This window comes from Eptatretus burgeri, chromosome 2 (assembly GCF_056783735.1).
Source record: "Eptatretus burgeri isolate ZD-2024b chromosome 2, Ebu_testis_v1, whole genome shotgun sequence".
Taxonomy (NCBI): domain Eukaryota; kingdom Metazoa; phylum Chordata; class Myxini; order Myxiniformes; family Myxinidae; genus Eptatretus; species Eptatretus burgeri.
This window is the reverse complement of record NC_140962.1, coordinates 69,763,144-69,832,717: the sequence shown is the minus strand read 5'-3', so window position 1 is coordinate 69,832,717 and position 69,574 is coordinate 69,763,144. Positions and strand designations below refer to the sequence as shown.

The 69,574-nt window shown below is 47.1% G+C and overlaps 1 protein-coding gene, 1 long non-coding RNA gene and 1 pseudogene across 3 annotated transcripts in view; 2 read left to right on the top strand and 1 right to left on the bottom strand.

The window, feature by feature from the left end:
* The first annotated feature begins 29,832 nt into the window (after positions 1 to 29,832).
* On the top strand, positions 29,833 to 36,473 carry LOC147032252 (uncharacterized). Its single transcript, XR_015055100.1, has 3 exons — positions 29,833 to 31,976; positions 32,587 to 32,737; positions 35,481 to 36,473. It is a non-coding gene; the product is annotated as an uncharacterized LOC147032252 (long non-coding RNA).
* Positions 33,396 to 34,705, bottom strand: LOC147032253 (uncharacterized). Its single transcript, XM_085869677.1, has one exon. It carries the CDS (start codon positions 34,700 to 34,702, stop codon positions 33,407 to 33,409), a length of 1,296 nt encoding a protein of 431 aa, XP_085725803.1. The 5' UTR covers positions 34,703 to 34,705; the 3' UTR covers positions 33,396 to 33,406.
* Positions 36,474 to 69,340: 32,867 nt separating the features above from the next.
* Positions 69,341 to 69,574, top strand: part of LOC147032250 (SCAN domain-containing protein 3-like) — a 12,990-nt pseudogene continuing 12,756 nt past the window's right edge. Inside the window, exon 1 of the transcript XR_015055098.1 lies at positions 69,341 to 69,574. This exon is cut by the window's right edge and continues 29 nt beyond it. The product of XR_015055098.1 is annotated as an SCAN domain-containing protein 3-like (transcript).

Genomic DNA, 69,574 nt, shown 5'->3' with positions numbered 1-69,574 from the left:
CCCTCTCTCTCTCGTTACCCCTCTCTCTCGTTACCCCCTCTCTCTCTCGTTCCCCCTCTCTCTCTCTCTCTCTCTCTCTCTCTCTCTCTCTCTCTCTCTCTCTCTCTCTCTCTCTCTCTCTCTCTCTTTCTCTCTTTCCCCCTCTCTCGTTCTCTCTCTCTCTCTCTCTTTCTCTCTTTCCCCCTCTCTCGTTCTCTCTCGTTCCCCCTCTCTCTCTCGTTCCCCTCTCGCATCGGCCTGCCGTGGCAGTTTCAAAGGTTAGGGAGCACAATCCTCGTTGCGTCGCCACTCCGATGTTTGTTACTAACCTTATTGTTCAACGACCACAATTATTGTTATTATGTTACTCATGTTACTAACCCATGTTATTGTGGGGTTGGCTGGGGGAAACTTGGCCCAAGTCTTTCATGAACTGCCTGGCCATGTGTGAGGTTTGACTACGGTAAAGGCAGGAATTTGTAATTTGTTCATGGTGCCTGCGAGAGCTCGCCTACTCTTCGTGCAAGAGCCTGTGGGATCTTTATCATCCACCAACTCATGCCAGCAGACGGGACACCCAGTTTAACATTCATCCGAAGGACAGCGCTTACATAAATGAATCACCCTGCCTGTGAAATACAGAGATGACAGTTTATGGCTGGGTCAGGATTCAGTGGAGACAAGTGAGACAGTTTAGAGGCGAGTGTACATACATCGAGGCCATCCTGTCAGCCCCATTACTTAACTAGCAAACATGTAAATCCAAAAATGGGACACCAATCGGGGTGGATCTATGAATTTCAAGATGGGGGGAGGTGGGGGGAATGCACCAGGCCATTGTGTTGAACGAGGGGTGGGGTGTGGGGGTCAGGACTTGGGGGTCCTTCCCCAGGAAATTTTGAGAAAATGATTGTTGGAAACGGCAGCTCCAGCGTTCCTGGATGTTTTCTGCAGTTTGTTGCCTTCTTCCCTGGCCCAACAGTTCAGCAGATTTGTGATGACTAATGTCCCAACGTGGCAAACTTGCCCACCCGATCCTTAGTTCGAAAAGTCCTGTGCACACCCATAGTGGGAAATGATGGCGTTGACCTACTGTGTGCTGGGAGAAGCCTGGCACTGCCATGCACCGAGGTTGCAAAGCTTCGAGCAAGGGGGTTGTCCCCACATAAGAGATCGGATAGGATGGCAGAATGTGAATTATGACAGCGCGTGCGCTGTATACAATTGCACCGAGTTTGAAATGTCCCCGGCGTCGTCTACCACGTCTCCGGTGGGTCCGGTGTCCCCCCGTCCCCCCCCCACGTGCCTCAAGACAGCCAATGACGGCCGTCCGGTAGATGCAGTGCGTTACCTCGACGGAAATGGCGACAATTGACGGAAATACCTGAGTATTTCAATGGAAATTTGTGAAACTAATGTATTATTTGTGAAAACCATTTAATTTATTGCTTGATGGAAAAAAACGAAGAAACGCTCCCCTCATGTACGAACGAACGAACGAACGAAAAACGTCATTTCCGTCCACCATGGCATTTCGCGCCGAACACAGAAAGCTAAGTTCTTCTTATGCCATCATTCTCTTTAATATTAGCCATAAACAAGTGTTTCGTCATGCATTAGTAGTTGAAATTTACTTACAACAAGAACGAAAAAATAATCTCAGATTCAACAACAACGAAAAAAAAAAACCCGAAAACATCACGTGCAGGACAAGACCAATCGAGCTGAAGGAAACGATATTGTAACCACACTGCTCCTGATTGGTCAAAGGACACCACGTGTGTTATGTGGGCGGTGTTCTTCTTATGCCATCATTCTCTTTAATATTAGCCATAAACAAGTGTTTCGTCATGCATTAGTAGTTGAAATTTACTTACAACAAGAACGAAAAAATAATCTCCTCAGATTCAACAACAACGAAAAAAAAAACCCCGAAAACATCACGTGCAGGACAAGACCAATCGAGCTGAAGGAAACGATACTGTAACCGCACTGCTCCTGATTGGTCAAAGGACACCACGTGTGTTGTGTGGGCGGTGTTATATATGAGGATTCCAGGCTAAGTTCTTCTTATGCCATCATTCTCTTTAATATTAGCCATAAACAAGTGTTTCGTCATGCAGTAGTAGTTGAAATTTACTTACAATCATTCTTTTGCGGCCTCCTGCCACGCTCTATCGAACCATTTCATTCCTTCGGTTATATAAAAAGGTGCTTATCACAATAATAACAAGATTTTTACATTTCAAATATTAAGAACGCTTTTTAATTGTTTTTCAACTGAAAAAGCATAAATTGCATATTTTAACATTAGTGTACTCATTTGATTCACCACACGCGCTGTATTGAAGGATTTCACTGATTATTTTTATTATTACAACTGCACCACTGAACGTGGTCAGTGGATGCGGCCAGGGCAGGTGACAATGCAGCAGTTGATGGACGTCATGGACCTTGCGATGAAGCGCAAGGATTGGAGTCTGGGAACAATGGCGGATGATGTAAAAATGCTCCGAGACTTTGCAAACGGGCAGGACATGCTGTATCCAAGTGAGTCGTGCTGACGACGAGCAGGACGTGCTGTGTACGAGTGAGTCGTGCTGACTACGGGCAGGACATGCTGTGTACGAGTGAGTCATGCTGACTGCAAGCAGGACATGCTGTATCGAAGTGAGTCGTGCTGACGACGAGCAGGACATGCTGTGTACGAGTGAGTCATGCTGACTACGAGCAGGACATGCTGTGTACAGGTGAGTCGTGCTGACTACGGGCAGGACATGCTGTGTACGAGTGAGTCATGCTGACTGCAAGCAGGACATGCTGTATCGAAGTGAGTCGTGCTGACGACGAGCAGGACATGCTGTGTACAGGTGAGTAGTGCTGACTACGGGCAGGACATGCTGTGTACCATTGAGTCGTGCTGTATACAAGCAGGTCATGTTGTCGGAAAGCAGGTCGTGCTGTGTACGAGGGAGTCATGCTGCGTAGGAGCAGGACATGCTGTGTACGAGTGAGTCATGCTGACTGCAAGCAGGACATGCTGTACCCAAGTGAGTCGTGCTGACGACGAGCAGGACGTGCTGTGTACAGGTGAGTCGTGCTGACTACGGGCAGGACATGCTGTGTACGATTGAGTCGTGCTGTATACAAGCAGGTCATGTTGTCGGAAAGCAGGTCTTGCTGTGTACGAGGGAGTCGTGCTGCGTAGGAGCAGGACATGCTGTGTACGAGTGAGTCATGCTGACTGCAAGCAGGACATGCTGTGCACGAGTGAGTCATGCTGACTGCAAGCAGGACATGCTGTATCCAAGTGAGTCGTGCTGACTACGTGCAGGACATGCTGTGTACCATTGAGTCGTGCTGTATACAAGCAGGTCATGTTGTCGGAAAGCAGATCGTGCTGTGTACGAGGGAGTCGTGCTGCGTAGGAGCAGGACATGCTGTGTACGAGTGAGTCATGCTGACTGCAAGCAGGACATGCTGTGTACGAGTGAGTCATGCTGACTGCAAGCAGGACATGCTGTGTACGAGTGAGTCATGCTGACTGCAAGCAGGACATGCTGTGTACGAGTGAGTCATGCTGACGACGAGCAGGACATCCTGTGTACGAGTGAGTCGTGCTGCATATAAGCAGGTCACGCTGTCGACAAGCAGGTCGTGCTTTACGATGTACGATGGTGTACGATGCATGATTGTGGGATGAAGGAGAACGGAATCACCTTCGAGATCTCGATTTGAGCCGAAGCATCATGATGGCAACCCTTGATGATGAAGAAGAAGAAGAAGAAGATATAGATACTGATGACGAGGTTCTTCAAATCGTACCACCAGAGGAGTTTGGGAATGACAAGTTTGAAGCCTCATTGAGAGACGCTGATGGCATCAAGATTCCCACCGATGAGGATACACAAATTCCTGTCGGTATTGAAGAACCATTGGATGTTGATGGAGACTTCGATGTGGAACCGATGGATGTTGATGGAGATTTCGATGTGGAACCGATGGATGTTGACGGGGACTTCGATGTGGAACCAATGGATGTTGATGGAGACTTTCATGTGGATTCGATGGATGTTGTGAGAGGCTTTGTTCATCGGAAGAGAGTTAAGCTGGTTGCTCGGCTGGCTCTTCTTGGTTCGTGGAGCTCTTTGTTCTCCGCTTGGTTCCCGGCTTGGTGCGACTCATCGGCCTCATCTTGGAGGTGGTTCCTCGGGGAAGCGAAGCATCGACGGGAAGGATCGGCACCTCGTCTCACCAGCACGTGTTCGGAAGCGCGAGAGGATTCGCTGGAGCTCAGGAAGGATCGCAGCTCACAGCGAATGGATCCAGCTCGCTCTCGCTGGAGCCTGGGTCCGAACAGCTTGAAGACCACACGAGGTGGAGAGATTCGAGATAGGTTCTGGGTTTCAGCTCATCTGTCCTCTGAATTGAAGTCCTTATTAAGGGCATCAGCCACCATTTATTGGGTGTGTCTGTGTGCGTTCGTGTGTCCGTGGGCTCGTCTAATAAGTAGGAAACTGTTAAGTGCTTTGTGTGCTGTAAATGATTGCATTGCATTTGGTATAGTCAGTAAAGTTCTGCTCTTATGTGCTTCCCTAGTTCCCCATTATTATAAATAAATACCCCAATTGTTAAATGTTTTCAGCTCGTCGCGTGAATTCTTTCATTGACTGAGCATTTCGTGTGTTGGTATTTACAAAATCGTTGGTTTGCCGTAAAAGGGGGACATTCGGACCAACTGTTCTCGGCGATTAAGCCGCTCGGAATCGTGCACGGGACAGGCTCGCTTAAGCGGCTTGTTTCGTACGAGTTCCGTACGGCACGTCGCCCACCGGACAGACAATTCAGTCGTGACCCTCCGGGAACTATCGCCCGGAGCCAGACATGGGTGGGCCTTTCGACCTCACCACAATCGTGCCAATCGGCCACCCGCGTGGGATAGGGTTGTTCGCCAAACTCGACCTACCTAAGTACCCACGCGGATGGTAAACCGGGCGATCGTACCTCGCCGCAGGTCGACTCCGGGCACGAGCCGCTTGGGCGGCCCGTTCCGGACTATCGGGATAACCGAGCGGTGTTATCGTCGACCTGGACGGTTCAGATTAATTACCGGGATCTTGCACCCGCTACGAACCCTTTACGTGAAGCAGGTTGGAGATTCAATTAGGAAAAGACGAAGCAAAACGGGAAAACAGTTCACACAATGCACATTTATTTCCCGGCACACGGAAAGCACGTATATACAGCCATACAGTTAAAATGCACATATAGCAACCAAAACAAAACGGGTGGATTGTGGGCGGGTTAATGCGGTTTTTGTGCTGAATCATATTCTGTGTGATGCCGGAAATGATTTTCTGAGCAGGAAGTGATAATCTTCCTGTTCCATTAGTTGTTGACGCAGCGTTGTAACTCTTGTTCTTCATTATTTTTCACCAGAAGTGTTTTTAAAACGTCTTGTGGAGGTGATTTCTTCCTATTTTTTGGTGACAGAAGTGGTTATTACAGCGCGGCGACATCGCGCTGTTTTTCTAATTGGCTATTCTGTCCTGTGTTTTCTGTCACGTCTTCTGTCACACTTATGGCCACGTAAGTCCCTTTGATCTGAGGGCTATAAATAGAAATTTGTCCAACGTCACAACTCTTCCCATCATGCATGCTAATTCACCGTGTCTACATTTAAATTTTATAACTGTAAAATTGTTTCATCATTCTTAACCTTTTACTGCCCCAGCCGCGCGATATCGAAGTATTTGTTTTCCCTTTTTTGATTCGAATCTTGTCTCCAAACTGTTTTGTGAGCTTCACCTCCAATTTTTGTGCAGATGGTTGAGCATCTCTCAAATTATCTCCTCCTATCTCATAGCTCTGTAGTGATTGTTAACGTCACTTAGAAGGTGTATCACTCTGTTTGTTATGATAATATCTTCAACGTAGCAGGCCAGGGCATCGAACGCTTTCATGTGTACATCTCTTTCCTGCTGCCAGTAACTTGGTTGAGGCTCATCCTTTGTGCCAATTCTCTCCTTTTCTTCTTGTTCTCCCATTTCTTTTATACCAAGTGGTGTTGCTTTTGCTTCTGTTTGATACTTCGTTCGGCAAACCGCATGACATATTGTTGCGAATCTGGAAGCCATGAGCACACAACATACAGGTCCTATAGAACAGTTATATCGGTATGTGTTTTAGTTAGGGTCCCCGTCCCTTGTTTAATGGGTGAATAAATGTACATGCGCTGTGAGTTATTTTGATAGTTGGGGTTTTTACATCACTCACAACAACAACTACGGCTCCTACATCTACAACTACAACAATGGTAACCCTCGGCTCCCGACATTCTCCGCGCGCTCATTGGTATGCGGGCGTGTTCGGAATTTGTTCGGGGATGGAATTCCATTCCCAAATATGGCCATGAACCAATTCGCATGGCAGCACGCCAAGTAAGGGAATGCATCGTGTCCCAGCCACGAAAGAGAGCGGGTCACAATGAGCGAACCGCACCCGACAGTGATAAAAGGAATGGAGAGGAGATATTCAAGAGAATCTGCTCGAGCGTGGGAATCTGCTGGAGCTCAGAGGGGAAGAATTCGCGCCCGTTCAAAACACATCTCTCGAGGCTGGGCGAAAGGCATCTCTTCACTGGCGTGCTCTGGTTCTCGGCTCGTCTTGTGGGTGGCGTGGTCCGCGTCTGGTTTCCCTGGTTCCTTCTTGGCCGACTGGTGCTCCGGGAAGGTGCGGATGTCGAGCCGCGCAACGTGGCCAGGTGGCCTGCTACATTCTCGTCCCTCAGCTTGTCTTCCCTCCGAGCTGAAGGGATAAATTTTTAAATAAATAAAGACCATTTTGGGTCCGTTTCTTTCGGGTGTGCGTCTGTGTCTGGGCCTGTCTTCAAGTAGGAATTGTTTAAGTGCTCTTTGCTGTACATACTTGCATCTCTATAGTCAGATAACTCTGCTTTTGCGTGCTCCCCCCTTCCCCCATTATAAATAAATACATTTGTTAAATGTATCAGTTCGTTGCTGTGTTTCTTCCATTTGCTTAGCATGGCGCGTGTTGGTGAATTACAAAGGCTGTTTCCGCTGTAAATATACATTTGGACCGACAGGATTTCGGCAACCATCCGCTCGGATTCCGCACGGGACGGACACGCTAACGGCCCGACTCATACGAGTGCCGTCGAGGGTGTGAATACTCGGTAGCTTGCCACGTGGATCTCTCGGTATTTTGAAGATTGGAAAATAACCCTGCACCACGTGGTGGAATTATTGACGATTCACGGTCCGGTAAGGGACCCGTACCCTCAGAGTTTTCCGAAAGGTACGATCTAGATTCTGGGTGTTCAGTAGAGTCGACCCTACTGCTCCACCTCACGGTCGTGTTCGTGGTCGATACCCGGCTCCGCAACAAATTGTTCAGGAGCGGGATTCGAACCCCTCCATCCACACGAAATTCACGGATTCGGATCAGGGGTGTAGGGAGCAAACCTCCCCGTCTCCCCCTAATTACGAGCATTTTAATTCTCTTCCCAACACGTGACATGGCAAGCCAAGACGAGCTGAAGCAGGTGGGTTTAGAGGTAGATGTAGTGGTAGACGAACCCATGGTCCAGGACACCACCCCCATGCAGGAACTTTCCCCGCGACCAAGCTCAGAGTCCGTAAGGGGCGCAGGGGCGGCGCATGAACCTCCCCCTCCCCCGTCAAACTTCCCTCCCGACCATTGGCGGATCCGCGCCCGACCAAGGCGAATCGGCTCCGTCAGCGACATTTAACTTGGACCGGTTGGGGGAAATGTTAATGGAAATAAGAAGAGATGCGCTCCGAATGCAAAGCCAAATGGATGAGACTGCGCAAAGCATGGAGCGCAAAATGGATGCGAACGCGTGGGATTTGCAAAACATGGGAAACAAAATGGAGGAGAACACGCAGGTACTGAGGGGTGATATTCAAACCCAGCGAGGGGAAATGCAGAGCAAGGGGGTTGAACCTCCAGGCGGGGCAAGAGGCAATGAGGACGGGCGTAAGAGGCATCATGGCGGCACCACATGGCGGAGCGAAGGAACCGACGAGGGGGAGTGTGGAATGTGTCCGGCCCACGATGGAGACGAGGAAGGTCGGGACGACGAGCGACACCATAATTGAAGGGGAGACGTGTAGTGTAGGGTGAGACACGAGGGGGTGATGTAGAAATTAAAGGAGGAGATAGAAACGCAGGAATTAAAAGAAATGAAAGAGACAAAGGAGGAAACGGAAGAGACGAAAAGCCAGGAAGAAACGGAAATAATAAACGAGGTGACGGAGACTGAGAAATCAATGGAGGGGGACGAATTAAATGAAACGAAAGATGAGCACGCACACATAGAGTTAGTGAGGGATGGTAGGGTTCAGCCGGTGGAATGTATCGTGACCCGGTGCGAGCAGCAGGATGGCCTCCTTCAGGGACGAGGGGAGACGATATGCCCCCTTGAAGCCGATCGCGACGAGGTGAGTCCGCTTGAGCCATGTGAGGTTGAGGGGGTGAGTGATGTTAACGGGTACACACGGAACTTGGGGGGTAAAGAGATCCCGGGACCCCTTGAGGTAACACGAATCCCCGAAGTGATTGGTACGAGTGTGTCGAAAGGTGTGCCAGAAGGTAGGTATAGTGTGAGTAACATGGCGTGCGTGAGTAATATGGCATGCGTGGAAATGGACGGAGGGATTAAGACGGGAGACGGGTGTGGCGAGCCTTCTGCGCCGTGTACAGTTATTTTGGTAACCGCGCATGTCCCACGAGACGCCGCGTACAAGGCCCGTGCGGCATTTGGCGAATGGCCCTCGCGGGCGTCTACATGGAGGGATTCCGGTGCGGGAACGTCCCGCGTTTCGAAAAAGACCGTCGCGCGGACGGTTAAAATGGTGGCGAGTGTTGGGTGGATTTGGAACACGCGGGTTCCCACGTGGGCGCGTGTGCGGGGCATCACGTGCTGCATGCCGCGTGCTCTGTTCGCGGAGCGGGTTTCCGGGACGATGAGCTCGTGCTGGCCTGCACGGAAAAACACGCAGGTTCGGTGCGCGGGTGGCGTCATCGGCACGGACCGCGCGGCACGAAGGCCGGCTTAACAGCGCACGTTGTCCCGCATAGGGAATCCCTCGGAAGCGAGCGCTGATTGCGATGCTCAGGGTGACGTCATGGCTGCACGTATCGCCCGATGGAAGGGAGGAAAGGACAAGCCGTAAACCGCCACCATGGCGGTGCAGAAATAAAAAGCCTCATTCCAAGTACACAGCCCGGTGTTTGGGCAAAGGAAGCACTAGTTCGCAGGATGGGTTTAGCTGAGTTAGACCGGCCTCATGGGGGGCATGAGCTGTCCTGCATGGTGCCCGTGGACTAGTTAGTGTGAATTTAGGTTAGATTTAGAATGTGAAATGCATTTTGGGAGAAACGGACAGACATGGAATGTGCAGTGGGGACGTAGCTTAGCTACGTAGATTAAATGGAACGTGCACTAGTTTACGGGATGACGAGGGAGCACGAGATAGTTAGGGGAATTTAGTTTGGAGAATGGCAGTGTGGAGTGTTGGTGTCAATTGGAAAATTGAAATGTGTGATGAGTGAATGTGGCACAGCGGGCCCGAGTGAGTGAGTGGAGCGAATGTGGTATGCATGGTGGAAATGAATGAGTGGGAGGAGTGAAACCTACCCAAGTGACCCTCGGGTCAGTGTATTGTTAGTTAGTGGGTTAGTTAAATTTACCAAAAGTAGATCGTTCTGTTATTGGTGGTGTATAAAGGCTCGAAACCCATTTGGAGGGGTGCAGGGGTCCATAGACCGACTGGGAGCGTGGCTGTTGAAAGACGAGTATCGAGTAGAGGGTACCCCGGGCACCGGACAGTCGGCCAGAGTAGGCCAAGGGTCCAAGGGACTGGGGTAGTGTCGTGGGTACACCCGCGGAACGGGACCCGTAGGGCCAAAATGCCACATGGGCATCGGAGGGGGGAAATGACAGGGAGGGCAACCCCCCGCGTTCATAGGAAGCAGGTAGGCTCGGAGACAGCCTCAAATTCGAACAAATTCCGAACACGCCCGCATACCAACGAGCGCGCGGAGAATGTTGGGAGCCGAGGGTTACCATTGTTGTAGTTGTAGATGTAGGAGCCGTAGTTGTTGTTGTGAGTGATGTAAAAACCCCAACTATCAAAATAACTCACAGCGCATGTACATTTATTCACCCATTAAACAAGGGACGGGGACCCTAACTAAAACACATACCGATATAACTGTTCTATAGGACCTGTATGTTGTGTGCTCATGGCTTCCAGATTCGCAACAATATGTCATGCGGTTTGCCGAACGAAGTATCAAACAGAAGCAAAAGCAACACCACTTGGTATAAAAGAAATGGGAGAACAGCCTCGGCAGAGGGGGGAATCCCTGCCAAGTGAGCCACACTGCCCAGCCATGAAATTGTGCAAGGGCATGAGTGAAAACTTGAGGGCAAGGCCCAAATTTATAATTGACATCAACACAGGCGACGGGAACCAATAGTTTAAAGAGACGGGCGTTTTGAAAAGCCCCTCGGTAGTTGAAGGTTAATAAATGCTCGGATAGTTAGAAAATGTACCCCTTCACACCATCCATCCCTGCGCTCTCCGTAGGCCGCTGGACCCATCTTGGGAAAGATTGCTGAACTCTGTTGGAGGCCATTCTGACGCTTTGTTGGGCCTTGAGACAGGACGCTAGTTTCTCCCTATTCCCCTCCAGAACAGAAACTTAGGGGTTGGGAGTAGATGGACAGGATAGGTTAGCCGGACAAAGATAATAGGAGGGTTAGGGACAAACAATTATAAAAAGAGGGGAAAAATAATAATATAAGAAAATATAAATATAAAGGGGCTAAATTTGGTTGTTTTGTGGTTGCAAATTCAAGGAGTGAGTATGGACAGAGACAGGCAAAGGCGATAGGTTGGGAGGAGACAGTAGGGTAGTTCCGAGCCCGCCTTCGGAGCAGCCGGCACCACCGCACTCCCTCCACAACCTCACGGGACCACACCTGAGGCCGGCCAGCTTCACATGCCGGCCTGTGTTGTGCGACAGTTCCTGGTCCGCATTGCCTTGCCATGCCTCATTTTGCCTGCCTTTGTCAGAACCATGCCTGCTACCGTATTTGCATTGCCCCTGTGTTCACCATCACCATGTGCGCCAGGATCATCCAGTGTTTTGCAAGGACTGCCCTACAGGCAGCTACACCATCCATTTTTGTGTTTTGCATCTTCCATCCATTTCAAATGAGCCAGAGACTGCATTGAGCAGCCTGGCCACGTCTTTCTTCCTGCATAAAGGCCACTTAAAATGGCCTGTGGGACGGCGCGTGGCCTGCCCTGTTAGGGTGAGTTGCCTCCAGCAGCTGGGAGGTATGAAAGAAATAGAAAGAAGAATGTTCACTGCGAGGAATACTCAAGGGGGACCTTTTGAGCAGGCCCTGAGGACGACTGACCTTCAGCTGCTGAGCACTCACCCACACACAAACTGTTAACTTTGCCATGCCTCTTTCCCACAGATGACAGGTCCTGGGCCATGGTTGGTGAAAATAGATACGTAAGGATTGTAAATAATTAAAAAACCCACCTGTATGTTTGTCGTAGTAGCGCCGGCAATTTATTTAAGTCGTCAATGTGAGTCTGTTAGTGAGTTACGCAGCGCATTCGGTTATTTATTTTTGGGACATGTATAAAAAAAAATGTCGCACTCAGGGATCCGAAGGTAAAATGTACTCGGGGAAAACTTACACTTGCTGCTCACACGAAAATTTGACGACTCGGGACGAGTCTGTAAAAAGGGGAGGGGGTCGTGTGATGAATCTGGAAGACATGTGCACTCAACATACAGGTGCAAGAGAACAGTTATATCGGTAAGTCTTTGTTTTTTTTCGTTAGGGTCCCCGTCCCTCATTTAATGGGTGAATAAATGTACATGCACTGTGAGTTATTTTGATAGTTAGGATTTTTATATCACTCACAACAACACCTACTACATCTACAACTACAACAACAATGCCATCTTCGCTCTCACAGTGACAACCCTCTGCTCCCGGCATTCTCCGCACGCTCGCTGGTATGCCGGTGTATTCGGAATTCGTTCGGGGATGGAATTCCATTCCCAAATATGGTCATGAACTGGTTCGCTTGGCTGCGTGCCAAATAACGGAATGCGTCGTGTCCCACCCACTGAGAGCGGGCCACGATGAGCGGACTGAATTCCATTCCCAAATATGGTCATGAACCGGTTCGCTTGGCTGCACGCCAAATAAGGGAATGCTTCGTGTCCCACCCAATGTGAGCGGGCCGCGATGGGCGGACCACGCCCGAGAGCGACAAAAGGGATGGAAAGCAAAGAATCGGGTGGATCTGCTCGAGCGGGTAGAAAAAGAATCTGCGCCCGTCTTCACCAGCGCGTGTTCTGGTTCCCAGCTGATCTCGTCGCTGGCGTGTTATGGTTCCCGGCTGATCTCGTCGCTGGCGTGTTCTGGTTCCCGGCTGATCTCGTCGCTGGCGTGTTCTGGTTCCCAGCTTGTCTCGTCGCTGGCGTGGTCTGTGTCGACTGCCCTTGGTCCGTTCATGCCGACTGGTGCTCCGGGAAGGTGTGGACGTCGAGCTGCGCGCCCGCGGCCAGGCAGCCAGCACTTTCTCATCCCTCAGCTCGACTTCCCTCCGAGCTGAAGGGATAATAAAGACCACTTTGGGTCTGTTTCTTTGGGGTGTGCGTCTGTCTGTGGACCCGTCTTTAAGTAGGAATTGTTTAAGTGCTTGTGTGTAAATTTGCATTCTATATTAGTCATGATAACTCTGTCCTTACGTGCTTCCCTCGTTTCCCCGATAATTGTGAATAAAAACCCCATTTGTTAAATGTATCAGTTTGTTGCTGTGTTTCTTCCATTGGCTTAGCATGGCGCGTGTTGGTGAATTAGAAAGGCTGTTGCCGCTGTAAATGTACATTTGGACCGACGGGACTTTGGCAACCATCCGCTCGGGTTGCGCACGGGTCGGGCACGCTCACGGCTCGACTCGTACAAGTGCCGTCGAGGGTGTGAATACTCGGTAACTCGCCACGTGGATCTCCAAGTATTTTGAAGATTGGCAAATAACCCTGTACCACGTGGTGGAATTATTGACTATTCACGGTCCAGTAAGGGACCCTTACCCTCGGAGTTTTCCGAAAGGTACGATCTCGATTCCGGGTGTTCGGTAGAGTCGACCCTACTGCTCCACATAGCGGTCGTGCTCGTGGCCGACACTCGGCTCCACAACAATATTCCCTTTTGTGATAGGAGTTCAATTTCTTCTTACTTTGAGAAATGTGATTGAAGAATTGAAAAGTTTTTAATATTTTATACCAAGTTAGATAATGGACTTGACATCAACTTTAATGTGTCAATAAATCTGATAAGAGTGATGGGAGATGTGTCAATGTTTTTTGTGAATGAGATGTATTGTTCTGGGCCAGGGTTCAGTGGCGATAAACGGCCACCAGGGGGAGCAGTAGAGTCGTCTCCCACCGAACACAGCAGAATTTAGGTCATGACCCTCAGATAAGTCCGAAGTTACGGGTCCCTTACAGGACCATGAATCACCAAAAATTCGACCGCGTGGAGTAGGGTTAATTGCCAACTTCAATATACCGAAGTACCCACGCGTCAAAGCTTACCGGGAAATTCACACCCTCGACAGGCCTCGAGCGGAATGAGCCGTTACCGTGCTCGAACCATGTGGAACCCGAGCAGATGGTTACCGAGGCCCGTCGGCCCAAATGTACAACTACAGCAATGGCCTTCCTCATCCCCAATGCGCACCATGGCAAACCAATGGCAGAAATGACAAAGAGCGAGCTGGTACATTCAACAAGAGGGGAATTTATTAACAATAGTAATTGGGGAGGGAACACAGAGCAGATTTATCACGAATAAAGAAAGGTATCAAATGTACAAGCGATTCCTCGAACAATTCTACTTATAGAGGGGGCCCAGGAACACACACACATGCACACACAAATACCCAGAAAGAGATGGACCTCGAGGTCTTTATTGCCCCTTCAGCTCGGAGGGAAGACGAGCTGAGGGAAAAGAACGTGCTGGCTACCTGGCCTCGTTCGCGTGGCTCGACGTCCGCACCTTCCTGGAGCACCAGTCGCCAAAGAAAAGACCAGGGCAGCCGAACCCAGAGGAGGTGAGATGAGGTGATCTCCCCTGATGATATGGTCGACCGCTTGTTGTAATGCGCCAGACGAGATGCCTCGGATGCGCGGGATCCAGTCAGTCGCAGACCCAGACAGAAGCGTGCTGGAGCAGACGGGACGCAATTATTTATCCTTATTTCTGTCCTTCGGGGCGTGGTCTGCTCACCCGTCGCCTGCTCTCATTGGGTGGACGGCTTGTCACGGCTCCGCCTTCTTGCAAAGGACCGCCCCAGCTCTGGTCTGCGTGTTGCCCATTGGGCAAAAAATTACGCATACCCTTATTTGGCGCGCAGCCAGAACGAAACGCTTCGTGACCATGTTTGATGCGAAATCCACACCACCTGGCATATGGAATTCCGCCCACGCACACGCCTGCATGCCGGCGAGCACGTGAAGAACAGCAGAGTGTTGTTGTTGTGGATGAAAAATCCTGACTATAAAATAATCCACAGCGCACGTACAATTAATCACCCATTAAACATAGGATGGGACCCTTCCTAGAAACACATACTTTCCGATATTACTGATCTGTAGGACCTGGCTGTTGTGTGCAGTAAGCTTCCAAATTCGTAACATTACCCCCTCCCATTTTTACAGACTCATCCCGAGTCGTCAAATTTTCGTGTGACCAGCATGTGTAAGTTTTCCCCTCGTACCGATTTGCCTGCAGATCACTGAGTGCGACATTTAAATACATGTCCTAAAAATAAATAACCAAGTGCGCTGCGTAACTAACTATCAGACTCATACAGACAACTTAACTAAAATTGCCGGCATTAAGACAGACACACAGGTGAGTTAATAACTTATTGGTTCATGGAAAAATATTTTCACGAAAAAAATATTGGTTCAAGAAAAAATATTTTCACGAAAAAAATAAGTGACCACTATATTCGTTATTGCTGTGTGTCTGTCTGTCTGTCCCGAGCATAGCTCCGTGGGTTTTGATTCGATCCTGATAAAATTTTGGTGGGAGGTTTATATCATGATCCAGTTGTGTTTTCCTGAAAATGGGCGTGGTGCGCCCATTATGGCCAGAGCCATGCCCAAAAAACATGTGTTTTTAGGGGGTAGCCGATTTCAATTTGCATCTTCTCCTCGGGGGTTTGTCGAATCTGACAGGGGTTTCAGCATTTGGTTAGCCCAATGGCACCTGCATAGCCCCACGGAGCTCGATTTTTTTTTTCGCCCCAAGGTCAAGGTCACAAGGTCACAAACTTAGAAAATTGCGAATTTTGACATCAAAAATTTTTTTTCTCTGAGGGATTTGTCGAATCTGGCAGGGGTTTCGGTATTTGGTTAGCCCAATGGCACCTGCATCGCCCCACGGAGCTCGATTTTTTTTTTTTCATTTTCGTCCCAAGGTCACAAGGTCACGAACTTAGAAAATTGCGAATTTTGATGTAAAAATCCATCTTCTCCGAGGGGTTTGTCGAATCTGGCAGGGGTTTCGGTACTTGGTTAGCCCAATGGCACCTGCATAGCCCCACGGAGCTCAATTTTTCATTTTCGTCCCAAGGTCAAGGTCACAAGGTCAAGGTCACAAGGTCACGAACTTAGAAAATTTCGAATTTTGACATAAAAATCATACGACCGCCCAAACTTTGAGAGCTCGGATGACAATATTTTTAATGCATAATCTTGAGGTCATTCCCCACGTAAAGTCTTGAAACCATTTTGCTCTATCTTGAACATCTTGCCCGTGGCGCCCCCTTCAAGTTTGTTTTTACGCTGATTTCATCAAAGTATGGATAATCCGAGGAGTGCGAAATGCCACATAGCCTATATGATGTTATATTGTTCCTGGAATGTTCCAGAGGAAGTTTTGCACCAAAGGTCATAATCCTTGACCTTTGACTTTGAAAGTTCACAAAGGTCAAATTTTCAAAGTTGTGGGAATTGAACTGGGTTTTTGACCTTCTTCGACGAACTAACTCTGACATAAAGTTATAGCACCGATCCTGTTTCCTTATTTTAATGTCCACAACATTGTTTTGTGACCTTTAAAGGTTATGCAAAGGTCAAATTTTTAAAGTTGTTGAACGAAACCGGGTTTTTGACATTTTGCAGCTAATAACCTGTCACTCGTACCACATCATTTTGATCATTTTTATAACTTGGTCAAAAATTATCACATTGTCTCGTCCTTGACTTCTGAAACAATCTACATCGTCAAATTCCGCTCGTGAACCATCGTCGTCTTCAGACTTGTTTACAATCTTAACTAATATTTACACTAACCATGGCCCAGGGCCTGTCATCTGTGCGGAAAAAGGCACAGTAAGTCAACAGTTATTTGTGTGGGTGAGTGCACAGCAGCTGAAGGTCAGTCGTCCTCAAGGCCTCCTCAAAAGGTCCCCCTTGTGTGTTCGTTTCAGCGAACCTTCTTTTTTTCTTTTTTTTTCCTTTCATACCCCAGCTGCTGGAGGAAACTCACCCTAACAGGGCAGCCCATGCACCACCCCACAGGCCATTTGAAGTGGCCTTTTTTGCAAGAACAGGGAGGTAGCAGGCTAATCAATGCAGTCCCTGGCTCCTCGTAAATGGATGGACAGGATGCAAAAACACAAAGAGTGATGAATGATGGGGCTGCCTGCAGGGCAGTCCTTGCAAAACACTTGCTGGATGATTCTGGTGCACATGGTTGGATGGTGACATGGGGCAATGCAAACAGGGGCAGCAGGCATGGGGTCATGGCAAGGGCAGGCAACGAGGCACGGCAAATGCGGACCAGCAACTGTAGCACAACAGGCCGGCATATGAAGCTGGCCGGCCTCGGGTGCGGTCCATGAGGATCTGTGGAGGGAGTTCGGTGGTGCCGGCCACTCCGAAGGCGGGCTCAGACCTAACCTACCATTTCCCCCCAACCTATCGCCTTTGCCTGTCTCTGTCCATACCCACTCCCTTAGTTTGCAACAACAAAACAAGAAAATTTAGCCCCTTTTTATTTTATTTAATTTTTTTACTTACAATTGCTTGTCCCTAACCCTCCCATCATCCTTGTCCAGCTCACCAATCCTGTCAACCTTGCATACTCCCAACCCCTAAAATCATTTCTGAGGGGAATAAGGAAGAGACTGGCGTCCTGTCTCGAGGCCCACTGAAGCCCCAGAATAGCCTCCTACATAATTCAGCCATCTCACCAAGGCGGATCCAGCAGCCTTCGGAGAGCGAAGGGATGGATGGTGCGAAGGGGTAGATTTCCTAACTATCCCAGCATTTATTAACTTTAAACTACCCCGGGGCTTTTCCTTACGCCTGGCTCTTTAAACTATAGGTTCTTACAACCATGATTCCTGTCACCTGTGTTGGTGTCCATTATTAATTTGGGCCCTGCCCACAAATTTTCACTCGTGCCCTTGCACAATTTCATGGCTGGGCAGCGTGGCTCACTTGGCAGGGATATCCCTCCTGCCGGACTCTAACTACGGCACCCCCGGGCCCTGAGGTTTTCTCCGAGCCCACCTGCTCCCTCTGAACGTGGGAGGTTGCCCTTCCCGGAATTGCCCCACTCCGATGCCCACGTGGCATTTTGGTGCTCCAGGTCCCGTTCCACGGGTCGCCCATGCCCACCACTATCCCGGTGCCCTCCACCCAAATACCCACCTTTCAACAGCCACGTTCCCAGCCGGTCAATTGACTCCTGCACCCCTCCAAATGGGTTTCGTGCCTTCATACACCACCAACACAGAACGACCTCCTTTTGCTGAATTTAACTAATCCACTAACTAACCTTACACTGACCCTGGGGTCACTTGGGTGGGATTCACTCCTCCCCCCACTCATTCATTCGCACCATGCATTCCACATTCGCTCCATTCACACTTGGGCCCGTTGTCCCATATTCACTCATTGTATTTCTCTTTTTCAATTTTTTTTATTTTTTATTCACTTCATACTCTACCTATGTTCCCCAAACTATCTCGTGCTCCCTCGTCGTCCCTTACACTAATGCACGTTCCATTTAACTCTACGTAGCTAATCTACATCCCCACTACACGTTCCATGTCGGTCTCTGTCTCCCAAATCCATTCTAAATCTAAATCTGCTTTCCCACTAACTCGTCCATGGAAGACGGCTCATACCCCCATGAGGCCGGACTAACTAAGCTAAACCCATCTCGCTAACGATTGCTTCTCTGCCCGTGCAGGATGTCTACGACATCCTGGCCGGAGCCGTGTACTTGGAGCGATTTTTTTTTTCTTTTAATACACGGCCAAGGCAGCGGTCTACAGCTTGCCCGTCCGTCCCTTCCATCGGGTGATACGTGCAGCCTTTTCATCGCCCTGCGCATCGGGACAAGCGCTCCCTCTCGAGGGGTCCGCCATGCGAGCCAATGCGCGCCACTTGCACGTAACTCGCGCCGCGAGGTCCGTGCCGATGACGTCACTCACACACCAAACCTCCACAGTTTCCCGTGCTGGCCCGCACGAGCGCATCTTCCTGGGAACCCGCTCCGCACGCTCTGCGAACAGAACACGTGGAGCTTCACACACGTGCTCGCATGCGGACCCGTCCGTTCCAAATTCACACAACACTCGCCATCTCCATTTTAACCGTCCACGTGGCTGGCTTGTGTCCAACGTGGAGCGTTCTCGCGCTGGATTGCGATTGCGCAGACGCACACGTGCGGGCCGTGCGCGAAATGCGCCATGGACCTCGTATGCGCCATCATGCGAACCCTGCGCGGTGTTCAAATTAAACCTTTGCGGCCTTCTAGGCTCGCCATTCATGTGTCCCGTCTGGATCAGTCCGTCGTCCATTTCCTCGCATGCACTCACGCACGCCATGACACACACCACTCGCACACCTTGACACGCACTCCGAGACAATCACATCGGGGATTCGTGTTTACTCAATGGGCAGCCTGGCTCACTTGGCAGGGATTTCCCTCTCCCGGGATCTCCCCCCCCCCAAACTCTGCACGTACCCGTTCACACAATGCACCCGCTCGACCTCGCACGGCCCGACCGGACTCACCTGGTTGCAATCCACTTTGAGGGAGCATACCGTCTCCCTCTGTTCCTGAGGGAGGTCAACCTGATGCTCGAACCGGGTCCCGATACATTCCACCAGCTCAACCCCATTGCCCCTTATTATCTCTACTTGTGTGTGTCCCTGTTCAGTTTCATGCAATTCGTCCCCCACATTTGATTTCTGCGTCTCCGTAACCTCGTTTATTATTTCCGTTAATTCCTGGCTTTTCGTCTCTTTTATTTCCTGCGTCTGTCACCTCATCTGTGTCTTCCGTATGATCCGCATAGTGATTTGGCACATGTTTTACGCCGGATGCCCTTCCTGACGCAACCCTGGTCGCCTCTTACGACACAGGGATATGGTACACCTATTTTAACCGGGGTATACACCGGCCCAGTATACTGGTACTCATTTCGCCGACCTCGGAAGGATGACAGGCTGAGTCAACCTCCTGGTGTATTCATTCAGTGGCCCAACGGGGCTTGAACTCAGGACCTTTTGGATCCCAAGCCGCTGCCCGAACCACTACGCCAACACCAGGCTCTTTTGTCATATAAATTATGGTTGATTTATGATTGGACAATATTCCAAATGTTAATCCAATAATTATTTTGTATGTGTGGTGAATTAACGTGAATCAAGGGACATGACGCGGGATCACATGTTGTGCGTCTCGCGTATAAGGGGAGGTCTCTGCGGCACGAGTGGATTGTCCCCGGGGCATTGCTATTGACATCGGCTGTCCACTTGATGCTCGTTAACTGAAGGTGCTCATTGACTGGTGAGAATGGAGATTATATCGAACTCCGTGCTTACGCGGATTAGTCTGCAATGGTTAACTGCACATGTATACGTTTCTGCTTATGTACTCCTAGCTGAACCTGTATTTCCCGGTGTGTCCACAGAAGCGGCTCCAATCAAATGGAATAAAGCCTAAACTCTGAAGGTTCATCTCTCGCTCTCATTTCAATTTATTCCATTTGATTTTCTCGGCTCTCTCAACCAAAGATGGACAAGATCTACAAACCAGAGAGGTTCGACGCAGACCCAAACACGACTGACGCAGAAATGAAATGGTCACATTGGTTCTGTTCCTTCTCACACTATCTGACCATCGCGGAGGGAGCTGACAAATTTGCCGCTCTCGTGAATCATGTCTCGCCCGGCGTGTACAGGCTCTTCTCGGGGTGCGACACTTACGAAGCAGCGATTGACGTACTGCAGGCGCTCTACGTGAAGCCCAAGAACGAGGTATACATACGACATCTTCTCAACACACGCAAGCAAGCAGCCGGGGAGACAATCGATCAGTTCCTGCAAGCTCTGAATCAGCTGGGAAAAGACTGCAGCTTCCGGGCCGTAAGCGCCGAGGAACACCGAAAGGAAGCGACGCGGGAGGCATTCATCCAAGGACTCAGATCAGCCCACATACGGCAACGCTTACTAGAGAAAGCGCAACCCACTCTTGACAAGGTAGTCGATCAGGCTCGAGCGATGGATACGGCTCAGCAGCAATCTGAGTCATTTGGGACACCGATGCTGCTCATGAACGCTGCTACGATGGGAACCCAAGGAACCCCACTGGCACAGACACAGCCAGACATGAGGGATGGAGAAACACCCGAGGAGCCGGATACCCAGACCTCGTCAAACTCCTCAGCAACTGCTCCGGTCGGTAAATGCTTCTTTTGTGGGTACAAAAGGCATCCTCGTCAAAAATGTCCAGCCAGAGATGCCACATGCATGAATTGCGACAAGAAAGGGCATTATGCCAGGGTATGTAAATCTACTCTAAGGAGGAATAAACCCACTTCTGCGGCTCTCTACTCGCAAAATAAATTGACTGCAGCCTCCCGGGAATCTATCCAAGGCTATCATCAACGTGCGAATTAACGGGCATATGGCTGAGGCACTGATTGATACCGGTAGCTCTGAAAGTTTCGTCAACAGCTCGCTAGTGAAGGGCAGGAAATGGGTAATCCACCCGACTGACAATACGGTATGCATGGCCGCCACCTCACTACAATCCCGCGTACGAGGGTACTGCAATGTTGAATTGGACGTAAAAGGGTACACGCATCGGGATGTAAAGGTGCTGGTGCTTCGTGATTTGTGCGCAGACGTAATTCTGGGTCATAATGTCCTCAAGCAGCACACGAGCGTCGAAATACCCTTTGGAGGAAGCAAGCCTCGTCTAATTTTAAATGCGCTGACCACCGCGGAGGTGACGTCCCCCCAGCTGTTCGCTAACTTGTCGCCGGTCTGCAAACCGATAGCGATCAAATCGCGGCGATATACCACTGCTGACATGAATTTCATCACTTCAGAAACCAAGCGATTACTGGAGGAGGGAATTATAGAACCGAGCGATTCGCCATGGCGCGCACAGGTGTTAGTAACCAGCAGTCAGAACCATAAGAGACGGATGGTTGTCGATTATTCCCAAACGGTCAATCGCTTCACCCAACTCGACGCCTACCCCCTGCCGCGCATAGATGAGATGGTCGAACGCGTGGCCAATTATAAGGTATTCAGTACCATCGACTTGCGAAGCGCCTATCATCAAATTCCCATCCGAGAGGAAGACAAACCGTACACTGCATTCCAGGCAGGGCGGCGCCTCTACCAGTTCAGAAGGATACCATTCGGTGTCACGAATGGAGTAGCTTGCTTCCAACGGGTTATGGACGACATCATCTCAGATGAAAACCTCGAAGACACTTTTGTTTACGTGGATAATGTCACAGTGTGCGGTAGGGATCAGAGGGAACATGATAGGAATCTGGACAGATTCTTGAGCATTGCTGGAAAATATAATCTGACTCTCAACTACGAGAAATGCGTATTCTCGGCAAGGTCAATTGACCTTCTCGGCTACACGATAGCCAACGGCACAATTAAGCCTGATCCTGAGCGATTGCGCCCGCTCCGTGAGCTTCCACCACCTCAGGACTTGCAGACAATGCGCCGGGTGATCGGGATGTTCGCTTACTATGCAAGATGGATTTCGCAATACTCCGAGAAAATATATCCCCTAGTGCATTGCAAAAACTTTCCACCAGATGCCGCTGTCGTGAAAGCTTTCCACGATCTCAAGGATATCAGTAAGTCCGTGGTTTTATCGATCGACAGCTCGGTGCCCTTCGTGGTGGAGACCGACGCTTCAAATCACGCCATAGCTGCAACACTTAATCAGTCTGGGCGGCCGGTCGCTTTCTTCTCGAGAACTCTCTCTAGAAGCGAGCAGAGACACTCGGCAATAGAGAAGGAGGCGTACGCCATCGTCGAAGCGCTGCGTAAATGGAGACATTATTTACTGGGAAACCACTTCACGCTCGTTACGGACCAACGATCCGTGGCTTTCATGTTTGATGGGAAAAATAACGGGAAAATTAAGAATGAAAAAATTATGAGATGGCGGATAGACCTAGCCTGCTACAGGTACGACATTGTTTACCGGCCCGGGAAGGAAAACCCTGCTGCAGATACCTTCTCCCGGGTCTACAGTTCGGCAACAATCAGTCAGGCTTTGCAAGACCTCCATGTGTCTCTGTGCCACCCAGGGGTAACCAGGATGGCACATTTCGTACGCAGACAAAATCTTCCCTATTCTGTTGAAGATATTAAACAAATGAATGCTTATAGGAAAGGTATAATGGAGTTATTTGGAAAGCCATAACTCTGGCGCTGAAATCGAGAGGACTGGGCCCCGAGCGATGGGAGGTTGCTCTTCCTGACGCAATGAATTCCATACGCTCTTTGCTCTGCACGTCCACAAATGCCACTCCTCACGAACGTATGTTTACTCACCAACGACGTTATGTTGACAGTCAAACGGTGCCCAACTGGCTGACCCACCCCGGTACAGTGTTCATGAGACGCCCGGTACGACAAAGCAAGTATGAACCGCTGGTGGAGGGGGTCGAACTCATTGACACTAATCCAGAGTATGCTCATGTCAGGCTCCTGGATGGCAGGGAGACCACTGTGTCGGTTCGCCATCTGGCTCCCGCCGGTACTCCTCCCGCCGGTACACCACCTCCTGGCTCTCCTCCTTCTGACATTTCCCCCCCAGGAACTCCGCCAGGCGACGGGGCTGCCGTGTTCCCCCGAGAGCGATCGAGGAGTCATCCCCGGCACAAGTCGAGGCTCACCAAGAGGATCGGAGTCTCCCTCAAGTGAAACTGCCGTTTACTCCCGGAGAGGTCGACGAATAAGGCCCCTCGACGACTCAATCTGTAAAGGGGATTATCGGCATTCTCGCTGCTCATGCTCCTATATGCCCATTATATCATATATCGATGCTCATTTCCATGCTCCTACAACTCAAAATAATCACTGCTTGGCATGTATGCTTCTGTAGATCAATTAGTCCGCGTTGCTTGAAATGTATACTCCTATAGTGCTAAAGCAATCATGGTGTGTAAGATGGGCCCCTAGTTACATTTTAAAGGTGAGGAGAATGTGGTGAATTAACGTGAATCAAGGGACATGACGCGGGATCACATGTTGTGCGTCTCGCGTATAAGGGGAGGTCTCTGCGGCACGAGTGGATTGTCCCCGGGGCATTGCTATTGACATCGGCTGTCCACTTGATGCTCGTTAACTGAAGGTGCTCATTGACTGGTGAGAATGGAGATTATATCGAACTCCGTGCTTACGCGGATTAGTCTGCAATGGTTAACTGCACATGTATACGTTTCTGCTTATGTACTCCTAGCTGAACCTGTATTTCCTGGTGTGTCCACAGAAGCGGCTCCAATCAAATGGAATAAAGCCTAAACTCTGAAGGTTCATCTCTCGCTCTCATTTCAGTATGAAAGGAGTTGAGACATCTCTTCCAAGGATATGTTTTATATTTTCTATTGTATATTTGTGATTTAGTTCATCTTGATAAATTTTTGATGGAAGCATAATGTGATTTTTCCTTTGAAGCAACGAAGAGAAGGTCAATGTGTGTTTCATCATTTTTATCGTTGTTTGAAATTTTTAATATCTGAACTTTGCTTGTATCCATTAATCCATATACATTAACAGATAGATTCTTCATTTTCTCAAATTTAGGACAATCTCTTGATGACATTGGAAACTTTAAAGCTTTAACATTGAATGTATTCTCATATTTCTCGTAATGAGATGCTCTTTCTGGTTTCCATTGTGGAGGATGTAGCTGAGTAAGAACAGACCATAGAAAGCATTTATTATCATTGTTTTGAATATAAACAACTGACTTTTTGAGTTTTATCTCTTTTGGTAAATCCATGTTGGAAGAAGCATTAAGAGGGTCTGATTTAGATGTGTATATCCAAAAAGATTATTTTTTTTTCAATAATGAATCTACTACCTGCCACATTGTCATCAACATTTAGTTCATATCTCAGAAGTTAATCATATACATCACAATCTAAGAAATCTTGGAATGATGTGATAGAGTGAGCGTTTGTTCTCATATAGGGAGTTTCTTCATCACCTTCTCTTGTCATTTTCAATTTTATTCCCATATAAAACTTTGAAGTATTGATTTTTCTCAATGTGTTTTTAAATAGAATTTCAATACTTGGTTTCACCATATCAATTGCCTCAATGATTGATGTTGGTGTTGGTTTTTTAAAGTGAAACAATGTTATTTTTATATGTCTTTTAAATGCTTCATCAATATTTTCAATATAGTATCCAAGTATCCCCTCTTCATTCTTCTTGTGTTTGTGTGATTGAAGGTGTTTCTTAAAACTCACTTTTAAGACATCCTGAGAGCAGACATCACAAGGTTTTGTTTCTCATTCAAGTGGAAATATTTGTTGGAATAGATTGAATGTGTGTGTTTTTGGGTTTCAATGTGTTTGTTAAAATATTTTTATTCATATTCATATTCACGATTACAAACATCGTAGTATGTTGTATTCATCATATTTATATAGTACTAGCAGGGTACCTGTAACTGACGAGCTCGTTGACGTCTCACCTCAAATTTGTGTGTATTGGTAGAAAAGGGAATTAAATGTAAATATTCAGTGTGCAGATATCACAGTAGGTGGAGCGAGTAACCTCAGCAACCTCGTTCCATTCTACCAATGAGGATTTCCAATCCATGCTTGTTGTACCTCCAAAGTACGACTTGGGAGTGAGGGTGATATTATGAAAGCTTGGCGAGGAAACTAATTTAGGCACATTTTCTACCTACCACCTAATGGAAGATCACCAAAGTTCTTTCCATACCAACCGACCACCAACAGGCACCTATCCCTCTTCACATCGCTTCTTCAGTCCCCAACTTTCCGCCTCTCTCTATAATTCCCATAGCTTTGCTTTGGGCAATTTCCATTGAGTATTTCTCACAACATTGAATTCTGGTTTCCCATTCGATGATCCAGAGATCAGTCATTTCGGTTTCACTTTTCGACATCAGTTTCACTTTGGGAAATCAGTTTTGATTCGTCATCACGCAACTTGTGAAGCAACGTGAATGGTGCACGAAAAACGTCATCAAGAATGATTTTTGGGGAATCTTTTTTGATTTTCTAAAGGGTGTAGAAGGGTCTAAGGTTCTCAAATGGGTCTAAATGTCTGAAGGAATCTCGGGTGAAAGAGCAAAAGCGGTCTGAGGTATCCAAAGGGTCTGAAAAGTGTCTGAAGGGTTGAAGACGGTCTATACGCCTCAAAGGGTCTCAATTGGTATTAAAGGGTCTAAGGGATGTTAAGGGTCTAATGGGATCCATATGCCATACAGGGTGAAAGGAGTGAAGCTGTTGTAAATAAATTAACGCTGGAGTGCAACACGGCAATAATGGGACAAATGACCTCCTCATGACTGCTTATACCACCTATTTCAGTGTGTTGTGGTTAAAAAATCTAATCGTAGAAAGTTTCATCGTTAATTAATTTTGGGAGCTCAAAGCAGTGAGGTCACAAACAAAAAAACATTTCGGTTTTACATTTCGAGGTGGAAAACCCATTTTCCTGTTGCAGCCAGTTCTTCCTTTTCACAGGGAGGTGGCATCACTTTTTTTTTTTCTTCCATTGACCAGCTTCTCGTGAGATCCCTCGGCAAAGCCATGGCTGATATGGAAATTCTCAATCGGAACCTCATTCAAGGTTATGGGAAAGCTCCCACAGAAACATCCAAAAAGTCCTTTTTCAGCTCGTTTTAATATGTAATTAAAAAGGTTGTTACATTACAGCTCTGGAAGCTCTCCCCAATCCCCTGTAAGTGTAACACTCAATAACGTTTGGTCACACACCCACCACCACCAAACTCCAACCCCCAACCCCCATGCATAACATGTGTCATTTTTAAATGCCCTCTCAGATCAAACATCGTTCAGAGGTCGGAGATATCGATAATATTGTAATCAATGAAATATATCTCACGTGAGATTGAATATTTCTGTGATCGTGAGCAGAAACCATTTGAAGATCAAAAAAAATAATGGTTTTCAGGTTACCGGCTCTACCCACGACAATATTTTATCACTGAATTTTTACACTGAATTCCTGTTTCTATCAACAATACACACTCAAAACTATTGCTCATTTGAGGTGAGACATCTTTGATTAAATTAATCAAACATCTACGATCCAAAATCAAATGACGATGTTAACTTGGTTCTTTTAAACAATAAGAGACGTGTATATTTGGTAAAGTTTGCGAAGATGGCAAGATTTTTTTCGACAAACTTTTCACCCTTGAGAGTTACGTCTTTCGATGAGCAGTAAAATGACCTCTAAGTAAGGACATGAGACGTGTATGGGAGACGTGGAGAGTTTTTCGAGGGGGTGTTAAAAGGGAACGGGGACGGGGAGCACAAGCTGGTTGGGGAAATCACGTGGTAAGATGATGAAGAGTTGGTTTTGTTGTTGTTGTGTGAAGAAAAGTGAATGATGAGTGGAAGGAGCAAAACAATGGCCTGGTATGAGTGGTAATTGAGTGCGTGGTGCAAAGGTTAAAATGAAGGGGGAGTGGATCCCACTCAAGGAAACCTGAGGTTAGTTTAATGTGAAATAGAGGGATTTGGTAAATTTGCAAATGGATATCGTTCTGCGGTTGGTGCTGATTGGAGCATGTAGTATCTTTGCAGGGTGCAGGAGATAATGCAATGGCTGGGAGTGTCTCTCAAAAATGTGCACTCACCTCTGGCGCTGGTAAGCTTGTCGGCCAGGTGAGGCCAAAGGTAAACCCAGTGGGCCAGTTTAGTGTTGAGTGTGTTGTGGGCGCAGGTATCCAAGGGGAGGGGCTTAGTGCGTCAGTGTCGTGTTCGTTGGGCCCGGGTGCCCGAGTAGCGGGAGCCGGGATGCCAACATGCCATGTGGGCATCGAGGGGGAGGGGAAGCCAGTGAGGGCATCCCCCAGGTTAGGGTAAGGAGCAGGTCAGCTTGGAGGCGGCTCTAGCGTAGAGGGGGTGTCAGGTGAGTGTACAGGTTGGCAAACCAGCCAGCGGAGCCACACTGCCCAGCCAAGAAGTTGTGCGAGGGCACAGTAGGAAATTTTGTTGGGCACAGCCAAAATTTGAAAGAGCACCAATGTGTGGGCGATGGTAATTTGGGTTTTTAGAACCCCATAATTTAATGAAGGCCTATTGGCAAGTTGTAACCCTGGGAAGAGTTTAAATGTGCAAGAATGTTGGCATAGTTAGGATTGATGTAGACCCCTTCACACCATCCACAGCTGGGATGATCACTGGTCATGGGACTTGTTCTCCAGGTGAGAGGAACAACAAGATGGGTTGTGCAGTGTTTGTAACATTTTGTGTAATTCTGCCTTTTCCTTCCTTGAGGAATCTTTGGGGATTGAGTAGGAATTTGGTTGTTGGGAGACAAGACGTCGGAGACAGAATGTAGAGATGAATTTTGGGAGTATTAGTTTTAGAGATGCTGGGTGGGTGCAGATGAGTCGGGCCGACCTCGAGTTCACTCTTCTGACACCACCACCATTGCCCTAGGTATGTGCACACCAGGGACCGGCTGGCTGACTGTGTTGGTCAGACCTGGTGCTTCTGTACATTGCATTATCTGTTTTACCTTTTTGTTTTCCGTGCCGTGGGTAACCCATACACTTTGTTGGACCACTTGCTCTGTGGCCCTTGCACCACTCACCCTGCTCATCTACTTAATGGACCACCTTATTGTAGTGGCCATGTCCCCCTACCACCAAGAACTGCCCCGTGTCGCAGCTCGGTGGAGGAAGATGTGTTTGTTGTTTTGAAAAGCCACCCCAAAATGGCCTGTATGCCAGATCATGGCCTGCTGGTTTCTGTTAGAAGGGCCTCCAGCCCGAAGATGAGCAAGAGGAAGAGATGGTGATGATGGCAAGCAGGTGTCTCCTCCAGCATGAATAATGTTTTCTTTTGTGTTTTCTTTTCCCTCAGGTCCTGCCTGGGTCAGATTTTGGAAATATTTGATGTTTGTTGTATATAGTTGTTTGGAATTTTAAAGTTATGTGGTTTAGTTTCAAAATTCCTACAATTTTAATGTGATATAAGGTTGTCGTGCGAGTCAATTACGTCGCTCCCAATGCATTAGGTGGGTCATATCTAGTTTAAATTGTTGCACACATGGGGGACAGCGTTAAGGCAAGAATCTAAGAAGGTACTCGGGAGAAATTACACATGTATAGCACACAAGGATGGTAAATTGGCTGTCCCAGACTCTGGGTCAAGTTTGTGTATGATTCGGGACGAGTCTGGGAAAGGGAAGGGGGTAATGTTGCAGTTTCATCAACCGCATGCCGAGATTGAAATGCAAACAGCACGTAGACTCTTTAGAATAGTTATTTCCGTAATGTACGTTAAGAATAGCGCCTTCCCTCCAGGGGTTATTTATATAATTAAATGAGTTGGGTTGGGTAGCTCGCACCCCCTCTCATCCCGCTGGGATAATAGTGACATCAGTGCGTGATGACATGTACCGTGACTGCCGTCAACATGTAGGGTGTGCGTGTTTTACTGCCATGGCTGTTCAACGTGTGTGAATAACACCAGTGTTCTGTAAGCTTCGCCGAAGCCATGGCTTTCGAAGCACACGCCGAATTTCCATTTATTGTTGAAAGCACCACAAAGTCCTTGTTACTTGGCAAAACAATTTTTTTGCCAAGTATATTGGTCTGTATGTAGTTTTTATTTGTCTTGTCTGTTTGTCTCATCGATTTTTGGACAGTTTTCAAGCAATCATTCTGAATTTTTTGTGAATGTAGTTGACCAGCCAAGAACAGCAACGCTAAATTTTGGTGAAGATCCGAATCTGGATTCGGATCTGAGAATCTTTCAAGTAATTCTTCACTGTTGAGAGAGAGGGCCAAAAATGACAAAAAGCACAACAAGTCTGAAGACGACGATGGTTCATGAGCGGTATTTGACGATGTAGATTGTTTCAGAAGTCAAGGATGAGACAATGTGATAATGTTTGACCAAGTTATAAAAATGATCAACATGATGTGGTCCGAGTGACAGGTTATTCGCTACAAAATGTCGAAAACCCGGTTTCGTTCAACAACTTAAAAAATTTGACCTTTGCATAACCTTTACAGATCACAAAACAATGTTGTGGACATTAAAATAATGGAAACACGATACGTGCTATAGCTTAATGGAGTTAGTTCGTCGAAAAATGTCGAAAACCCGGTTCGATTCTCACAACTTTGAAAATTTGACTTTTGTGAACTTTAAAGGTCAAAGGTCAAGGATTATGACCTTTGGTGCAAAACTTCCTCTGGAACATTCCAGGAACAATATAACGTCATATAGGCTACATGGCATTTCGCACTCCTCGGATTATCCATACTTTGATGAAATCAGCGTAAAAACAAACTTGAAGGGGGCGCCACGGGCAAGGTGTTTGAGATAGAGCAAAATGGCTTCAAGACTGGAGGTGGGGAATGACCTCAAGATTATGCATAAAAAATATTGTCATCCCAGCTCTCAAAGTTTGGGCGGTCGTATGATTTTTATGTCAAAATTCACAATTTCCTAAGTTCCTGACCTTGTGACCTTGACCTTGGGACGAAAATGAAACATCGAGCTCAGTGGAGCTATGCAGGTGCCATTGGGATAAACAAATACCGAAACCCCAGTAAGATTCGACAAACCCCTCGGAGAAGATAATTTTTTATGTCAAAATTCGCAATTTTCGAAGTTCGTGACCTTGACCTTGGGACAAAAATGAAAAATCGAGCTCTGTGGGGCTATGCAGGTGCCATTGGGCTAACCAAATACCAAAACCCCTGTCAGATTCGACAAACCCCCTCGGAGAAGATGCGAATTGAAATCGGCTACCCCCGAAAAAGACATGCTTTTTGGGGGTGGCTCGGCCCATTCTCAGGAAAACACAACTCGATCATGATATAAACCTCCCACCAAAAATTTGTCAGGATCAGATTAAAACCCACGGAGCTATGCTCGGGACAGACAGACAGACAGACAGACAGACAGACAGACAGACAGACAGACAGACAGACAGACAGACAGACAGACAGACAGACAGACAGACAGACAGACACACAACAATAACGAATAAAGTGGTCACTTATTTTTTCGTGAAAATATTTTTCGTGAACCAATATCTCAAAAGGTTATGGATGGTTTCACATGAAACTTGGTGGACAGGTTGGGTGTGTGACAAGGACGAATAATTTTAATTTTGGTGAAGATCCGAATCCGGATCCGGATCTGAGAATTTTTAAAGTGATTCTTCACCATTGAGAGATAGGGCTAAAAACGATATTGCATGATATCTCAAAAAGTTGTGGACGTATTCGGATGAAGCTTGGTGGACATGTTGGGTGTGTGTCAAGGACTAATTGATTCGATTTTGGTGAAGATCCGGATCCGGATACTACAATTTTTAAGTGATTTCTCACCGTTGATAGATGGGACCAAAAACTCTGTATAGCATGATATCTCAAAAAGTTGTGGAAGAGTTACGACAAAATGAGGTGGATGAGTTGGGGAGGTGGCAAGAACAAGCCGATTTGATTATGGTTCAGGTCCAGAATCAGATCCGACTTATCAGTGTGATACAAAATGTAAACTGTTCAGCCTGGCGGAGGTGTGCGCACTACCGAGTGGCGTTCCGTTTTGCCAAGTTGTCACTTTGAGTGATTTTTCATAACTTGCAAAATCGAATATTGTTCAAGTCTCTTGTTCAGTCGATTTTGTTATTCTGTCTGTTTATCGCCTAAAGGTCACAATTTTAAATGGATCTTCACGAAACTTCACCACATGGTAGAGTTTGTCAAATGGAAAAAGTGTATTGTTTTTGGGGTCAAAAGGTCAACATAGGCCAAAGGTCAACAACAAAGGTGGAATTTCTAAAATCCTAAATTTTCATCCGATTGACTTGAAATTTGAAGAGTATTTCTATTTCATGTCACTGAATTCATTTCGCCAATTATTTTTGAGGTCAACATAAAACAATCAGGTCAACATCTGCGAAAGGTCAACAACACAGGTGGGTATTTCTAAAATCCTCAATTTTCATCCGATTGACTTGAAATTTGAAGAGAATTTGCATGTCTGCTCATTGAATTCAACAAACAAGTATTTTTGAGATCAACATACAGTCGTAGTATTTTGGAGTTTCTGTCTTGCAACCAATTCGATATGGCCAACACGTTCAGGGAATACATTACTGCCATGAATAATTTAAGAAGAAACCTTGAAATCCACATCTATAAACCTGACAAAGGCTCTGGTGTGGTTATTTCAAACCAGGTGGACTACATGAAAAAATGTTGCTTATCCTACAGGATAAGTCCAAGTTTCGACAGCTGGGAAGCGTGGATTCACATGACTGCACATCACGCTTGGAGAATGAAATCGGTAAGGGGTTGGTCCAGCTGCATAAACATGGTGAACTGTCAAGGGAATATTTCAAGAAGATCAAGCCAGTGTGGTGGAAAATAACAATTTCCACACAATCAATCGATCAGCATACCAAAGGAGAATCTTTAATTTCGTATATACGGAGGAAGAACATTCAGTGATTCACTGAAACATTCGAATGAACTTCACAAACTAAAAGTTCAAAGCAATTCCTCTTATACACAATTTGACATGCAAAAAAATGAGAGGGTGAGACATTTGGCAATTCAACCACGGGATGAGCTGATAAGCACAAGGCGAAAGAACACAGAACTGCAATGCGTGGCCACTTTGGGTGGGAGGCAGAGAATGACACACTCAAGGCAAAGGTTTGCAGTGTTATCAAACAGGTCACCCTGTTTCGATGCAGCGAGCAAGACCTTTTATCATAATAAGATATTCCTTTTATCAATATGTAGGTCCAAAGACTCTTGGGAAAAGGGAAACATGACTGACAGCCAATTTGACTCGAGTACAAAAGTTGAATTTATAAAGTACCAGCAACAATTCAACAACTGAATATATTTGAGAATACATGAATATAATTATTTTTCTTCCACACCGGTAGGCTCTCTTCATCCGAAAATGTACGGTCGACTGAAGATTCACAAGCAGAATGTTCCACTGAGACCAATTCTGTCCATGGCCAGCTCTGCCCAACATCAGCTAGCGAAATGGCTCGGAGAGTTACTGCAACCAGTGCTCAAGTCGGTGTCCAGGTTCGTCATCAAAGATTCTTTCACTTTTACTGATGCCATAAGGGAGATGTGTCCCACTGGTGGGGCAATTTTGCATAACAATTGTGCATTTTGTGAGGAAAGCACCAAATTTGGCACACGAGTAGCCCAACATATTATGAACAGATTTGGATATTGGACCATCTCAAATTTAGCCGCTGATGGCTGTGGCAGCCATTTTCCAAAATGGCCGCTAGCGGTTACTATAATTTCACTCTAACATTGGTTTGAACATTTATTAAAAGCTGAATTAAGAAAAACATAACCTGTAGCCACCTCAAGTTTAAAGATAGCCGCCATTTTGCAAGATGGCTGCTAATTATTTGTTGTACCGGACGACTATCTCACTCATAGAAATTGGTTGTTGAGAATGGTGGCAAATGAATCAAGGGCTGCGTCTGATTGATATGAATACCAACATCGCTTATGTAAAGTCAGTGGTTGTTGAGCATGGTGGCCAACAAATCGTGGGCTGTGTCTGATTGATATGAATACCAACATCGCTTATGTGAAGTCAGTGGTTGTTGAGCGTGGTTGCAAACGAATCATGGGCTGCGTCTCATTCATATGATTACCGACATCTCACTGATAGAAATTGATTGAGAGATGTCTGATATAAATGTTCTGAATCGGTGACACAGTCTGCTCTGTTTATATTCTCTCAATTTTCTGAGCACTCTCCCTCACACACACACACACACACACACACACACACACACACACACACACACACACACACACACACACACACACACACACACACACACACACACACACACACACACACACACACACACACACACCTGTGCATTCAAGTGCGGCCTTTTTGCACTTGCAACGCTTCAGACAGCTCTTCTTGCACTTGCACGATACTAGCTCATAGCAGGTGTGGGCTGCTTTGGGTAGCTTCGTCCAGTGTGGCTCGCACACCCCGTCATTCTTGACCCAGCCCCAGTTGGATGGTGGAGGCAGCTCTGGCGTTGGTAGCAGTGTTTGACACCACACATGGCCTCCTTGGTAGGCCGCCCTCTTCACATGCTCCTCCAGAGCTGCCTTGGTTGGCGGGATCAGCTGCACGTTGTTCTTCTTCGCGAAGAGTTTTTTCCTGGCCTTGTCAATGTCGTTGCACATGCTGGTTCTGTCAGAGAGCAATATGACGAACCTCTCGATGGTGTGCATGACATCGTCTGGTATGCCACTTGGTGCAGAGGATAGCTTCAGCAGTGCGTCTGTAAGTTCTGGCAGAATGGTCCAGATTGTCCAAGCAGTCTTCTTACCATGTCCAGCAAAGCAAGATACAGTGTCACACCCAGTCAGAGCGTGAAACATTGGGAGTGCCTGTGCCTTCTCTGGTCCTAGGCCAGCTGCTATTTCGTGGGCTGCCAGGTACCGAAAACTCTTCCCAGTGCCAAATGCTAGCCACAGTTCATCTTCTGGTTGCAGTCCCTGGGCCACTGACACAACCAACACCACAACATCGGTGTCAACTGTCTTGATCAGTATCTTGTGGTGACCATGGTTGGCTGCATGGGATGCATGCAACAACATTCGACTGTCAGCTTCTTCGTGGCTGCATGGGGTGAGCAAGGCCAGGTCGAGCAGCAGTGGCTTGCTCAGGACTGCCTCTCCATCAGTGATAACCAGCTGCTTGTCATCCTGGTCAAACCACCTGAAGATAGCTTCTGATAGGAACTTGAACAGCTCGGTCTTGTTGGTGTCCACTCGGAGGAAGTTCTGGCAGTTTCCATGTATAACTGCTGCTCCGATCACGCGTCTCCACACTCCTTTTCCACGCTTTGATCTTGCACTGCCTTTCAGTGAATCAGCAACGTAGCGGTCCCAGACCAGGTCCAGGCGTGACACAGTCTGAAGCTTTGTTGACAGGTACGGTATGAAGACATCCTGGGCATAGTCATCAAAGTTCTTGGCGACCGCAGGCTTCAGCATCTGGACAATGACTGCCCCCATCAAGAACTAGGCCGGTGGTATCAGGAGCCTCTGATTGGGAATTGGAGAACTCTTCAAAGCATTTGAGGAGATCACTCTTCGTACCTAGACGGAGACTTTCTTCATCGGAGAGAGCTGGAGGACACGCTTGATTCTCATGACGAAAGAACTCTTCAAGGTTTCCATCCCTCGTCTGGCAACCGATGTAGAGCCATGAGAAAAGTGCCATGTCGTTCCTGAGAGAGGCCAGCTGCTGTTTCCGGGGTCAATATGCACGCACACCACTTCTACTACCATGTGCCAAGCCAATAGTGCTATGAATGTTTATCATTGGTTTTCATTCAGAATCTGTGTCTTAATAAGACTAATTTGTCCACTTTAACTTTTTTTCTCAACCAAATCAAATGGTTACTTTCTTTGACCATTATTGGACCTTCATTAGTAAATAAACTTTCGCGATCAACCTGCATTCCCATCCAGTAAAGCAGATATGTGTCAAAACAGTAACCACTGGTGGCCATTTTGAAAAATTGCTGCCACAGCCATCAGCGGCTGAATTTGAGATGGCCCAATATCCAAATCTGATAATATGATGGATATGGAAATCTGATAATAAATCATAATATGATGGACTACTTGTGTGCCAAATTTGGTGCTTTCCTCACAAAATGCACAATTGTTATGCTATATTTAGCTCAGTTTCCCCACTATACTGGTTTGGAGAATGTAATGTGTTCTTTTGACATTCATAGCCTGTTTACAAATGTTCCTTTGACAGAGACCATTGATACATGTGCACATTTGCTATATCACATTGATATATGTGCCGGGGTGATGCTCGGTATGTTGGCTATCAAGAACTGCAGAAGTTGACCAACTTCCAGGTCTCTCAATCCCCCATCTTGTACTACAGATGTGTGGATGACACATTTTTCCTGTTTGAATCTCGTTTAGTCTATGAGCGCTTCTTGAATGAGATGAATTCTCTTCATCCTGCCCTCAAGTTCACAACGGAATTGGAACGTTCTGGATGCTTACCCTTTTTGGACGTCCTCGTAGAGAGATCTGCATCATCGTTTACTACCGCCATCTAGAGAAAGCCCACTTTCACTGGCCATTGTACTCGATGGGACTCTTTTAGTTCAACGAGACACAAGATTAGTTTTATCAATGTATGAGTGAGTCGAGCTAAAAGTATATGTTCCAATTCTAAGCTTCAGACAGATGTGGGGGAAAAATTTATATTAATGTATTTTAAATTGCAACAAATGGAGTTTCAGAAATGTAACTTTTATGCTGCAAATTGAATTGGCTGTCATTTCTGGCCAAAAGACTTTTGCCCTAAATGATAAGAAATGTGTTGTTCTGGAGCAGAGTGACCGAGCTGATAAATGAACCTTTGCTTAGAAAATGTACGAAGTGACTTTTTGTCTAAAGGACACGTCTACAGTCTGGGTGAATATCCCCCAACCTCTCTCTCATGGAAGTATAAAATGTTTTGAAAGACACATTTTCTTAGTACGAGCACGTGAGGAAGTATAGTTTCTCAGTGGCTTGTACTCCTTGGAACTGACCAAGTACCAAGTTAGAATAAAACTCTCTGATGCAATGTAGAAGTGGATTGAATCGGGTTGGTCTAACTGTTAACTAAAATAAGAATAAATGAAATAGAACCAAATAATATTGCAATCAAATGGGGATTCTTAAGTTCATTGTACAAGGGTGAGAAGTGTATGGTGTATAATTAGGAAATAAATTGTTTCACAAGGAAGGACTTGTATGGACATCAGTTTTATCAGTGTCAATAGGGTTTTTTTGTAGGGTTTTATAATCAAATCGGACAAACGTTAAACTCTGTCTGAAGTCAAATAGGATTCCACAATCGACCAGTTAGAATCCTTCAGGAGGACAACGATCACAACAAGGTGGGTTTAAAAAAATCCACATCACAGAGATGGTCAAGATTGCCGGCATCCTCCATAAAAATGGATATCCTGAGTATATCATCAGGAGGTTTATGCACAAATTCCTCACTGCTAAAAATGAACGGAAGATGGGCCCTGAAAAGTGCTCGATCTACATCAAGATTCCTTGGAAAGGTAAAATGTCGCAAAGATATGGGGAACAAATCAAAAGATGCGTCTCAAGCACGTATCTGGCTGTTCGTCAAAGAGTGATTTTCACCTCTCGACGTCTGATTCCTGCAGTTAAGAAGGATGTTCTGCCTGCCTCAAAACTTAGCAATATTATTTACGAGTTCAAGTGCCGATGTGATACTCGGTATGGAGGCAGAACTACCAGACTCTGACTGACAGAATCAAACAGCACGTCCCTTTGTCCATCAGGAAAAACACAATTGGTACACGAATACAGCTGATATGTCCCAGCATCAATTCCAACGTCGTGTGCATCTGCTATTGGACAGCATTTGATTGAGAATGCAAACTGTGCTGAACATTATAATGTGGATGCATTCAAGATATTGAGGAGAGGACGAAGTATAACGCATCTCTGAATACTGGAAGCGGCATTTATCTATTCCATGGACCCTATGTTATGTCGGTAAAAAGAGCTTGTCCACTCGCTTATTGGGAGAGGTTGTATGGTTATCGGGGAGAGGCTGTGTCTCACGAACTTGTCTCACGATCACAGATGTTGATGAAGAGGATTCCTCAACAGCCCAAGCTGCTCCGCCTCAGACTCTGCAACCTCCAATTGGAGAGCTGAACACTGCACAGGCTCCCCCCCCAACTAGACCATTTGAATGTGATGACGCATCAGTGGAGAACGTCCAATCAGAATTGACTTTGTTGATCGGCGTCTGTTGGACTTCTTCATTACTCATTCACTTTGTGTGAATTTCACTTGAGGAGAGCACAACGAAAAGCTTTGTGGTTTTCTTTTTAGTGTTAGGGTTAGGGTTAGGTTTCGGGTAATCAATCAATGATTTGACAATAAACATTTGATGGCACAGCCCCCATCGGTTGTTTGCCCCAGAGCCCCCAAAATTCTAAACCAGGCCTTGCCATGGGATCTCTAAATCCACCAGCTGATGGAAGAAGATGGGACACCCTGCTGAACCTCGACACAAAGGAGACGCATTTTTATGATGGAACAATCCGACAAGCTTTATGAGTAAAGCACCGCTGCAGTAGTTCAGCACAAACATCTACCCCACCCCTCCCCAACATGAGGATCGACCCCACCCCCTCCCTAACCCCATACACCACACGAGGATCCACCCCACCCCCTCCCCTACCCCACACACCACAGGAGCATCCAACCCATCCCCTCCCCTACCCCCACACCAAACGAGGATCCACCCCCCCCCCTCCACATCACCAAATGGGCACACAACCCTCCCCCTTCTCCAATACAAGCACACACCCCATCTCCACTCTCCAACCCAATGTGCATGCACACCTCTTCCACCCTCCCCAATACCACACACGCGAACACACACCACTCTCCAACACCGCACGGTCACACACACACACACACACACACACACACACACACACACACACACACACACACACACACACACACACACACCCTCCCCTCTCCTCTCTACACCACACACACTCCCCTCTCCTCTCACCACACACACCCTCCCCTCTCCTCACACCACACACACCCTCCCCTCTCCTCTCACCACACACATCCTCCCCTCTCATTACACACACCCTCCCCTCTCACCACACACACCCTCCCCTCTCACCACACACACCCTCCCCTCTCACCACACACACTCTCCACTCTCACCACTCCACACTCTCCACTCTCACCACTCCACACTCTCCCCTCTCACCACACACACCCTCCCCTCTCACCACACACACACCCCTCTCCGCACCACCACACACACCCTCCGCTCTCATCTCTCCACCACACACACACACACACCCTCCCCTCACCTCTCTCCACCACACACACACACACACACACACACACCCTCCCCTCACCTCTCTCCACCAAACACACACACACACACACACACACACATCCTCCCCTCACCTGTCTCCACCACACACACACACACCCTCCCCTCTCTCCACCACACACACACCCTCCCCTCTCTAGCACACACACACACCCTCCCCTCTCCAGCACACACACACACCCTCTCCTCCCCTCTCTTAACCACACACACACACTCTCCCCTCTCTCCACCACACACACACCCTCCCCTCTCCAGCACACACACACACCCTCTCCTCCCCTCTCTCAACCACACACACACACTCCCCTCTCTCCACCACACACACACACACCCTCCCCTCTCTCCACCACACACACACACACACACACCCTCCCCTCTCCTCTCTCCACCACCACATACCCTCCCCTCTCCAGCACACACACAAACCCTCCCCTTTCCACCACACACTCTCCCCTCTGTCCACCATACACACCCTCCCCTCTCCACCACCACACACAAACACACACACACACACCCTCCCCCTCTCCACCACACACACACCCTCCCCTCTCTCCACCACACACGCACACACCCTCCCCTCTCTCCACCACCACACATACACACCCTCCCCTCTCCACCACCACACACAAACACACACACACCCTCCCCCTCTCCACCACACACACACCCTCCCCTCTCTCCACCACACACACACACACACACCCTCCCTCTCCTCTCTCCACCACCACATACCCTCCCCTCTCCACCACACACACACACCCTCTCCTCCCCTCTCTCCACCACACACACACACCCTCCCCTCTCACCACACACAAACACACGCACAGTTCTCGCCCTCCGGGAGATCTTCACGGTCTTCAGACGCATCCATTTGTTGGGAGGTGTATAGACGACGAACTGCTGCCTCAATAGCTCCATAAAATATAAAAATGGACCACTGGATCTGCAGCTGATCTGGGATATGGTTTAATGTTGCAACCCGAATTTGGGAGCATTCTCACTGGTTAGTCTGGAGGAAGGTTTCTGAAGGGATTTTCCCAAACTGATAAAGCCCGCCATTTTGATCCACTTCCGGCGTCGTGTTCGCCAAGACCTCCACAATTTTACATCCCGACCCTGACCTCATGAACTCGGGTCACGTGTGTAAAGTGAAAACATACCCATTCCCATGACCGGATTTTACCACAGGTTGTAACCACATTGTGGTGTTTCATGTTTAAATTGTGGATACTGTGGTGAATTAACGTGAATCGAGGGACATGACGCGGGATCACATGTTGTGCGTCTCGCGTATAAGGGGAGGTCTCTCTGCGGCACGAGTGATTGTCCCCGGGGCATTGCTATTGACATCGGCTGTCCACTTGATGCTCGTTAACTGAAGGTGCTCATTGACTGGTGAGAATGGAGATTATATCGAACTCCGTGCTTACGCGGATTTAGTCTGCAATGGTTAACTGCACATGTATACGTTTCTGCTTATGTACTCCTAGCTGAACCTGTATTTCCTGGTGTGCCCACAGAAGCGGCTCCAATCAAATGGAATAAAGCCTAAACTCTGAAGGTTCATCTCTCGCTCTCATTTCAATTTATTCCATTTGATTTTCTCGGCTCTCTCAACCAAAGATGGACAAGATCTACAAACCAGAGAGGTTCGACGCAGACCCAAACACGACTGACGCAGAAATGAAATGGTCACATTGGTTCTGCTCCTTCTCACACTATCTGACCATCATCGCGGAGGGAGCTGACAAATTTGCCGCTCTCGTGAATCATGTCTCGCCCGGCGTGTACAGGCTCTTCTCGGGTGCGACACTTACGAAGCAGCGATTGACGTGCTGCAGGCGCTCTACGTGAAGCACAAGAACGAGGTATACATACGACATCTTCTCAACACACGCAAGCAAGCAGCCGGGGAGACAATCGATCAGTTCCTGCAAGCTCTGAATCAGCTGGGAAAAGACTGCAGCTTCCGGGCGGTAAGCGCCGAGGAACACCGAAAGGAAGCCACACGGGAGGCATTCATCCAAGGACTCAGATCAGCCCACATACGGCAACGCTTACTAGAGAAAGCGCAACCCACTCTTGACAAGGTAGTCGATCAGGCTCGAGCGATGGATACGGCTCAGCAGCAATCTGAGTCATTTGGGACACCGATGCTGCTCATGAACGCTGCTACGATGGGAACCCAAGGAACCCCACTGGCACAGACACAGCCAGACATGAGGGATGGAGAAACACCCGAGGAGCCGGATACCCAGACCTCGTCAAACTCCTCAGCAACTGCTCCGGTCGGTAAATGCTTCTTTTGTGGGTACAAAAGGCATCCTCGTCAAAAATGTCCCGCCAGAGATGCCACATGCATGAATTGCGACAAGAAAGGGCATTATGCCAGGGTATGTAAATCTACTCTAAGGAGGAATAAACCCACTTCTGCGGATGTCGTAAAAGCTTTCCACGATCTCAAGGATGATATCAGTAAGTCCGTGGTTTTATCGATCGACAGCTCGGTGCCCTTCGTGGTGGAGACCGACGCTTCAAATCACGCCATAGCTGCAACACTTAATCAGTCTGGGCGGCCGGTCGCTTTCTTCTCGAGAACTCTCTCTAGAAGCGAGCAGAGACACTCGGCAATAGAGAAGGAGGCGTACGCCATCGTCGAAGCGCTGCGTAAATGGAGACATTATTTACTGGGAAACCACTTCACGCTCGTTACGGACCAACGATCCGTGGCTTTCATGTTTGATGGGAAAAATAACGGGAAAATTAAGAATGAAAAAATTATGAGATGGCGGATAGACCTAGCCTGCTACAGGTACGACATTGTTTACCGGCCCGGGAAGGAAAACCCTGCTGCAGATACCTTCTCCCGGGTCTACAGTTCGGCAACAATCAGTCAGGCTTTGCAAGACCTCCATGTGTCTCTGTGCCACCCAGGGGTAACCAGGATGGCACATTTCGTACGCAGACAAAATCTTCCCTATTCTGTTGAAGATATTAAACAAATGAATGCTTCATGCCCTGTTTGTGCTGAACTAAAACCCAGATTCTTTGGCGCGGCATCTGGCAGACTGATCAAGGCTACTTCCCCCTTCGAGAGACTAAACATCGACTTCAAAGGGCCCCTACCGACCGAAACAGACAACAGATACATATTCACCGTTGTTGATGAATATTCAAGGTTCCCTTTCGCGTTTCCGTGCTCGGATATGACCTCGGGCACTGTCGTAAAATGTCTCTCTGACCTCTTCGCTATGTTTGGGAGACCTTCGTACATACATTCAGACAGAGGGCCGTGTTTCATGTCGGCCGGGCTAAAACAATTCCTATTAGAGCACGGCATAGCAACTAGTCGAACGACGGGTTACAACCCACAGGGAAACGGGCAGGTGGAACGATATAATGGAGTAATTTGGAAAGCCGTAACTCTGGCGCTGAAATCGAGAGGACTGGGCCCCGAGCGATGGGAGGTTGCTCTTCCTGACGCAATGAATTCCATACGCTCTTTGCTCTGCACGTCCACAAATGCCACTCCTCACGAACGTATGTTTACTCACCAACGACGTTATGTTGACAGTCAAACGGTGCCCAACTGGCTGACCCACCCCGGTACAGTGTTCATGAAACGCCCGGTACGACAAAGCAAGTATGAACCGCTGGTGGAGGGGTCGAACTCATTGACACTAATCCAGAGTATGCTCATGTCAGGCTCCCGGATGGCAGGGAGACCACTGTGTCGGTTCGCCATCTGGCTCCCTCAGGTACTCCTCCCGCCGGTACACCACCTCCTGGCACTCCTCCTTCTGACATTTCCCCCCCAGGAACTCCGCCAGGCGACGGGGCTGCCGCGTTCCACCCGAGAGCGATCGAGGGGTCATCCCCGGCACAAGTCGAGGCTCACCAAGAGGATCGGGAGTCTCCCTCAAGTGAAACTGCCGTTTACTCCCGGAGAGGTCGACGAATAAGGCCCCTCGACGACTCAATCTGTAAAGGGGATTATCGGCATTCTCGCTGCTCATGCTCCTATATGCTCATTATATCATATATCGATGCTCATTTCCATGCTCCTACAACTCAAAATAATCACTGCTTGGCATGTATGCTCCTGTAGATCTATTAGTCCGCGTTGCTTGAAATGTATACTCCTATAGTGCTAAAGCAATCATGGTGTGTAAGATGGGCCCCTAGTTACATTTTAAAGGTGGGGAGAATGTGGTGAATTAACGTGAATTGAGGGACATGACGCGGGATCACATGTTGTGCGTCTCGCGTATAAGGGGAGGTCTCTCTGCGGCACGAGTGATTGTCCCCGGGGCATTGCTATTGACATCGGCTGTTCACTTGATGCTCGTTAACTGAAGGTGCTCATTGACTGGTGAGAATGGAGATTATATCGAACTCCGTGCTTACGCGGATTTAGTCTGCAATGGTTAACGGCACATGTATACGTTTCTGCTTATGTACTCCTAGCTGAACCTGTATTTCCTGGTGTGCCCACAGAAGCGGCTCCAATCAAATGGAATAAAGCCTAAACTCTGAAGGTTCATCTCTCGCTCTCATTTCAGATACAATTTGGAACGACTTTGTGAACTCGGTAATTATAAAGCTCAAGGGGGAAAAAGCGGATTCGCAACAATCTGTCCACAACTTTTTTGAAACATCGCACTATATCGATTTTTGTCCCTTTCTCTCAATTGTGAAAAATCACTTCATGGATAAAACAAACGTTTGTGCTTCCGGGTTATTTTATTTGGAGAATCAACTCGCGCGATTTTCAGACCAATGTGACGTCACCCTTCGAAGGTTGAGGTTTCCAGGGGAAACTGAAGAATCTGATGAAACGAAACGTTCTACGTTGCCATGGTGACAATGGTGTTGTGTTCTTGTCGGAAGAAATCGACTCGGTGAACGTTTGGTCGTCTGATCGTGTCCATTTTACTCGTCGTGACGAGGTAAACCCCACACGTACAAAAATCTTCGTTGTGACGGCATCATCTGTGTGTCGGGACTCGTGCGTGTTGTTCGTCATCTCCGTGATTCGGGTTTGAGAAAGTACAACGGAATTCTCCCAGGACGTGACTGATCCACCTCCATTTTGGAAAATAATCGATTCATGGACAAGCACTTTTTTTTAAGGGTCACACCAAAAAACCTCTCCCTTTACCACACAACCTCTCCCTTCACCACACAACCTCTCCCTTCACCACACAGCCTCTCCCTTCACCACACAGCCTCTCCCTTCACCACATAACTTCTCCCTTCACCACACAACCTCTCCCTTTACCACACAGCCTCTCCCTTTACCACATAACTTCTCCCTTCACCACACAACCTCTCCCTTTACCACACAACCTCTCCCTTCACCACACAACCTCTCCCTTCACCACACAGCCTCTCCCTTCACCACACAGCCTCTCCCTTCACCACATAACTTCTCCCTTCACCACACAACCTCTCCCTTTACCACACAGCCTCTCCCTTTACCACATAACTTCTCCCTTCACCACACAACCTCTCCCTTTACCACACAGCCTCTCCCTTCACCACACAACCTCTCCCTTTACCACACAACTTCTTCCTTTACCACACAACCTCTCCCTTCACCACACAACCTCTCCCTTTACCACACAACCTCTCCCTTTACCACACAACCTCTCCTTTCACCACACAACCTCTCCTTTCACCACACAACCTCTCCTTTCACCACACAACCTCTCCCTTCACCACACAACCTCTCCCTTCACCACACGACCTCTCACTTCACCACACAACCTCTCCCTTTACCACACAACTTCTCCCTTTACCACACAACCTCTCCCTTTACCACACAACCTCACTTTACCACACAACCTCACTTTACCACACAACCTCACTTCACCACACAACCTCTCCCTTTACCACACAACTTCTCCCTTTACCACACAACCTCTCCCTTTACCACACAACCTCTCCTTTCACCACACAACCTCTCCCTTCACCACACAACCTCTCCCTTCACCACACAACCTCTCCCTTCACCACACAACCTCTCCCTTTACCACACAACTTCTCCCTTTACCACACAACCTCTCCCTTTACCACACAACCTCTCCCTTTACCACACAACCTCTCCCTTTCCCACACAACCTCACTTTCCCACACAACCTCACTTTACCACACAACCTCTCCCTTTACCACACAACCTCTCCCTTTACCACACAACCTCTCCCTTTACCACACAACCTCTCCCTTTACCACACAACTTCTCCCTTTACCACACAACCTCTCCCTTTACCACACAACCTCTCCTTTCACCACACAACCTCTCCCTTCACCACACAACCTCTCCCTTCACCACACAACTTCTCCCTTTACCACACAACCTCTCCCTTCACCACACAACCTCTCCCTTCACCACACAGCCTCTCCCTTCACCACACAGCCTCTCCCTTCACCACATAACTTCTCCCTTCACCACACAACCTCTCCCTTTACCACACAGCCTCTCCCTTTACCACATAACTTCTCCCTTCACCACACAACCTCTCCCTTTACCACACAACCTCTCCCTTCACCACACAACCTCTCCCTTCACCACACAGCCTCTCCCTTCACCACACAGCCTCTCCCTTTACCACACAAGCTGTCCTTTCACCACACAACCTCTCCCTTCACCACACAACCTCTCCCTTCACCACACAACCTCTCCCTTCACCACACAGCCTCTCCCTTCACCACACAACCTCTCCCTTTACCACACAACTTCTTCCTTTACCACACAACCTCTCCCTTCACCACACAACCTCTCCCTTTACCACACAACCTCTCCTTTCACCACACAACCTCTCCCTTCACCACACAACCTCTCCCTTCACCACACAACCTCTCCCTTCACCACACAACCTCTCCCTTTACCACACAACTTCTCCCTTTACCAAACAACCTCTCCCGTTACCACACAACCTCACTTTACCACACAACCTCACTTTACCACACAACCTCACTTCACCACACAACCTCTCCCTTTACCACACAACTTCTCCCTTTACCACACAACCTCTCCCTTTACCACACAACCTCTCCTTTCACCACACAACCTCTCCCTTCACCACACAACCTCTCCCTTCACCACACAACCTCTCCCTTCACCACACAACCTCTCCCTTTACCACACAACTTCTCCCTTTACCACACAACCTCTCCCTTTACCACACAACCTCTCCCTTTACCACACAACCTCACTTTACCACAAACCTCACTTCACCACACAACCTCTCCCTTTACCACACAACCTCTCCCTTTACCACACAACCTCTCCCTTTACCACACAACCTCTCCCTTTACCACACAACTTCTCCCTTTACCACACAACCTCTCCTTTCACCACACAACCTCTCCCTTCACCACACAACCTCTCCCTTCACCACACAACCTCTCCCTTCACCACACAACCTCTCCCTTCACCACACAACTTCTCCCTTCACCACACAACCTCTCCCTTCACCACACAATCTCTCCCTTCACCACGCAACCTCTCCCTTCACCGCACAACCTCTCCCTTCACCGCACAACCTCTCCCTTCACCGCACAACCTCTCCCTTCACCGCACAACCTCTCCCTTCACCGCACAACCTCTCCCTTCACCGCACAACCTCTCGCTATAACCACACACCTCTCCCTTCACCGCACAACCTCTCCCTTCACCGCACAACCTCTCCCTTCACCGCACAACCTCTCCCTTTACCGCACAACCTCTCCCTTTACCGCACAACCTCTCCCTTCACCACACAACCTCTCCCTACAACCACACAACCTCTCCCTTTACCACACAACCCCTCCCTTTACCACACAACTTCTCCCTATAACCACATAACCTCTCCCAATCTCCAATAATCTCTCCCGATATCCAATAACCTCTCCCTTCACCACACAACCTCTCCCTTCACCGCACAACCTCTCCCTTCACCGCACAACCTCTCCCTTCACCGCACAACCTCTCCCTTTACCGCACAACCTCTCCCTTCACCGCACAACCTCTCCCTTCACCGCACAACCTCTCCCTTCACCGCACAACCTCTCCCTTCACCGCACAACCTCTCCCTTCACCGCACAACCTCTCCCTTTACCGCACAACCTCTCCCTTTACCGCACAACCTCTCCCTTTACCGCACAACCTCTCCCTTTACCGCACAACCTCTCCCTTTACCGCACAACCTCTCCCTTTACCGCACAACCTCTCCCTTTACCGCACAACCTCTCCCTTTACCGCACAACCTCTCCCTTTACCGCACAACCTCTCGCTATAACCACACAACCTCTCGCTATAACCACACAACCTCTGCCTTTACCACACAACCTCTGCCTTGACCACACAACCTCTCCCTTCGCCACACAACCTCTCCCTTCGGCGCACAACCTCTCCCTTTTCCACACAACCTCTCCCTTCTCCGCAAAACCTCTCCCTTCCCCACACAACCTCTGCCTTTACCACACAACCTCTGCCTTTACCACACAACCTCTGCCTTTACCACACAACCTCTGCCTTTACCACACAACCTCTCCCTTCACCACACAACTTCTCCCTTCACCACACAACCTCTCCCTTCACCACAACCTCTCCCTTCACCACACAACCTCTCCCTTTACTACACAACCTTTCCCTTTACCACACAACCTCTCCCTTTACCACACAACCTCTCCCTTTACTACACAACCTTTCCCTTTACCACACAACCTCTCCCTTTACCACACAACCTCTCCCTTTACCACACAACCTCTCGCTTTACCACACAACCTCTCGCTTTACCACACAACCTCTCGCTTTACCACACAACCTCTCCCTTTACCACACAACCTCTCCCTATAACCACACAACTTCTCCCTTTAACCACATAACCTCTCCCAATCTCCAATAATCTCTCCCGATATCCAATAACCTCTCCCTATAACCACATTTCCTCTCCTGATATCCAATAACTTCTCCCTATAACAACATTATCTCTCCCGATATCCAATAACCTCTACCTATAACCACATTACCTCTCCTGCTATCCAATAACCTCTCCCGATATCCACATTACCTCTCCCGATAGCCAATACCCTCTCCCTATATAACCACATGACCTCTCCCGATATCCAATAACCTCTCCCTTTTACCACATTACCTCTCCTGATATCCAATAACCTCTCGCTATATCCACATTACCTCTCCCGATATCCAATAAGCTCTCCCCATATCCACATGAACTCTCTCTATATCCAATAACCTCTCCCTATAACCACATTACCTCTCCCGATATCCAATAACCTCTCCCGATATCCAATGACCTCTCCCTATAATCACATTTCCTCTCCTGATATCCAATAACCTCTCCCTATAACCACATTTCCTCTCCCGATATCCAATAACCTCTCCCTATATCCTCTCCCGATATCCAATAACCTCTCCCTATAACCACATTACCTCTCCTGCTATCCAATAACCTCTCCCTATATCCACATTGCCTCTCCCAATATCCAATAACCTCTCCCGATATCCAATAACCTCTCCCTATATCCACATTACCTCTCCCTATATCCACATTACCTCTCCCTATAACCACATTACCTCTCCCTATATCCACATTACCTCTCCCGATATGCAATAACCTCTCCCAAAAACCACATTACCTCTCCTGATATCCAATTACCTCTCCCTATATCCACATTACCTCTCCTGATGTCCAATAACCTCTCCCTATAACCACATTACCTCTCCCGATATCCAATAACCTCTCCCTTTATCCACATAACCTCTCCCGATATCCAATGACCTCTCCCTATAACCACATTTCCTCTCCCAATATCCAATAACCTCTCCCTATATCCTCTCCCGATATCCGATAACCACACAACCTCTCGCGATATCCAATAACCTCTCCCTATAACCACATTACCTCTCCTGCTATCCAATAACCTCTCCCTATATCCACATTTCCTCTCCCGATATCCACATTACCTCTCCCGATATCCAATAACCTCTCCCGATAACCACATAACCTCTCCCCGTATCCAATAACCTCTCCCTATAACCACATTACCTCTCCCGATATCCAATAACCTTTCCCTATAACCACATTACCTCTCCCTTTACCGCACAACCTCTCCCGATAACCACATTACCTCTCCCGATATCCAATAACCTCTCCCTATTACCACATTTCCTCTCCTGATATCCAATCACCTCTCGCTATAACCACATTATCTCTCCCGATATCCAATAACCACATTACCTCTCCCGATAGCCAATACCCTCTCCCTATATAACCACATTACCTCTCCCGATATCCAATAACCTCTCCCTTTTACCACATTACCTCTCCTGATATCCAATAACCTCTCCCTATATCCACATTACCTCTCCCGATATCCAATAAGCTCTCCCCATATCCACATGAACTCTCTCTATATCCAATAACCTCTCCCTATAACCACATTACCTCTCCCGATATCCAATAACCTCTACCTTTATCCACATAACCTCTCCCGATATCCAATGACCTCTCCCTAAAATCACATTGCCTCTCCTGATATCCAATAACCTCTCCCTATAACCACATTTCCTCTCCCGATATCCAATAACCTCTCCCTATATCCTCTCCCGATATCCAATAACCTCTCCCTATAACCACATTACCTCTCCTGCTATCCAATAACCTCTCCCTATATCCACATTGCCTCTCCCTATATCCACATTGCCTCTCCCAATATCCAATAACCTCTCCCGATATCCAATAACCTCTCCCTATATCCACATTACCTCTCCCTATATCCACATTACCTCTCCCTATAACCACATTACCTCTCTCTATATCCACATTACCTCTCCCGATATGCAATAACTTCTCCCAAAAACCACATTACCTCTCCTGATATCCAATTACCTCTCCCTATATCCACATTACCTCTCCTGATGTCCAATAACCTCTCCCTATAACCACATTACCTCTCCCGATATCCAATAACCTCTCCCTTTATCCACATAACCTCTCCCGATATCCAATGACCTCTCCCTATAACCACATTTCCTCTCCCAATATCCAATAACCTCTCCCTATATCCTCTCCCGATATCCGATAACCACACAACCTCTCCCAATATCCAATAACCTCTCCCTATAACCACATTACCTCTCCTGCTATCCAATAACCTCTCCCTATATCCACATTTCCTCACCCAATATCCAATAACCTCTCCCGATATCCAATAACCTCTCCCTATAACCACATTACCTCTCCCGATATCCACATTACCTCTCCCGATATCCACATTACCTCTCCCGATATCCAATAACCTCTCCCGATAACCACATAACCTCTCCCCGTATCCAATAACCTCTCCCTATAACCACATTACCTCTCCCGATATCCAATAACCTTTCCCTATAACCACATTACCTCTCCCTTTACCGCACAACCTCTCCCGATAACCACATTACCTCTCCCAATATCCAATAACCTCTCCCTATTACCACATTTCCTCTCCTGATATCCAATCACCTCTCGCTATAACCACATTATCTCTCCCGATATCCAATAACCACATTACCTCTCCCGATATCCAATAACCTCTCCCTATAACCTCGCCCGATATCCAATAACCTCTCCCTGTAACCACATAACCTCTCCCAATCTCCAATCTCTCCCGATGTCCAATAACCTCTCCCTACAACCACATTACCTCTCCTGATATCCAATTACCTCTCCCTATATCCACATTACCTCTCCTGATGTCCAATAACCTCTCCCTATAACCACATAACCTCTCCCGATCTCCAATAATTTCTCCTGATATCCAATAACCTCTCCCTATAACCACATTTCCTCTCCTGATATCCAATTACCTCTCCCTATAACCACATTATCTCTCCCGATATCCAATAACCTCTCCCTGTAACCACATTACCTCTCCTGATATCCAATAACCTCTCCCAATATCCAATAACCTCTCCCTTTCAGGATATATCCTCTCCCGATATCCAATAACCTCTCCCTCTATCCAATGACCTCTCCCTATAACCACATTACCTCTCCTGATATCCAATAACCTCTCCCTTTATCCACATAACCTCTCCCGATATCCAATGACCTCTCCCTATAACCACTGTTCCTCTCCTGATATCCAATAACCTCTCCCAATAACCACATTGCCTCTCCCAATATCCAATAACCTCTCCCTATATCCTCTCCCGATATCTAATAACCTCTCCCTATAACCACATTACCTCTCCTGCTATCCAATAACCTCTCCCTATATCCACATTTCCTCTCCCGATATCCAATAACCCCTCCCTATTACCACATTTCCTCTCCTGATATCCAATCACCTCTCGCTATAACCACATTATCTCTCCCGATATCCAATAACCACATTACCTCTCCCGATATCCAATGACCTCTCCCTATAACCACATTGCCTCTCCTGATATCCAATAACCTCTCCCTATAACCACATTTCCTCTCCCGATATCCAATAACCTCTCCCTATATCCACATTACCTCTCCCGATATCCAATAACCTCTCCCTATAACCACATTACCTCTCCCGATATCCAATAACCTCTCCCTTTATCCACATAACCTCTCCCGATATCCAATGACCTCTCCCTATAACCACATTGCCTCTCCTGATATCCAATAACCTCTCCCTATAACCACATTTCCTCTCCCGATATCCAATAACCTCTCCCTATTTATATGACCGTTTTTACAGCCATTTTTCCCTGCTGTGCAGGGGTTGGCATTTTTCTTGAGGCAATGTTTTATGGCCGGATGCCCTTCCTGACGCCAACCCTGGTCGCCCCTTACGACACACAGGGATATGGTACACCTATTCTAACCGGGGCATACACCGGGACCAGTACACTGGTACTCATTTCGCCGACCTCAGAAGGATGACAGGCTGAGTCAACAACCCTGGTGTTAATTCAGCAGCCAACGGGGCTTGAACTCAGGACCCTGGGATCCCAAGCCACCACCCTAACCACTAAGCCAACACCAGGCTCTAACCTCTCCCTATATCCTCTCCCGATATCCAATAACCTCTCCCGATAACCACATAACCTCTCCCGATATCCAATAACCTCTCCCTATAACCACATTACCTCTCCTGCTATCCAATAACCTCTCCCTATATCCACATTGCCTCTCCCAATATCCAATAACCTCTCCCGATATCCACATTACCTCTCCCAATATCCAATAACCTCTCCCGATAACCACATTACCTCTCCCGATATCCAATAACCTCTCCCGATAACCATATTACCTCTCTCAATATCCAATAACCTCTCCCGATATCCAATAACCTCTCCCTGTAACCACATAACCTCTGCCGATCTCCAATAATTTCTCCCGATATCCAATAACCTCTCCCTATAACCACATTTCCTCTCCTGATATCCAATAACCTCTCCCTATAACCACATTATCTCTCCCGATATCCAATAACCTCTCCCTGTAACCACATTACCTCTCCCGATATCCAATATCCTCTCCCTATAACCTCTCCCAATATCCAATAACCTCTCCCTTTCAGGACAAAGCCTCTCCCGATATCCAATAACCTCTCCCTATAACCACATTACCTCTCCTGATATCCAATAACCTCTACCTATATCCACATTACCTCTCCCGATATCCAATAGCCTCTCCCTATATCCACATTACCTCTCCCGATATGCAATAACCTCTCCCAAAAACCACATTACCTCTTCCTATATCCACATTACCTCGACTGATATCCAATAACCTCTCCCCATATCCACATGAACTCTCCCTATATCCAATAACCTCTCCCTATAACCACATTTCCTCTCCTGATATCCAATAACCTCTCCCTATAACCACATTGCCTCTCCTGATATCCAATAACCTCTCCCGATAACCACATAACCTCTCCCGATATCCAATAACCTCTCCCTATAACCACATTACCTCTCCTGCTATCCAATAACCTCTCCCTATATCCACATTTCCTCTCCCAATATCCAATAACCTCTCCCGATATCCAATAACCTCTCCCTATAACCACATTACCTCTCCTGCGATCCAATAACCTCTCCCTATATCCACATTGCCTCTCCCAATATCTAATAACCTCTCCCGATATCCAATAACCTCTCCCGATATCCAATAACCTCTCCCTATAATCACATTACCTCTCCCTATATCCACATTACCTCTCCCAATATCCAATAACCTCTCCCGATATCGAATAACCTCTCCCTGTAACCACATAACCTCTCCCGATATCCAATAACCTCTCCCTATAACCACATTACCTCTCCCGATATCCAATAACCTTTCCCTATAACCACATTACCTCTCCCGATAACCACATTACCTCTCCCTTTTCCACACAATCTCTCTTTATCGCACAACCTCTCTTTATCGCACAACCTCTCCCGATAACCACCTCTCCCGATAAGCACATAACCTCTCCCGATAAGCACATAACCTCTCCCGATAACCACGTAACCTCTCCTGATAACCACATTACCTTTCCCGATAATCACATTACCTCTCCTGATAACCACATTACATCTCCCGATGTCCACATTACCTCTCCTGATATCCAATAACCTCTACGAAAACCACATTACCTCTCCTGATATCCAATAACCTCTCCCGATAACCACACAACCTCTCCCTATAACCAATAACCTCTCCCTAAAACCACATAACCTCTGCCGATATCCAATAACCTCTACGAAAACCACATTACCTCTCCTGATATCCAATAACCTCTCCCGATAACCACACAACCTCTCCCTATAACCAATAACCTCTCCCTAAAACCACATAACCTCTCCCGATATCCAATAACCTCTCCCGATAACCACACAACCTCTCCTTTTTCCACATTACCTCTCCCGATAACCACATAACCTCTCCCGGAAACTGCATAACCTCTCCCAGAAACCCCATAACCTCTCCCTATAACCACATTCCCTCTCTCTTTTACCACATAACCTCTCCCTATAACCACATTCCCTCTCTCTTTTACCACATTACCTCTCCCTATAACCACATTACCTCTCCCTATAACCACATTACCTCTCCCGATAACCACATTACCTCTCCCTATCACCACATTACCTCTCCCTATTACCACATCAGCCTGACACTGCATTTAATGATCTCTCTGTTAATCTCTCCATGAAGGGGATGCGAGACTATTAAAACGCCCCTGTCTGTCTCTCTGTCTGTCTGTCTCTGTCTCTGTCCAGTTGATATATTTTTGCTTTAAAGACTTTGAACAGAGGGACTCCCCATGGAGAATATTTTATCGCGAACTCTGACGTCATCGGCCTCACGATATGGCAGCCATATTGGATTAAGGGAGATATTGACATCTTTTTCTCCTGAACCACTCAAATAATTTTTTTTTGAAACTTGCCATATGTTATAACCTCACCATGGGGTATATGGAGAGATAAGGATGACGTCATTGGTGAAGTTTTCCAGCCATTATTGCTTGAGTTTGAAGTCCTTATCTGAAAATCTGAATCTTCATGTGTTTGATCTCCGACCCGATGTGAGTGAAGAATTATATTTATAACGTTCATAACCCATGCCAAGAATCTATGTCACATGATTGGATGTAGACCATAATAGTTGTTGTTTTGTTGTTATCTCCACCACCGAAGGTGGAAGGAGGTTATGTTGTCACCCCCATCTGTCTGTTTGTTATTTTGGAAGATGGAATGATTTTGAAGTTATATTGACTGGTCTTGCGTGTTATTCTGTGTGTCTGTTGGTATGTCAATCACCGAAATGTCACAATTTAAAAAAAAATCTTCACGAAACTTCCCCACATGGTAAAGCATGTCAAAAGCAAGAAGCCTTTTGTTTTTGAGGTCAATAGGTCAACATAGGCCAAAAAGTCGACATATTCTAGCCCTGGAGCTGGTGATGTGAGTTTTACATGTTGGGCAAATGTTAACTGTGGTGGGTCCTGGGTTAGTTTTTATGCATCTCGCGAGAACGAGGGGAATGGGGGGAATTGCCGGAGGAAGGTCACTCCCCAAAGAAGAAAAAATATAAATATTTGTTGTGGATATGTGTTGCGTGTCTTCTTCTTCTTCTTCTGTGGGCTTGCTCCTGTTCGGGGTCGCCACAACGGATCAACCGTCTCCATTTCGCTCTATCCTCCACATCTTCCATTGACACTTCAACCACCCGCATGTCCGCCCTCACCGTATCCATGAACCTCTTCTTTGGCCTTCCTCTTCTCCTCCTGCCTGACAGCTCCATCTTCAACATCCTTCTCCTGATATACTCCGCTTCCCTCCTGATCACATGTCCAAACCATCAAAATCTCGCCTCTCTCACTTTGTCTCCAAACCGTCCTCCCTGCGCAGTCCCTCTAATATACTCATTCCTTATCCTATCCATCCTCGTCACTCCCAACGAGAATCGCAGCATCTTTAACTCTGCCACCTCCAGCTCTGCTTCCTGTCTTTTTGTTAGTGCCACCGCCTCCAAACCATACAACATAGCTGGTCTCACTACCGTCTTGTATACTTTCCCCTTCACTCTTGAAGCTACCCTTCTGTCACAAATCACTCCTGCAACTCTTCTCCACCCACTCCATCCTGCCTGCACTCTCTTTTTCACTTCTCTCCCACACTCTCCGTTACTTTGGACAGTTGATCCCAAATATTTAAACCAATCCACCTTCCCCACCTCAACTCCTTGCAACCGCACCATACCACCACCCTCCCTCTCATTTACGCACATGTACTCCGTCTTACTCCGACTGACTATCATTCCCCTTCTCTCCAGTGCGTACCTCCACCGCTCGAGGCTCGCCTCAGCCTGCTCCCTACTCTCCCTACAGATCATGATGTCATCCGCGAACATCATAGTCCATGGGGACTCCTGTCTGATCTCGTCCGTCAACCTGTCCATCACCATTGCAAACAGGAAAGGGCTCAGAGTCGATCCTTGGTGCAATCCCACTTTTACCTTAAACCAGTCCGTCATTCCTACCGCACACCTCACCGCTGTCACACTGTCCTCATACATATCCTGCACGATCCTCACATACTTCTCCACCACTCCAGACTTCCTCATACAATACCACAACTCCTCTCTTGGCACCCTATCATAAGCTTTCTCTAAATCCACAAACACACAATGTAACTCCTTCTGGCCTTCCCTATACTTCTCCATCAACATTCTCAAAGCAAACATCGCATCAGTGGTGCTCTTTCCTGGCATAAACCCATATTGCTGCTCACAAATCGTCACCACTCCTCTCAACCGAGCTTCCACTACTCTTTCCCACAACTTCATGGTGTGGCTTAACAACTTTATCCCTCTGTAATTTCCACAGCTCTGCACATCACCCTTATTCTTGAAAATCGGAACCAGTACACTTAATCTCCACTCCTCCGGCATCCTCTCACTTTCCAAGACTTTATTAAACAATCTGGTTAACAACCCCACTGCCATCTCTCCTAAGCACTTCCATGCCTCCACTGGTATACCATCTGGGCCAACCGCCTTTCCACTTTTCATCCACTTCATAGCAGTCCTCACTTCATCCTTACTGATCCACCCCACTTCCAGATTCACTATCTCCACCTCTTCCAACCTTCTCTCTCTCTCATTTTCTTCATTCATCAGCTCCTCAAAGTACTCCATCCACCTTCTCAACACACTCTCCTCGCTCGTCAGCACATTCCCATTTGCGTCCTTTATCACCCTAACCTGCAGCACATCCTTCCCAGCTCGGTCCCTCTGTCTTGCCAATCGGTATAAATCCTTTTCCCCTTCTTTTGTATCCAACTTCTCATACAGCTCATCATATGCCTTTTCCTTGGCCTTTGCCACCTCTCTCTTTGCCTTTCGACGCCACTCCTTGTACTCCTGCCTACTTTCTTCATCTCTCTGACTATTCCACTTCTTTTTCGCCAACCCCTTCTTCCTTATACTTTCCTGTACTTCCTTGTTCCACCACCAAGTCTCCTTATCTTCCTTCCTCTGTCCAGATGTCACACCAAGTACCTTCCTAGCTATCTCCCTAACCACTTCTGCTGTAGTTGCCCAATCATCCCACCCATCTTTACCACCATCCAACGCATGTCTCACCTCCTCCCTAAATTTCACGCAACAATCTTCCTCCTTCAGCTTCCACCACCTGGTCCTTGATTCAGCCCTCACTCTCTTCCTCAACCTCACCTTCACAATCATCCTACAGACCACCAATCGATGGTGTCGAGCTACACTCTCACCTGCCACCACCTTACAGTCTCTAATCTCTTTCAGGTTGCAACTCCTACTTAAGATGTAATCCACCTGTGTGCACTTTCCTCCACTCTTGTATGTCACCCTGTGTTCCTCCTTCTTCTTGAAATACGTGTTTACCACTGCCATTTCCATTCTTTTTGCAAACTCTACCACCATTTGCCCTTCCACATTTCTCTTGTTGAGACCGTACCTCCCCATCACCTCCTCATACTCTTTATTCCCTTCCCCAACATGCCCATTGAAATCTGCTCCAATCACCACTCTTTCATCCTTGGATACACTCTCCACCACTTCATCTAACTCACTCCAGAAATCTTCTTTATACTCCATCTCACACCCCATATGTGGGGCATATGCACTGATGACATTCATCATCACCCCTTCAATTTCCAACTTCACACTCATCACTCGGTCAGACACTCTCCTCACCTCCAATACCCTCTTGACATAATCTTCCTTCAGGATTATCCCGACACCATTTCTCCTCCCATCCACACCATGGTAGAACAGTTTGAAACCACCTCCAATGCTCCTCGCCTTACTCCCCATCCACTTGGTCTCTTGTACACACAGTATGTCCACCTTTCTTTTCTCCATCATATCAGCCAACTCTCGCCCTTTGCCAGTCATCGTCCCAACATTCAGAGTTCCAACTCTCACCTCCACACTTCTACCCTTCCCCCTCTCCCACTGCCTCCAGACTTGCCTTCCCCGTCTCCTTCTCCTCCTTCGCCCAGCAGTAGCACAATTTCCACTGGTACCCTGCTGACCACCGGTACCGGTGGCGGTCGTTGGTAACCCAGGCCTCGACCGATCCGGTATGGAAATTCGTTTTGTTGTCCGCATAATGATTTGGCATAGGTTTTTACGCCGAATGCCCTTCCTGACGCAACCCTGGTCGCCTCTTACGACACACAGGGAAAGTTGAAATCTTCTTCACGCTGAGCCGTGACGTCACACCTGGATGTTTACCGCCAGATCCGTATTGTCTCTGAGTGACATCGCGATACAATTTAACTCAAATGGGGAATAATTTTAGTTTTTCCACCAATATGCCAAGTCGATGTGTCCTTGTCGGTTGCGGTAATACAAATCGAGATGGTTTCATGCTACACCAATGTACAAAAGACATAAAGTTTGCCAGAAATTGGATGAGATTTGTCTTGAGGAATATCCAAGTTTGGATTGAGCCGACAAAATGTTCGCTTTTGTGCTCGGAACTTTTTACAGAGCACGATCATGAAACATCAGAGATTGCTCGGTATTGTGGTTATCCGTCACAATTGAGAGAGCATGCCATCCCCACGATTAAATGGAAGTAACAGCTGTCACTCAAAACTGTAATACCATTTCTTCCAAGCTGCCAGCACTTGTGCATGGGTGATCAAACACCTGTTGCCATTGCTCGGGAGGTACCATAACAGCACCTGAAAATAATTATCTATTATCAATACAAATTCCTGCAAGTCAAATGAACCACCATCTATTTATCGTGTCGAGGAAGTGTGGATGTATAATCTACTCCTCCGAGAGGAATTGACCTTGGATGCCAACACTTCCAGCATCCAGCCTCCTCCCTCCACAATTCCCCATCAAACATCACCCCCACAAAATCCACCACAATCGCACCCCCCCGTCCCACCTTCACCATCCCCACACAATCCCCAATCAACCATCACCCCCACAATACCCACCACCATCTCCACCCCATCCTGCCTACACATCCCCCCCTCTACCATCACCCAAACAATACCCACCACCATCCCAACCCCCCACGACCCATTCTCCCCTCCACAGTCCCCCGTCAACCATCCCCACAATCACCCCACCCCTCCCCCCTCCCACCACTTGCCCCTCAACAGGGGCAGGATATCGACATGGCACAAACACGGCGTGACACAGCATCATGACACAGCAAAATGGAATGGACATGACATAGACACAAAATGACCACAGAAACAAATGGCATCCCGGGAAAGTATGAAACGGGACGATCCTGTAAAATACAAGACACCTCGTCAGCCCGCGGCAGCGGGACAAAGCATTCGTCGCCTATTTTGTCCACAGTCTCCGAGTGTGCCTGGTTGTTGTCCGTGCTGTATCCGTGCTGGAGTGCTATAACGATTCATCATTTCAAACAAAATCCCTCATCAACTGACACTTGAACGGAAAACAAAACCTCCCAATTTGCAGTGAACATGCAACCGGCGTTGTCATCTTCATATGAATTGCTCGCATAAGGCTTGAAATGATGCAGCTCCATAATTACACAAACAGCGTTTCCATCATTCATTTTGTCTCTAATAGTTTCCTCAAAATCCCACTGATCAATTTCAACATTCTGAGAACCTTCAGAGTTGTTAATGACGGTGGAATCAATGTCGGAATCCGAGCTCAAAATACACAGTTTCTCAATGTAAGCCGCCGTTCAGATCAAGATGGGTTCAAGGTGTGACGTCACTGGCGAAAATCGAAAATCAACACTCTCGGGCTTTTTTCGGCACCTTGTGATTGGCAAAAAGCCTTCAAATTCGCCCCCCCCCCTTTCAAATTTGACTGTGATTGATAATTTTCAATGGTTTTCAGATGGAAAAAAATATTGTGCTTGGGTTCCCCTTTCAACAGCTTTCCATTGTACTTTCTTTATGTCTGTCATTCTCTGATGCAAAAACAAGCACCTTCTCAAGCTAGTCGGAGTAACAGAGTGATTTGTGGTCAAGGCTATTGCAGTCGGTTGCAATATCTTTCCTTCAATTGAAGTCAATATTCCAGAAGAATCGTCTGAAAAATCATAGCTCATGGAGTTCATATTGTTGGCCGGGGGTCGGTTCGCAGTTCGCTTTGGGTACCTGCACTTTGGAGGTAGGGGGTGCTCCACAGTGTGGCACCTGTTGATGGTCGTGCAGCTCGGCCCACAGTCACACACGCGGGGCTCGTGCCTGTGGAGGAACCCGAGTGGAGCAGTCGGAGTCCCCGGGCGGAGATCAGGGTCACGGATGATCCTCGAAGACGCCATGAACGCCAGCAAATCGGAGCCAACGAACGAACCCTCAGGATGGCGTCATCTCGTTATGGACCTCCAAGAAACTTACTCCTTAAGAACCAACCAACAAACCCACCACGAACTCTCCAAAAGAACCAACCAACTCCACGAACGAACCCCTCGCTGAGGATCGCGTCGCAATTTATAGATGTCCCTCAGCAGCCCTGAGGCACGTTGGAGGGGCCTTGGCGGGACCCACGTCACTGTCCGCCCTGATTGGACAGGGTTCCCTTGGGCCCGCCCTTTCTGGGTGGGGTTTCGGCTATGCCAGGAGATAGCCGCCTCCACGCGTGTGAGGAAGGTGGATGGCGGTGAAGCCACATTCCCCACGTCGGGATTCCGCCTCAGCCAATGGTGCGCTGTGGCCCGCGAACCGAGGGCTGCAAGCACGATGGTACCGTGGATCACAATGGGGGATGTAAAAATCAAAGAAAGCGATTTATTAACCTCACTAAGCCATCGCAACGCACACCTTTGATTCTCCCACCAGACACAAGGAGCGGTTCTGTCTCCACATGTATTTAACGGAATAACTGGCTTTGGGACCTGTATCTTGAATGCATATGCTTTCCAGATCTGTAAAAATATTATAATCCAAGTTGTTCTTTCTCAAACCCTTGCTTATTCCTTAATGAGATGCAGTGTTGTATTCTGCATTGTGTCATTCTCAGTGTCCCTTTCAATTATTTCCCCCCCCCCCCACCACTGTTGTCTGAAACACAAGTGTTGATTCCATAAAACACCATTTTAATTTTGTGTCATATACATTTTCAGTATCTCTATATTATATAATATATATGTAAAAACATTCAAAGTCTAACCTTCGATAAAAGACACTCATCCTTTTGTTTGGTCGTCCACAATGATGCTCTGTGCGGATCTCATTGTTTTTACCATGGAATTCACTTTTTTATTCTTTACTTTCCACTTGCTCTCATGTTTTTTCACAGATGAAGAGTTTTGTAATTCTCACCCCGATGTCCTGGAGAAGTACGTGGTTGAAATGGTTCCCAAAACGGTGCTAAAAAGGTGGCTTGACCAAGACAGGTAAGGACAGAAGGATCGTGAAGATGCAAGTTAAGGCTTAGGAAACACAGGGTGATGACAATGATGGAGTCTTTTAGGCCACTGGTTTGTTTTTGTGATTGACCATCTCACTGCATTGGTTTGTGGAATCGTTATTTGATCTCTATTTTGGTTTTTTTGGTGTTTTGCTGAGTTTATGGCTAATTGGTTGGTTTGTGAGTTGTCTGCCCTGATGTGTTCTGAGCTTTGCAATTTACCTCTCTCACACCCAAGAATGGAGTGTAATCATGGACATTGCAAGTTCCGAATGATTCATAATTGGAAATATACCTTTTATTCATCATCAATCCATTCAAAAGGTGCTCCCCAACCCGTTCTTAACAAATTGCCAGGATTTTTACCTCCGCCACCGTAGGCAGACAGATTTTATTTTCACTCCTGTCTGTCTGTCTGTCTGTTTATTTGTGAGCAAGATATCTCAAAAGGTTATGGACAGATTCAGATGAAACTTGGTGGACAGGCTTGGTGGCTGACATGAACGGATTGATTAGATTTTGGTGAAGATCCGCCTGCGGATACTCGGGATTTTTTCAGTGATTCTTCGCCATTGAGAGATCTGGGGCCAAAAATGATATATAACACGATATCTCAAAACGTCAGACCGATTTGAACGAAATTTGGTGGACAGATTGGGTGTTTCACAAGGAGGAATTGATTTTGTGCAGTGAAGATCCAGATCTGGAAACGATAATTTTTTTAATCACCTCCGCCACCGAAGGTGAAGAAGGTTATGTTTTCACCCCTCTGTCTGTCTGACTGTGTACAGGATATCTCAAAAAGTTGTGGACAGGTTTTTTGTGTGACACGGACTAACTGATTCGATTTTGGTTAAGATCCGTATCCGGATCCAACTACTTGGAATATCTTGTGATTCTTCATCATTGAGAGATCGGACCAAAAATTATCGATAGCACGATATCTCAAAAAGTTGTGGACAGATTCGGACGAAACTTGGTGACACATTGGGTGTGTGCCAAGGGAGAATTTATTCAATTTTGATGAAGATCCGAATCCGGACCTGGATCCCATAATTTTTTTTGATGATTCTTCACCATTGAGAGGGTGAAACTAATGTAGAGCACGATATCTTGCAAAGCAATTGGGCCCGATATGTTCTCGTGGATCAGGCATTGTATGGTGGAAGTATGCGCTCTCCCAATCTTCAGCATTGAGTGATGGGGCCAAAAACGATATATAGCACGATATTTCAAAACGAGTAATGACCAAAGACGGCGTTCGGGGAATGTAACCCGTGCAATTGCAGATGGCTCCGAGACAACAAGGGGCCCCAACACGACCGATCGTGGTTCACAATCTTTCGAAATGGGGCCCCAAGGGTGGAGTCTCACTTTGCCGACGAAACATATCTCCTTGTTAGTGGTGATTAACACAGTGTAAAGGGAATGGTCCATATCAAGGAAAGAAAACGCTGTCAAGCAATGAATCAATTATAAAATGTTTTTTCCCTGATGGTGATCGAGACAGGACCATTTTACAATTCGGGAGTGAGTCCCAAAAAACTATGTTTTGGGTCCTCGGGATCATTTGGCTTTTTTGGTGTTCATGGTATTTTGGGTCCTTGGGGTTGTTTGGGTCTTTTGGGTCCTCAGGGGTGGGTGGGGGGAGATCCTTTGGCTCCGGTGGGCACTTTCGGTTCAGTATTTCAGGTGAAAATTGTGGGTGATGTCAGGGCAGCTGTCCAACCAATGGGTGAAGATCAGATACACATACATACAAACATACATACATACATACATACATACATACATACATACATACATACATAATCACATGCACTTGCTCCATTATATAATAGACTAACTTGCAATACTATTAGTGTGCAATTATTATTATTACTTTTGTCATTTGAAGCGCCTTGGAAAAATACAACATTATGGTGGAACGACGTTCAAACTGCTGTGTATATATTGATATGCAAAATATATATGAAGGTGCTGTATATTGCAGTCGAGTCGAAAGCATCATTGGCGAAGCGAGTGCAAAAACAAGTCGGAGTCCTCTGACACATAATACAATGAAGGTGTCTCAAACATCACTCGAAATACCATCTCACATGACTACCTGGAGCGGCGCTGCACGAAACACATTTTCGAAGATGATTTGCATCGCCCCACCTTTGAAGAGGAACTGGTAAGGGGGGCAAATTAAGTCACTACAACCTTTGCCGTGTGACCCCAAATCTCCTTGGCAAGTTTGGTTGGTTGAGATTGCATAAGTAAAGACCAAATACATCAACGTCAGACAGACAGATTCCAAATTACGTATTTTAGCACGATGACAGGTTGACAGGGCTCTCAGAGGCCACACTGGTCTACCGTTGAGCTTTGCATGGCCCAAATGAGTTTCGCCACCTTTGCTTATGACAACTTGGTGGATGAGTTGGGATGAGGTGACAAGAACAAGTCGATTGGATTTTGGTTCCGGTCCAGATGCATGTCTATCCCATCAGTGAGATACAAACATAAACTGTTCATCCTGACGGAGGAAAGCGCTCTCCCGAGTGCCATTCTCGTTTAAATGCTGTCTTATCAATCAATAATACTTGTTTAAATGCTGTCTGATCAATCAATAATTCTTGTTTAAATGCTGTCTGGATCAATCAATAACACTGGTCAACAACAAATTTGTTGTCTGCATTTTTTAAGCTGATTTAGGACGAATCTGATGCGCTGAATCCAAAACTCACATTAGTTTTGTTCAATCAGGTCAAGTTTTTGAGATATGGCCACATGTCGTTTTTTACATTTTTGTTCACATGTACGCATGTGTGGAGCATTTTAGAAGAAGTTGGTGGGGGTAAAATGTCATGTCAAATAATTGTTTTGATTGGAAATAATTATTTTAATGACAAGAAGTATTCAGGTACGATAGTTCTGGGTGATTATGTCGAAAAGGGATCAGTTTGAAGTCATAAAACCTCAAAATCTTCCAAAAATTGGTGAGGCAAAGCATAAAGTTCGTGGATCAAAACTAAAGTTAATGGGGCAGATTTTGTAATAATGTGATACAAAAAAGTTGTATTTCTTGAAATAACGAACTCTGAAGAATGTGCAATACCTACATGCGCCAATTTATGACATGCGCTTCTGCTCAAGCTTGGAGTGCCACAGTACGAACCCAAAGATTGGAGACTGTTCATTGACAGCAGCAAGCGATCACTGAAATGTGTTCTGCTACACAACGGCAACCAGTTTGCCTCTGTACCCATCGCTCACTCGACTACACTGAAGGAGAAGTATGAAGTGGTGAAGTACGTGCTGGAGAAAATTGGTTATGATCAGCATAAGTGGTTTATTTGTGTTGACCTGAAGATGGTGAACTTTTTGTTGGGACAACAGTCTGGCTTCACCATGTACCCATGTTTTCTGTGCATGTGGGATAGTAGGGACCGTGCTCAGCATTACACGAAGAAGGACTGGCCTGTGCAGGAGGAATTGGTGCCATGCAAAGAAAGGAACGTCATCAACGACCCTCTGGTGGACAGAGACAGAATACTCTTCCCACCGCTGCACATCAAGCTCGGCTTAATCAAGCAGTTCACCAAGGCTCTGGACAAAGATGGTGACTGCTTCACTTACTTGTGCCAGGCTTTTCCAGGATTGACCATGGAGAAGTTGAAAGCTGGCATCTTTGATGGTTCTCAGATCCATCAGCTCATCAGAGATCCAGAGTTCAAAAACTCAATGAACGAAGTGGAACTGGAAGCGTGGAAGACATTTGTTTTGGTAGTGAAGAACTTTCTTGGCAACAATAAGGCCAGAAACTACGCAGAACTTGTCAACAACATGCTGACTGCTTTCAGAAACCTGGGCTGCAACATGAGCATCAAGATGCACTACCTATTTTCACATATGAACCGGTTTCCTGAGAACCTGGGTTCAATGAGTGACGAGCAGGGGGAGAGATTCCATCAGGACATGAAGGAGATGGAGACCAGGTATCAGGGTCGCTGGGACGCAGTCATGATGGCTGACTACTGTTGGAATCTGAAGAGAGACCTCCCTGCCGCTGAACATTCCAGGAGTTCGAAGAAACGGAAGTTCAAGCCCTGAAGTTTGAACAGTGGTGACGCAACATGCAATTTACTTGTACTTACCTTTATCAATGCCCACCATTCAGATGACAGTAATCGATGTTTCTATCATGTAATCAATAAATGTTGTTGGCAAAACATTTTTGTTTTCTTAAAAACATGTTTAGGATGATATGTGTTGACAAAAATCAGCTGATAATGCCACAAAAATGTAATTGATTTTGTCACAAGATCTGATTTTTTCAAATCAACTTAGCACAAAAACCTGACCTGATGGAGAGAAACGGATGCCATTTTCTGATTCAGCAGTGCCAGAATACCCTACTTCACTTGTAGAAATCTAGACAACATTCAGAAAGTAAAAAATTGTTGACCAGTGTAATTCTTGTTTAAATGCTGTCTGATCAATCAGATGGAATTTAGAGCCCTCAAAACTACAAATATTCGCCTCATCGAACGAGGCGACATGGTCCTCTTGAGATGATGATATAGTTTTTGTCATTAAGAATTTAATATTGAGGGACTGCAATTGTAACCGGGTTATGATCACCTCCCCTTGTTCGCCCGTCCTCAGCGCAGAAGGTGACGGGGGTTGCAACCTCTTTTGTGTGTGTCACTGCATATTTCGGGCTAAGCTATAACCTTTTTGAGTTTTTGTCATCAAATTTTCAACAAACTTTTATTTCTTAGAGAATATGGAGAACACGAAATAATGTTTACTGTTGAATTGTTTTTGTCAAGTTTATTTCTAATACAAAGCAAACGTGGATGGGCTTTGCATTTTGTGATGCTTCTTTATCCCCATGCTTTTTGAAAAAAATGGAGGGGATTTTCTTTTTGGCTCCAACTGGCTGTCTGTCCATCCGTCATCTGTCACGCTATTTCCTCCGAAATGGTTGTTCAGAAATTCACCAAACTTCGTCGTGATGATCACCACATGGCAAGAACGTGTGATCACAGTGTCATATTTGGCCCCGTACCCCCGGGTGGGGTCAAAAGGTGAAATACCAAAAACATTCAATTACGGGAATATTTTTAAACATTTTCGAATGATGCACATCCACGCCTAAAATATGTAACGATTTTTTGGGGGGGATTTGACACCCGGTTCATGCCCCAGGGGTGGGGACTTTGGGTCACATGGGTCAAAACGGGGAAAAAATTTTTTAACTCAAAATTTGATATTGGGTATTCACTATTGGATCATTCCTCATGGAATTTTTTGCCATCTTTCAACTTTGCTTAAGGTGGGAAACGTGGGGATTTATAATGGTGCACCATCGACTTCACTCTCGTAGTCCAGTAGCTTAACTTGTACTACGTCGTATTACAGTGGTCATATCACCAACTCAGTTGGTTGCATGAGAATGTTCTGTGGAATTTCCATCAATCCTGTTTTAGTTGCAAGTTTCTTGCTGTTTTTGAGGTTGCCAAGTAAAGTGGAAAATTGTAAAACCCACAAATTGACTCATGTGATGTCTTCCACTAATTAATGCAAAATCTTTCCCCTTCCACAGAGAGATTGGAATTTGAGAAAGGAGAAAGAGTTCCTTATTTGGAGGAGGAGGAGGAAGAGAAGGAGGAGAAGGAGGGGGAGAAGAAGAAGAAGAATCCACATCTTGAGATAATATGCTCCATCACATCTCTGATATTCATTGTAATATCCCTGCTAATTGTATCATGACTGATGACATGCAGTCGGAGTAAGAGTAATATGTGTCGTACCATGTGTAGCATTTGCAATTTTAGTCGGACAAATAGCGTTTCAAATTATAAGATACATGAAGACGATGAAGAGGAGGAGGAGGATTTGGGGTCACGATGTGGGGGGTGATCTCCCCCCAAGTTTCAGCTTTTTTGCAGGCAAAAAATTTGTTGCATCCATGATCCATATACATATCTGAGGACCTTTTTCCCGTGACACATAACAGACTCGTTTCGAGCACCAAGGGTGTGTTCCACTTCCAATGAGCTTGCTATCGCTTCATAAGAATATTGGTTGCCCTGCACTGTTATGCTGCATGTTTGTATGTCAATCAACGAGAGCTCACATTTTTACTCCGATCTTTACGAAGCTTCACCATCTTGTAGAGGTAGTGACAAGCTCGAAGCCCATTGTTTTTGAGGTCAATAGGTCAGAGATCAATGTCACATAAGTCGTCAATTTTCAATGATTCACTTGATATCAATGTATAGCAAAATATAAACATGGGCCAGAACATCAGATCCACCACAGTGCTGCTGTGAGGTGGTGCTGAGCCGAACCCCAGTCCCATTCTCACAAGGGGATGGGGCGGGGAACTCTTCTCCTCTTCCGCAGCACACCGACACCGAGTTTGGGCCTGACCCCAGTCTATTGCACAGATCTCGAGGTTGCGAAAGCGATCCAGGATGTGGAGGATCGGCACTTGGGCATCAATTCCCCTTGTCAACGTCCATGGGGTGTGGAGCCGCTGAGGCTACCTTGCAACATGCCCACCGACGGTTCCTGGCAAAATTCACCAGTGTTTGACGGGATCTGCACCCATCATTAGGATGTAGTCTGTGGCCGGACAGGTCATCATTCAATCTCGAAGATCATTTGTCATCCCCTGGAAGCATGTAACTGAACTGCAGAAGGGAATGCGGGCCGGGTGTGTGATCAAATAGGAGTGGGGGGAACCAGCGGCGGAGTTAAACTCCGCCATGGCCTTCTACCCTCACCAGCCGCCGCAAGCCAGGGCCAGGACAAGCAAGCCAAATCGGAATTCCTTCGGGAGCCGGAAGCAAGCGAAGCCCAGGTCCGCCTGGTTTGGCGGCCGGCCTTTCGTGGGGTCTGGCTACCTCAAGGCATGAGCCCAAAGTCATCAGATTGACGAGGAGCATACCCGAGGAAACCACAGGATCTGGCCCATTAGGACCCCCCGCTGACAATGTCTGTGAAGTTGTCCGTCTGTCTGTGAAGCCATGTCACAAGATGTCCAGTTACGTTCTGTTTGAACGTTAGTTTCACCCTGACTACATGTACATCTATTAATTGCATACGATTAGCATGTACATTTTAAACCTTTCGACTGCTGAGACCCCTTAGACCGTTTAAACCTTTCAACTGCTGAGACCCCTTAGACCTTTGAAGATCCTTACGAGCCTTCAAGACCCCGAAAAGACGCAGATCTTCTATCCTGCAGACATTACTTTTCTTTCTGGTGCTCTTCTTCTGCTCTTTTCCAGATATTTATCTGAAGCCACATGCCTGCATCATGTCGGTCTTTGGAGAAATATCTCCTCAATGTAACAAACGACCTCTCTCCCCTCACAAATGTCTGACAGTCTTGCCTTGCTTTCCCAGGTGACTCCAGTTATTAATCCCACAGCCGTTGATCCTGATCGACAACCCTTGGGACTTTACTTTCATGTCTGGTGCTCTTCCTCTGTTTGGAGGTCTTTTTTTATCTGAGGCTGTCTGTCTGCATCATGGTAGCCTTTCGAGAAATATTTCCTCAGTGGGAGCTGTCTCCAGCCCCCCAACTTCTCCTGCCTTCCCTCTCCTGAGTCAGTTTCTTGTGTTCTTCCTTCCAGTTCTTCAAGTCTGCTGTCCACCACCACGTGCATGCAATCTTAAAATGTTTTCGGTTCAATGTTTCAGATTTTTCCATCTTCTCGTGCGTGAGATTTCCCAGTCTGTGTTGTGAATGAGTTGACTCTCCTCCCACTCTGGCTCAGGAGGTCACAAGTTGAGCCAATGAAGCGTTTGTCGCTCCTGTGTGAAGCGGGGCCATCGCCGTAAAATATAAAACACAGGAAATGGCGCAATATGCTGAGGCGCGGCGGTGATGGTCATGTTTAACCCTCGACCAGTCAAAGATCCCCGGGGGGTGACACAGCATGGTAAGATCTGCAAAGCAATTGTGTCCTTCGCCCAAGCATTGCAATCATAGACTGACACCTGCAGACAGACAGAGTGAACCAAGGTGCAATTTGATGGGAGGGATGGGGTGAGGGACCTCCTTGGCCATCCCTGAGTGGGGAAAAATGTACCCATTCTACCCCACCCTACCGGTCAGGAGATTTTCTATTATTGGTGCTTGAATTAGTGCAGTCTGTCTGACATTTAAAAATGATAAATGTGTGTTACATCCTTTTTGAGCACAAATTTATTTTTTAAAGTTTGTTCGAACTACATATATATGTGTATATATATATATATATATATATATATATATATATATATATATATATATATATATATATATGTTGTTCTTCTTTCGGCTGCTCCCTTTAGGGGTCGCCACAGCGGATCATCCGTTATGATCTGCATCCTGATTTGGCATAGGTTTTATGCCGGATGCCCTTCCTGACGCAACCCTGGTCGCCTCTTACGACACAGTGATAAGGATTGGGTTTCGCCATGATTCCAGGCTGCCCTACACCCTCTCGTAGCCCAGCGCAGAGCGCCCGTAGCGCCGCCCAGCGCAGAGCGCCCGTCCTCAAGCGA

Excerpts from the sequence above, each read along its gene's own strand:
- LOC147032253 (XM_085869677.1), bottom strand. The coding sequence starts at position 34,702 with ATGCTGAAGCCTGCGGTCGCCAAGAACTTTGATGACTATGCCCAGGAT.